The 67,277-nt window shown below is 53.7% G+C and overlaps 5 protein-coding genes and 1 long non-coding RNA gene across 20 annotated transcripts in view; 3 read left to right on the forward strand and 3 right to left on the reverse strand.

The window, feature by feature from the left end:
* FLYWCH2 (FLYWCH family member 2) overlaps nucleotides 1–5,839 on the reverse strand; it is an 8,915-nt gene extending 3,076 nt beyond the window's left edge. The window contains exons 1-3 of one of the 2 annotated variants that reach the window (XM_059415581.1): nucleotides 5,720–5,839; nucleotides 447–541; nucleotides 1–55 (exon numbers count right to left, since the gene is read on the reverse strand). The exon at nucleotides 1–55 is cut by the window's left edge and continues 380 nt beyond it. The gene's annotated coding sequence lies outside the window, so the exon portion shown is untranslated. The remainder of the gene's footprint in view (nucleotides 56–446; nucleotides 542–5,719) is intronic. The other variant, XM_059415582.1, reaches the window with a different exon arrangement.
* A 19,298-nt stretch (nucleotides 5,840–25,137) lies between these two features.
* Nucleotides 25,138–43,685, forward strand: SRRM2 (serine/arginine repetitive matrix 2). Of its 13 annotated transcripts, none has more exons than XM_059415584.1 (15): nucleotides 25,139–25,374; nucleotides 28,791–29,062; nucleotides 29,945–30,052; nucleotides 30,239–30,403; nucleotides 30,585–30,662; nucleotides 31,278–31,340; nucleotides 31,447–31,479; nucleotides 31,681–31,731; nucleotides 31,905–31,997; nucleotides 32,653–32,842; nucleotides 33,885–40,582; nucleotides 41,327–41,611; nucleotides 42,687–42,800; nucleotides 42,913–43,023; nucleotides 43,118–43,685. In XM_059415584.1, the coding sequence occupies exons 2-15, from the start codon at nucleotides 28,821–28,823 to the stop codon at nucleotides 43,125–43,127; spliced, it is 8,241 nt and encodes a 2,746-aa protein (XP_059271567.1). In that variant the 5' UTR covers nucleotides 25,139–25,374; nucleotides 28,791–28,820; the 3' UTR covers nucleotides 43,128–43,685. The 13 variants fall into 13 exon arrangements, with proteins under 13 accessions (XP_059271572.1, XP_059271571.1, XP_059271570.1 ...); XM_059415583.1 differs by having other exon boundaries at nucleotides 25,139–25,366; XM_059415585.1 differs by having other exon boundaries at nucleotides 25,139–25,366; nucleotides 42,916–43,023.
* A 492-nt stretch (nucleotides 43,686–44,177) lies between these two features.
* On the reverse strand, nucleotides 44,178–48,488 carry ELOB (elongin B). Its single transcript, XM_059415599.1, has 4 exons — nucleotides 48,398–48,488; nucleotides 48,110–48,244; nucleotides 46,931–47,036; nucleotides 44,178–44,347 (listed from the first exon to the last, which is right to left on the reverse strand). Exons 1-4 carry the CDS (start codon nucleotides 48,398–48,400, stop codon nucleotides 44,235–44,237), a joined length of 357 nt encoding a protein of 118 aa, XP_059271582.1. The 5' UTR covers nucleotides 48,401–48,488; the 3' UTR covers nucleotides 44,178–44,234.
* A 57-nt stretch (nucleotides 48,489–48,545) lies between these two features.
* On the forward strand, nucleotides 48,546–49,656 carry LOC132026997 (uncharacterized). The gene is made up of 2 exons (XR_009407047.1): nucleotides 48,546–48,915; nucleotides 49,565–49,656. It is a non-coding gene; the product is annotated as an uncharacterized LOC132026997 (long non-coding RNA).
* Nucleotides 49,657–49,672: 16 nt separating this feature from the next.
* PRSS33 (serine protease 33) lies at nucleotides 49,673–60,569 on the reverse strand. Of its 2 annotated transcripts, XM_059415598.1 has the most exons (9): nucleotides 60,480–60,569; nucleotides 56,932–57,107; nucleotides 55,884–55,987; nucleotides 55,464–55,496; nucleotides 55,176–55,338; nucleotides 54,780–55,051; nucleotides 54,383–54,552; nucleotides 52,014–52,091; nucleotides 49,673–49,777 (listed from the first exon to the last, which is right to left on the reverse strand). In XM_059415598.1, exons 3-9 carry the CDS (start codon nucleotides 55,927–55,929, stop codon nucleotides 49,763–49,765), a joined length of 777 nt encoding a protein of 258 aa, XP_059271581.1. In that variant the 5' UTR covers nucleotides 55,930–55,987; nucleotides 56,932–57,107; nucleotides 60,480–60,569; the 3' UTR covers nucleotides 49,673–49,762. The 2 variants fall into 2 exon arrangements, with proteins under 2 accessions (XP_059271581.1, XP_059271580.1); XM_059415597.1 differs by lacking the exons at nucleotides 49,673–49,777; nucleotides 52,014–52,091 and adding an exon at nucleotides 53,011–54,185 and having other exon boundaries at nucleotides 60,480–60,566.
* Nucleotides 60,570–64,178: 3,609 nt separating this feature from the next.
* Nucleotides 64,179–67,277, forward strand: part of LOC132026998 (serine protease 33-like) — a 4,599-nt gene continuing 1,500 nt past the window's right edge. Inside the window, exons 1-3 of the mRNA XM_059415600.1 lie at nucleotides 64,179–64,358; nucleotides 64,967–65,129; nucleotides 65,673–65,950. Of these exons, the coding sequence (XP_059271583.1) occupies nucleotides 64,241–64,358; nucleotides 64,967–65,129; nucleotides 65,673–65,950 (559 nt within the window). The 5' untranslated portion in view covers nucleotides 64,179–64,240. The remainder of the gene's footprint in view (nucleotides 64,359–64,966; nucleotides 65,130–65,672; nucleotides 65,951–67,277) is intronic.

The following is a 67,277-nucleotide window of genomic DNA, read 5'->3' on the forward strand; positions in this document are numbered from 1 at the left end:
GAGTTCTCGTCCTCCTCCTCCCTGCTCGGGAAGCTGGCAGTCCAGGGGCTCTGTCCTAAGGAAGGAGGCAAAATCCATGAAGTGCAGAGCCAGGAGTCAAGTGGAGGGGGTTCTAGAGCCTGACCCCGCACAGGACCTGGTGTGCCTCATCCAGGATGACGGTAACTGGCCTTCCTGAGCACTAAGCTTGAGACCAGCACACGGGTGATGCGCTCAGGTCCCAGACCCTCCCAGGATACCCGATGTCCCTCCTCCTGACACTGTGTCACAGGGAGACCGAGCTGGGCACCCACAGGCACTCTGCAGACCACAAAGGAGACGTCTGGCTCTGAGAGGCGGGACTGTCTGGACTCACAGCCTGATCTGTCCCTCAGCCTGGGCCAGAGGCCCTGGACCATGCAGCACTTGAGAGATGCCGGGACGCCCAGAGGGCAGTGACCTTGTACCTAAGCCGGGGCTGGCGCTGCCTCAGCTGGGAGGAGACAAGGCGGTAGAGGTGTGCAGAGAATCCTCAGTCACTCCAGGACCCCTGGCTTCTGGGCTGGAGAAGCAGAAAGGACGTATTACAGGGGCCCCTGGCAGGGCAGTGTGGAGTGGACTTTTGGGGGCACCTGAGTGGTGGGCAGATGGCAGGGTCTTTCTCAGTGTACAGTGTTAGCCCAGAAACAAGACCTCATCCTTAGCAGGGATCTCCCCTGCCCTTCTCGGCATCCCGGCAACGGAAGGCTCACAGATACTTACCTGCCCCCGACCCAGTTTATCAACCCGGTTTACGGTCCTCACTGTTTCCTGGAACCCTTCCCAACACACATGGCCTGAGGGGGGCATGCCCCGATTTCCGAAGTTTTCCAAGACCCCATCCGTGAGAGGAGTCAGGGATGCGATTAGGGTGCCTTGTCCCCTGCAACCGCTCATCTCCAGTCCCTTGGCCACTAGACATAAACGCAGAGACCTCTTGGGCTGTGACAGACATGGAGACCCACCCGCGCAGTGGGTGAGCCCTCAAGGAAATCCACCTGGTAACGGGTCACCTGACCAAGGCACCCCTGGGATCAGTGTCTCTGTATCCCTCTTGTCCCCAGCCCCCCAGTTCAGCCCTGGGACAAGCCAACCTCTGCTTCCCCAGCACAGTCCTCTGCCCCGCCCATCCTGTCCCCCAGTGTGACATAGCAGTCCTGGAGGAACGTGGGGACCAGCCACAGAAAAGACATGGCCAAAGCCTCCCCTGCTAGAGCCACTCTGGGCAGAAAAGTTGATGGCGGAAGCCCCAGCCCAGGCCATCCGACCCAACCCACACACAGATCGCTTCAGTGCACATCTTCTGGAGCCAGCCCACTCTTCAGGCTTGCAGGCTTCCCCTGGACCTGGGAATGCAAGCCCGTAGCGTTGGACCCCTTCCTCACACCACATACAAGCATTAACTTTAAAATACTCTTAAGGAAAAAAAGGAGAGAGAGGAGTAAATGTTCATGACCTTAAATCGGGCAAAGCTTTCTTCAACATGACATGAAAAGTTGGGGCGCCTGTGTGGCTCAGTGGGTTAAAGCCTCTGCCTTCGGGCTCAGGTCAGGATCCCGGTGTCCTGGGATCGAGCCCCACATCGGGCTGTCTGCTCCGCAGAAAGCCTGCTTCCTCCTCTCTCTCTCTCTGCCTGCCTCTCTACCTACTTGTGATCTCTGTCTGTCAAATAAATAAATAAAATCTTTAAAAAAAAAAAAGTATATGTGACCAAAGAAGAAAGAGATACCGGACCCCCACCAAACTTCAATACTTTTGTGGGAGGACACCAGAGGACACCATCCAGAGGCTCAAGACAGCCCACAGAGTGGGAAAGAATTTTTGCTACTCTTATTTCTGATGAGGGAATTGTATGTGGAATTTATGAATTCCACACTCAATAACAAAAGACTAACAACCCAATTTAAAAATGGGCAAAAGTGCTGAATAAGCCTTTCTCCGAAGAAGAAATACAAATGGCCAGTAAGCATATGTGATGCTCAACGTCGTTCGTCATGAGAGGAACACCAGGTAAAACCATGACAGACGGCTTCACACCACCAGGATGGACATAATAAAACAAACACACACACACACCCGATAACAAGTGTTGGTTTGGATGAGGAGAAACTAGAAGCCTCTTACACTAATAATGGGGATGTCAGCAGCTTCTCGAAACACTGAGCACAAAGTTATCACGTGACCCAGCAATTCCATTCCAAGTACATGCATAAGGGAACCAGAATCAAGTGTCCACATAAACACCTGTCCACGAGGGGCGCCTGGGTGGTGCAGTCATTTAAGCACCTGACTCCTGGTTTTGGCTGGGGTTATGATCTCGGGATTGTAAGATCGAGCCCCACATCGGGCTCTGTACTCAGAGCAGAGTCTGCTTGGAATTCCCTCTCATTCTCCTTCTGCCCCTCTCCCCTGCACTCCCCCCCTCTCTCTGAAATAATCTTAAAAAAAAAGTTTGTTAGGGGTACCTGGGTGGCTCAGTCGGTTAAGTGTCTACCTTTGGCTCAGGTCATGATCCTGGGGTTCTGGGATCAAGTCCCGCATCGGGCTCCCTGCTGAGCAGGGAGCCCTTCTTCCTCTCCCACTCCCCCTGCTTGCACTCTCTCTCTCTCTCTAACAAATAAATAATAATCTTTTAAAAAGCTGTATGTGAATGTTCACACCAGTATTTTTTTTTTTAAGATTTTATTTATTTATTTGACAGAGAGAAATCACAAGCAGGCAGAGGCAGGAAGACAGAGAGGAGGAAGCAGGCTCCCCGCTGAGCAGAGAGCCCGATGTGGGCCTCGGTCTCAGGACCCTGAGATCATGACCTGAGCCAAAGGCAGTGGCTTAACCCACTGAGCCACCCAGGCGCCCCTGTTCACAGCAGTATTAATCACTGTCACCAGAAAGTGGAAACAATTCAATTAACCATCAGCACCTGATTGGATAAAAGATAGTCTACCCATACAATCGAATATTGTTTGGCAATTTAAAAAAATTTTGCTACAACATGGGTGAACCTTTAAAAGATTATGCTGAGTCAGGGCACCTGGGTGGCTCAGTGGGTTAAGCCGCTGCCTTCGGCTCAGGTCATGATCTCAGGGTCCCACATCGGGCTCTCTGCTCAGCAGGGAGCCTGCTTCCTCCTCTCTCTCTGCCTGCCTCTCTGCCTACTTGTGATCTCTGTCTGTCAAATAAATAAATAAAATCTTAAAAAAAAAAAAAGATTATGCTGAGTCAAAGAGGCCAGTCATTAAAGACCATGTAGCATAGGATTCCATGTACATAAAATGACCTAGAGACCAGACAATCTGTAGAGTGGAACTATCTGTCCTTGGAGACAGTAGCTGTGTGGTGGGCTGGGGCAGGGGTTGGGGGGGAGCAGGAGAATGAGGAGTGGCTGCCAGCAGGGAGAGCTTCTTCTAAAACTGACTGTGGCGATGGTTGCACAACATTATGAATAAATCAAAAGCAGCTGAATTGTACCTGGTGAGAGAGGGAGCTCCACAGGATGAGAATTAGCTCCATAAAACTGTTAGATATAAGGAAAAAGGGAAATGAAATCTACAACCAGTGGTCTCCCAACTTCACCATACCTAAGGATCACTGGGGTTCTTGGGACAAATGCACACTCCAGAACCACTCCCCCTACCACCCCCACTCAAGGTGTCTGGAAATGAGCTTGAGAAGCCACTTTTTTTTTTTTTTTTTTTAACCAATACCCCATTTGGCTCTGATACTTCGAGAGCCATAGGCCCTTCCCGTGGGAAGTCTGTAATTGCTAGTTCATGGGTTGAACTTTTATCCATCTCTCCATGAACAGGAGTAGACATGTCCTTTGGCTGGATCAGCCTCTTTTCTGGAGTCATCCTTCTAGCAATTTTCTAGGTGTGGAGGGAAGACCTGAAAGGTATCTATTTTAAGCCTAATATATATTTTTTGAAAGCTAAATTTCACTCAGTGAAAGCTCCCTGAAGGAACAGAATTTTTATTTTATTTTTTAATAAGAAAATAAAATAAAAATAAAACACAGGGGTCACAACCCTAAGATCATGACCTGAGCTGAGATCCAGAGTTGGACGCTTAACCAACTGAGCCACCCAGGCACCCTGAATTAACAGAGTTTTTTAAAAGCGATGTAGAAATGAATTAAAAAGAGCAAAGGTATTAATAGTGCACTCCCCTCACTTGACACCCTCCCTCTTTTCATGAGAAATCCCATGATTTGAAATCACCATTGACCTCCAGTCACCCACTCATCCTAACCCGATGTCATGACATGGGTCTGCACAAAGCTGACCCAAAAGTGTCAAGATGGCTCAGTGTGAACCTCAAATCATACAATGTTAGGAACTGGCAGGAGGCCCTGAGACGCTGGGAAGCAGAATCTTGGCTTAATGGTCCTAATCCCTGGAACCTACAGGGCAAAGTCTTCAGATGGCGTGAAAGTTACTGAAGCAGGAAAGCAGCTTGGTGACCCTGGTGGGTCCAATCACAAGGGTCCTAAAAAATACAAAAGGAAGGCAGAAGAGGGAAGGAGAAAGCAGGATGGAAGCAGGGTCAGAGAGCCTGGATGGTGCGGGCTTTGAAGGAGGAGGCAGGGTTGGGGGGGAGTGGCAGGCTTCCTCCTGAGGTGTCCAGGAGGAAGAAGACTAAGGAGCTCATTGTCTCTCCTAGAGCTTCCAGGAAGGGACACAGCTCAACGGGTACCTGGTCTTGACCCCATGAGACCCACGTCAGACTTCAGACCTCCAGAGCTATAAGACTGTTACAAAGCTGTGTCACTTAAGGCATCTACATTTGAGATTATTTGTTACAGCAGCAATAGGTAACTAATACAAAGTCCGATCCCTTGTTCCTGAGGCTCTGGAAGGCGTGAACCCTGCCTGGCCACTGACGAGGGCTCAAGAGAAGTACCTCCACACATATGGGAGGAAAATGCCACCAACATCCACCAGCATCTGTGCCCTCACCACGACCACAAAACCTCTTACCCTCTCCCGGCTGGTTCCCCATGTATCACGGGAACAGTGGCAGCGGTTCTGAATAGCAGGAGGCAAGGGGATGCTGTTAGCCAACTCCTGGAGGTGCTGGCAGCTATGCCCCAGATCATCGCTGTCCCACGCGGCTCCCACAGGACTGTCTCCCACAGGGAGAGTCTCAAGGCAGCAGTGATCCAAAAAAGGTCAAGGGCTGCTAGTCTGTGGTACATGGGGGAGACCCTGCCCACCGTGGGAATTTCAGGTAATGCCCCCTCCTTCCCCTCAGCGCCCTGGCCCTTGGGTAGCTGTATTTTGTAATTGTAATTTGTCATCAGACCTGTCCGTGCGGCACCCAAATGGCCCCTCCCCCACGGTTAGAATCACCATCTCGTCAGCAAGCCTCCGGGGGGTTCCCCCCCCCCCGCCCCAATATCTCACAACTCCAACTGCCAGAGTGGGACGCGGCTGAGGGTGTCTGCTGGGAGGGGGGCAGTACTGGGTATGTGGTCAAGGAAAGGCAGACCAGTGCCGGCACCCTTGACTGGGGGCGTCAGGTCTCAGTCCGGAGTGGGGTGGGATGGGGGAAGGAAGAGCCAGGAGGAAGGAGGCGGCCTGAGCTCCCGGATGCAGATCCGGGTGACCCCCCTCCCAGCATCAGCAGCCCTAGGGATCCCGGGGAGGGCCGGGCACGCCGTGGGACCCGGGACCCTCCCTGGCCCGCTGGGGCCCGTCCTCACCGGGCGCGACTGGACGGCGGCGGCAGCAGAGCCCTCCCTCTCCGGCGACCGAACCGCAGCAGGTTCCGCAACCTCCTGCTTGGGGACACGCCTCGGTTCGGGCCGTCACCTCAAGCTGGGGTCACCGAGCGAGCATGCGCAGCAGGGCTGGGCGGGGGCATTCCTTGGGCGAATTTCCATGCTCCGGGTCTTCACCGCGCGGAGCCGAACTGGCGCCCTGACCAATCCGCGTGCGGAGGCGGGGTCACAGCTCGCATAGGAGGCGGGAGCAACCCGGGATTGGACGGCAGCGCCCGGGGGCGGAGCGCCAGCGAGCAGCCGGCCTGGAATCCAGCGCTGGGCGGGGCTCTCCCAGCATCAGAGGGTGGCTTTGACACAGACCCCGGGATTCTCCCGGGGTTTGACGCCTGCTTGCGGCGAAGGAAATCAGAGCTTCTGTTTAAAGGCCTCGATCGCGCCTGTCACTTGCCTGAGCGAGCGCAGGGTGTCATGCTCAGTGAAACCGCTGGCTCCGCTCAGCCCAATATCCTTGACGCAGCATCCTCACCACAGGTCCCTCCCTCGCCCACCAGCCCCTCCCTTGCCCTTCGGTCCAGCCCCTCCTCCCTGGCCCACCGGTCCCTCCTCCCTGGCCCACTGGTCCCTCCTCCGCCCACCAGCCCCTCCTACTCCCTGGTCCACGGGTCCCTCCCTCGCCCACAGGTCCAGCCCCACCCACAGCCCACAGGTGCCGGACGCTTGTCGTTCTCCGACTACCTAGTGCGGTGGGGACCCAGACTACAGAGTGGAGCTGTTTTCCTGGACGCTCGGCGGGAGGCGGCCTGAGCCGCCCCAGCATCAGCTCAACTGCCGCCAGGTGGCCCATAGCCTGCCCCAGGTGCGGGGACGCCCCCGCCTCCACTCCGCACGGCTCCCGGGCCCCTCCGCTCACCGCAACCCTTCCCAGCCCCGCGGGGACCTTCCCAGCCCTGGAGGGACCCTTCCCTCCGCCCGCTCCCCTTCGCCAGGCCGGAGCCCGCCGCCTTCCGCCTGCGCTACCTCAGCCTTTGCGGAGCGAAGACGCTGCCCCTCTCCAGAAACCCCCGCTGCCCTGACACCCCCACCCCTGCGCCTCCCGGCTGTTGCCCTACAGCTGCTGCTGAAAGTACCCCAGCCCCCGGCTCCGGGCAGCTGCAGGTGCGGGTCCCGTGGGGCCGGCGGGTCCTCCGACTCCCGGCCCGTCTCTGTTCTCCACCAGCTCCAGATCCACAGGGAAGTCTCAGGGACCCAAATTCCCAGGGACCCCTGCTTGGGTGCGCTAGAGCTTCTGTCGGGGGAGCTGGCGAGCAGCAGTGGGAATAAACAGTGACGGGAGGGCTGTTGCGTGGGTGGAGCATGCGACAGGGAGATGCGACCCGGGGGAGGGGGCGCTGCAGGTGGTTACGCAGGAACCCTCGGGGTTCGAGTGCCTATGCCCAGGAGGCTGGGGGACAGCGGCCTGCGGGCCGCGCGCGCCCCCTGCCGGCCTCGGGCAGGGGTGTCTTAGGTCGCGTACACAGGGGCCTGGGGCTATTCTGTTCGTCCGGTCGTCACCGGAATAATTGAATAAATATTGAATAACTGAAGGACCTCCTGTTTATTTTTTTCTTTTTTTTAAAGATTTCATTTATTTATTTGACAAACAGAGATCACAAGTAGGCAGAGAGGCAGAGGAGGAAGCAGGCTCCCCAGTGAGCAGAGAGCCGGATGCGGGGCTCGACCCCAGGACTCTGGGATCATGACCTGAGCCGGAGCCGGAGGCGGAGGCAGAGGCTTTAACCCACTGAGCCACCCAGGCGCCCCAAAGGACCTCCTGTTTAGACGTCCGACTTCATTTCATCGCAGTGTCGCTCCTCGACCTACTTGGAAGTGACACGGATTTAGCCACCAGGCTTTTTTGAATTATTTATAAATAACACTAAAGCAAATGTGAAGTGAGTCGAGTGTTCATCGAGTGATGAATGATAAACATGTCTGTGCCCACAGTGCAGTGTCATTCAGCCAAAGGACAAATCTTGCCTGATTCCACTGACATGAAATGTCCGCAATCGGTAACTCCATCTAGGCACGAAGTGTATTAGTGATTGCCTGGGGCTGGGGCTCGTTGAAGGGACTCACAGACTGTTAATGGGTGTGGACTTCCATTCTGGTGTGATGAAAATGTTTTGGAATTAAATAATGGTGACGGCCACACAGCCTTCAGAATACACGGAAAATCACTGAATTGGAGGCACCTGTCTGGCTAAGTAGAGGGACCTGTGACTGCATTTCGGGGTCCTGAGAGCTGCACGGTTGGGGGTAGAGATTACTTCAATAAGTAAACTTTAAAAACCAAACAAAACAAAATCTTGGAGGGGTACCTGGGTGGCCCAGTAAGTTGGGGACTGCCTTGGGCCCAGGTTCATGATCCCGGAGTCCCAGGATCAGTCTGCACTGGGGGGGCCCCCCTCCCCGCTCAGTGGGGGGTCGGCTTCTCCTTCTGAACTTCCCCATCTCCTGCTTTCTCTCTCTCTCTCAGATAAATAAGTAAAATCCTTTTTAAAAAGGCTTTATTTATTTGACAGAGAGAGACACAGCAAGAGAGGGAACACAAGCCGGGGAAGTGGGAGAGGAAGAAGCAGGCTCCCCAGTGAGCAGGGAGCCCTGCAAGGGGCTTGATCCCAGGACCCTGAGACCATGACCTGGGCTGAAGGCAGAGACTCAACCCACTGAGCCACCCAGGCACCCATATAATTACATTTTAAATACTGGACAGCGAAATTAAATATCTTTTGTTCTTTAATTTTAGATGTGCATTTTCTGCATATTTTCATTATCCATTTCACACTGAAATCACTAATTGTTTAAACAATACTTACAACGGTCACTTATTTATTTTGTGTGGTTCCTGACCTTATTGGACTCAGTGGCCACTGGCTGCACTATGTTCAGTTTTCAGTCAGATGTTACATGTGTTGAAAAAGTCATCCTCAGGGTGTCTGGGTGGCATGATCTCAGGGTCCTGGGATCGAGCCCCACATCTGGCTCTCTGCCCAGCAGAGAGCCTGCTTCCTCCTCTCTCTCTGCCTGCCTCTCTGCCTACTTGTGATCTATGTCTAGTCAAATAAATAAATAAATAAAATCTTTTTAAAAAGAAAGAAAAGTCATCCTCTTTCCATAGACAAAGAAGAAATGTGAACTCCAGCTGGCGGGCTGACGGAATCAAATTACCAATGTGCCTTAAATTCAGGCACTCGTATCCACATGAGACGGTTCTCATTCCTAATGTATTTAGTTTCAATCTGAGGATAAATATAGCTTGAATCTTTTTTGTTGTTGTTTTTTTAATAGCTTGAAATTTAAGCCAAGCTATTGTTGATGTGCAAGCAAGCAGATGAGGCCACACGCCATTCAATTTCCTGGTTGATATTTTTCAAATCATGCAGGATGGATGAAAATTTGGGATCATGTGATTTAATGCATATATGATTTAAATTGCTAATGTTTGTAATCATATTCTCTTGCTGTGATTGATTAGTGGAGGCTAAGGAGACTGGACACGTAAACGCCTTGTAAACACAGGTTAGATCCTGGATCAGAGAAGGACATTAGTGGAAAACCTGGCAAAATTTCAGTGAAGTTTAGTTATAGAGTGGTGCCTGGGTGGCTCAGTGAGTTAAAGCCTCTGCCTTCCGCTCAGGTCATGATCCCAGAGTCTTAGGATCGAGCCCCACATCGGGATCTCTGCTCTGCAGGGAACCTGCTTTCTCCTCTCTCTCTGCCTCTCTGTGTACTTGTGATCTCTGTCTGTCAAATAAATAAATAAAATCTTAAAAAAAAAAAAAAAGAGTGGCACAGTAATTAAGCATCTGCCTTGAGCTTGGGCCATGATCTTGGGGTCCTGGGATCAAGCCCCCCACCCCCGTTGGGCTCCCCACTCCGCAGGGAGTCTGCTTCTCTGTCTCCCTCTGCCCCTCCTCCACTCACATGCACACTAGCCCGCTCTCTCTCTCTCTCTCAATAAGTAAACCTTTAAAAACGTTTAGTTAAAGGGACTGTATCACTGTTCATTCCTGTGGTTAATTACACTGCTCTGTTAGACTGTAACATTAGGAAAAACGGGGTGAAGGATGGAAGTCACATGCACCCCACCCTACCCCAGCCAGCTACCGGCCGCTCCCAAGCTACTCCCAGGCCTGCTCTGACCTACTGCAGGAGCCCGTGTTCTCTGCAGCAGTGGGGCCCATGGCAGAAAACACACAGAGGGCTGCAGTGCAGACCCTGTGCAGGGGCTCACAGTGACGCCAGGGTGACCACACGATAGAGACGGGGAGAGGGCTATGGGGCTCAGAGTCCCAGGCAGATGGGGGCAGGAAGCAGAGAAAAGACAGGGACCCCTGAGAGAGCCTGTCCCTCCAGCTCAGCAGGAAGAACAGGCTCCAAGGCAGATGCCAGGGCTGCTGCACCCTCCTCGGTGACCAGCTGGTAGCCTCAGGGTGGGGACTTGGCTGCTTGGAATCCAACTTTCCGCAGGTCCTGGGAACCACAGCTCCACCCCAAGGCAGGGCTTGGGAGCCAAGGGGTCCCTTGGGTCACCCAAGAGCGTCTGGCTTGTCGCTGTGAATGCCCCATCCTGGGGGTCCCGGGGGTCTCAGTCCAGGGGGACGTGATGCCCCTCCCTACAGGCCCCCGGGGCTTTTGGTCATCCCAGGTGGGCCTGGTCAACAGGGGAAATGACCAGGGCCCTGGTCATCCCCCCAGTTAGGCGCTGGGCATGGCCAGGCCTGACTTAGCGTGGGGGACCTCTTGGGTCACACCATGGTGACAGCCACCTTGGGGACTCCTCCTGCCTCCATCATCCCAACATGTCAGAGCTCAGCCCTGTGACACCCCACACTGTCTTCCTTCTTACATACTCCGATCTACTACACCCTGGATGTTTCCCAAAGGCCAAGGCCAGGTGTCAGCCTTTTAGCCTTCATGAAGGGCACACCTGGACAAGAGATCAGGGTGCTGGCAGTCCTTGGAGCCTGTGCTGCTGCCCCAGGCCCATTCTGGAGTGTGGGGTGGATGTGCTGTAGAGGGTCCCATGACCTGCTGGGCCTCTGACTGCAGGCCTGGGGGTACTCAGATGTCCCTCAGGACTCTTTGCTGGGGGACCTACTGCCTCACAGCCCTCAGGCCCAAGTACACCAGGAGCTCTCTACCCATCCTACATCCTGTTCTAAGGCCCCGGGAGAGGGGTAAGGGGGCAGTGCTGGCAGAAGGCAGAAGCCTGAGAGGAGGGAGGTCTGCCTGTCCTGCCTAGGGATGGTGACCACTTCTCTTGGGGTCAGCTCCCTGTCCCCTGGCCTATCTGGGGAACCTGGCCTCTGGGAAATTCCAGTGGCAGCCAGCTTGTTCCCCTCCCTTCTACAGCCACCTACTGCCTCCCACAGAGTGTAGCCTGAGGCTTGGCTCATGGGCCCCTCTCCTCTGCTCCTTGGGTCATCTGGGGACACCTGCCAGTGGTGGTGTGTCCCTGCTCACTAGGCAGTTTCATCTAGCTGCTTGTAACCCTGACATCCTCCCAACTCACCCCTCCCAGCAGGAATGGGGGGAGGCAGCCTCAAGGGGATGGTCTTGATGAGGAAGCAGAAGGCCAGCTGAGCACAAAGTTGGAGTTGATACCCTGCAAGCCCGCCCCCCCACCTCCCATGTTGGATACTTGTGACATTCCTCAGGTGCTGCCCTAAGCCGCCCTAAAGCTAAGAGAAAAAGAAACCAACGGTTTTCTTGGAGACTTTATAGTCCAACCAAGACCGGAGTCTCCCTCAATTTCCAAATGTCTTAGTGATTTACAAGAAAAAAGCTTTCTTATCAGTAACCTGACTTCCAGAAGGAAACTCCCAACTGTTTCAATGTTCATCATATTGCCATGCTAGAGGGAAAAAAAACACTTTTTTTTTTTAAGATTTTATTTATTTATTTGACAGACAGAGATAGGCAGAGGCAGGCACAGAGAGAGGAGGAAGCAGGCGCCCTGCTGAGCAGAGAGCCCGATGTGGGACTCAACCTAGGACCCTGGGATCATGACCTGAGCCGAAGGCAGAGGCTTAACCCACTGAGCCACCCAGGCGCCCCCAAAAAACCACTTTTAACTTTGACAATGGCCAGGCCTCCAGTATCTTGTGGGTCCTCTTTAGCAGAAAAGTTCTTTTTTTTTTTTAAGATTTTATTTATCTATTTGTCAGAGAGCGATAGAGTACACAAGCAGGCAGAGGTGGAGAGAGAAGCAGGCTCCCTGACGAGCAAGGAGCCCGACGATCCCCAAACCCTGGGATCATGATCTGAGCTGAAGGCAGCGGCCCAACCAACCGAGCCACTCAGGCATCCCAGGAAAGTTCTTTTTGAGAACCTCCCTTTTTCTTACGTCCCCCAACTCCCAAGTACATAACATTCACCCCTCACAACCCCGCAGCTCTTTCTGACCACGAGTCCTGTCCCTTACTTTAATAAAACGAGCTTTTTACACCAAAGTCGTCTCAAGAACTCTTTCTTGGCTGTAGGCTCCGGGCCTCACCCCACCAGCCTCACCTACTTCCATGGGCGAGCAGGTGAGGCAGGTGGCGTGGGGGGCTGGGCGCAGAAAGGACCACCTCAGGCCCTCCCCCCACTGACACTCCCTGCCCAACTCAGCCCCCTACCAGCCAATTCCAAGGCACACAGTCCAAGGCCAGGACGTCCCAGCTGACCACGGTCCTCACCCTGGTGTCCCCTCACCCCTTCTCTCTTCCACCTGGACCTCCCTTGGCTGAACACCTCCTCCAGACTCCACCTCCCTCCCCGCACAGACCCTGCTCATTCCCCCCTGAGGACAGCCCCCCGCCCCACCGTGGGACCCCCCTCCCCATCTGCCAGGCCGCCTGGGGTCACCTTGAGAAGGGCGCAGAGCTCCCTCCCCACAAGTTCCCTCAGACTCTGGCGGGGCCAGACCCAGAAAGGGACTTGCGAGTGGCATTTTCCGCTCCTCCCTCCTGGAGCTCCTTAGAAAAGCAGGGGTTTTGCTGAACCCATGTCACTGTTTTCTGGGGTCTGGGCAGTCCCGGTTTCATTTCGTGTCCTTTCTCGTGCTCTGAAACGAAAGCAGCTGGAATGTTCCCAGTGTGTCAGACAACCAAGAACTCCATGTGTGAGTGAGGGAGAGTGTGACAGCTGGCTCCTGGGCAGGCTCACCTGCAAGGCTGCGAGCGGAGCCCAGGTGAAGGCCCAGGCAGCGGGGCAGGTGCTGGAGATGGTGTAATACTGGTCATCTCAAAAGTTCTCTGAGCTCTTTGTGCAAACCCGGCTTCAGGTCCGGCCCGTGTGTCTAATCCCTGTCTCAGTCTACAGCCCCGGCCCAGTATTCAGTATAATCCTTGGAGCCAAAGTTTTTTGTTTTTTGTTTTTTGTTTTAATTTCTTTTCAGCGTAACAGTAGTCATTGTTTTTGCACCACACCCAGTGCTCCATGCAATCCGTGCCCTCTCCAATACCCACCACCTGGTAGAACCAAAGTTTTTAACTAAAGACCCTTTCCTTGGCAGTTTTCGACCTAGAGCCTTCAGTCCTGGGAGACTTCCTGGAGGAGGTGACCTTGGGCCTGGGAGGGCAATGACTGACATGCCCTTTAGCAATGACCATCAGGAAATTTTAAGGAAGAAAAAGTGTCCTTACTTTCTGGACCTGGAGGTTCCTTAGCGCACCTGGGGGCCACGGAGTGAGGTAGCTGGGAAGGAGGCAGAGGGAGGAAGGATGGGGGAGAGAGAGAGTATGAGAGTGAGAGAGAGACAGCACAAGAGAGGGTGCTCATAGATAGGCCTGGGGTTCTGGTTTTATTGGAATGGGGAGTAAGGGCCAAGGATTCTGCAGACTCCCTCTATTGCTGAATTTATCACATAAGGGCAAGAATTTAAAGTCAGGTGAGGGGTGAACAGGTGGCCCAAATGGTGGGCTACTGAAGCCAAACTCTGAAACAGAAGCCCAAACGGGGGGGGCCCAGTGGGGGCATTTTCTAAGGTGGCCTGCAACATGTGTATTTGAGATGGCCCTTGAGGTCGCGCCTCTTTAAAAGCAATCAAAGTCAGGCACTTGCATCACAACAGAGGAAAAAGGCCATCAGGGCTGGTGCTCTAATCCACACTTGATAGCCCCCAGCTCGGCAGGGGGGTGGCTGGTTTGCTGCAAGCAGGGTCGGGCACGCTGCCACGCAGAAAGTGCATTTCCACATAGGTTTATGGTAGTAAATCCTATAAAAATTATAGGGGCAGTAGTCCAGAATGTAGTCTGTAGCCATTGTCCCAAATTTGGGAGGGCCTGGGGCTATGAAAACAGGTTGGTCAGGTCGTCCTGGGTGGGAGGGTCGTCCTCAGGGGATCTGTTCAGGGATTTGGGTAACACTATGAGATATTTTAAATATTTTATTTATTTATTTAACAGACAGAGATCACAAGTAGGCAGAGAGGCAGGCAGAGAGAGAGGGAGAGGGAGAGGGAGAGGGAGAGAGAGAGAGGAGGACACAGGCTCCCTGCTGAGCAGATAGCCCAACTTGGGCATGGGGCTCAATCCCAGGACCCTGGGATCATGACCTGAGCGGAAGGCAGAGGCTTTACCCTCCTGAGCCACCCAGGTGCCCCTACTGCTCTTCTAAGTCGGCCTTGCTGGAACCTTCCATAAGAAACCTCAGATTGAACTTGGAAAAGCCTTTCCAGGCTAAGAAGCCAAGCCAAGAACTTTCTGTCCAACTTCACCTGGAATGCCTACAGAGCTGGGTGAGTTCCTTTCTTCTTGAGGTTCCTGGGCCTGTCAGGAGGCCGCCTTCCTTACTCAAATGATATGGCTACTGGGAATTCCCTTAGCAAGGTTATCAGGCTGATTTTCCCAAGGGGCTTTATTGGCTCCATAAAATCAACCTTAATTTCCTAAAGCTATCTGTTCATATCTGAGTCTACGCACATCTTTCTCAAATATGACATTCCAGTCAAAGCCTTGGTGATATGACCAGTGTTTCCAGTAGTGTCCTGTAACAGGGGGAACAGATTCTTATTGGACTTACACAAATGAATAGGTTGTTATAAAAATATAAGAATACTTGGAGTTTCCAAATTCTGGAGGGATCAGGTAGGGAGAAAAAGTAATTGTTTCATCTTTGTTTACAAAGGTAGACTTTATAAATTGCTGTAGGTCATAGCTGTTTTTTTTAACCTTTTTTAAAAAAAGATTTTATTTATTTATTTGACAGAGAGAGAGAGATCACAAGTAGGCAGAGAGGCAGGCAGAGAGAAAGAGAAGGAAACAGGCTCCCTGCTGAGCAGAGAGCCCCATGCAGCACTTGATACCAGGACCCCAAGATTATGATCTGAGCCAAAGTAAGAATATATATATATATATATATATATATATATATATATATATAATTTATTTAACAGACAGATATCACAGGTAGGCCGAGAGGCAGGCAGAGAGAGAGGGGGAAGCAGGCTCCCTGCTCAGCAGTGAGCCTGATGTGGGGCTCCATCCCAGGATCCTGAGACCACGACCTGAGCCGAAGGCAGAGGCTTAACCCACTGAGCCACCCAGGCGCCGGGTCATGGCTAGTTTAAGAGAAAGTTTCCTTAAATCTGGAAAACAAAAGATTAAAGAACCAGTAGTGTTTCAAACAAAAGCATAAAAATTTATAATCATCCCCATTAGTCCTGTCAGTCCCCTGAAACTAATTCCTGTTGATCTTGATCTTTTGCTGATGGTGTTAGGAACCTAGATTTTCTTTCGAGTTGTGTAAATTCTTTCACAGGTGAGTGATGTAATCTGAATTATCAGAAACCTGTATTCTAGAGAGCTGGTCAGTCCTTTCCAGGAATTTCTCTGAAGATGAAACAGTTTTGCAAATGCATCCGAGTACAACAATAACTTTCTGTTTATGACAAAAGACTTAAAAACTTCATGTTTGAAGATCTGATGAGAGTTTGTTACAAGGCAACTGACAAGGAAATTTGGTTATTTTTGTGACATACAACATTTTAAGATAACTGGAATAAAGACTGATAATATACATCAGATTTTTAGGAGTTTCGTATAATTTCTGGAAAACTTATATTAATAACATATCCACATAAGGATATTAGTAAAGAACTTACAGCATAATTTCTTATAAAATCTTTATAAGCCACCCAGGCATTCCTAAAGCCTATTTTTAAAGATTAAAAAAATTGGGGGGGTATGCCTGGGTGGTTCAGTTGGTTAAGCATCTGCCTTTGGCTCAGGTTATGATCTCAGGGTCCTGGGAGGGAGCCCCATACCGGGCTGTCTGCTCAGCAGGGAACCTGCTTCTCTCTCTCTCTGCTCCTGCTCTTTCTCAAATAAATAAATAAAATCTTAATTTTTAAAAAAAATTAATCTTTACACCCAACTTGGAGATCAAGAGTGGTAGTCTCCAGAGATTGAGCCAGTCAGGCGCCCCAAGCCTATTTTTAAAACCCTTATAATAGCCATTTCATTTTTAGTCAACTGGACCATATAAGATCTCCTGTCCCCCAATTTCTCTTTTCTCTTCTCAACTTTCTATGTGCGTGGTTTGTTCTTTATTTTCCCCTTTCTCATTCTGAAATAATCAGCTTTACTTTAGGACAAAATTACTCTTGGGACACCTGGCTGACTCAGTCAGTAGAGACTGTGACTCTTGACCTTGGGGTTGTGAGTTTGAGCCACATGTTGGAATTAGAGATTACTTAAAAACAGGACCAAAACCCAAAAAAAACCCAAGGGGAAAAAAAAACCAGGACAAAATTGGGGCACCTAGGTGGCTCAGTCAGTTGAGCGTCTGCCTTTGGCTCCGGTCACGATTTTGGGGTCCTGGGATTGAGCCCCATATCGGGCTCCCTGATCAGCAGGGAGCCTGCTTCTCCATCTCTCTCTGCCTGCCTTTCTGCCTAATTGTGCTCTCTGTCACACTGTCAAGTAAATAAATAAAAAGAAAAAAAAAGACAAAATTACTTTCTTTTCCCTTATTATTTCCAGTAGTTTAAATGGCATACAGTAATTAAGTTCTTAATCCTTAGAAAACTTAATTTCTACTGCAAACTAAGAAGTATGCAATTGTGAACTGCTGCAAAGTATCTCTTATTTATTTATTTATATTTTAGATGATTTTATTTATATAACATAGAGAGAGATCACAAGTAGGCAGAGAGGTAGGCAGAGAGAGAGTGTAAGCAGGCTCCCAGCATCCTGAGATCATGAGCCGAAGGCAGAGGCTTAACCCACTGAACTCCCCAGGCGCCCCATACACAGTATCTTTTAGACTGTCAAACTTACCAATACATCTGTTAATCCCTAGAAACTTAACATTTCCTCATAGTGCATTTTTTCCCAATTAAAATGTAGCAGTGTCACCCTATAATTAAGGGGAATGCCCTTTAAAGCATAATTCTCTGGACTCAGGGTCAAAAGGGGCCTCTTGAGATTTGGAAATAGAGCATCACTTGGGCCACTCACTGGGGTCACAAGTATGAACAGCCCATCGGACCACACCAAATTCACACAGGAGATGGGCCTTATCGTTTGCTGTTCCCTGTGAGCCCTGGCAGTGATCACAGCGTGGGCACGGAACCAAGCAATAAATATCCAAGTGGAGAGAGCGTATGAGTATTTGTGGCTCTGGGGGCCTTTGCCTTCCTGTTTCCCTTGGCCCTCTCACTAGAGACCTTGATAACCCTGTCAGTTTCCCCTTGGTAGCAGGGACGCTGGAAAAATCTGGATGAGGTCCCTGTGGGCACTCTCTGTAGGTGGCTGGTTTCTTTTCCAGGGTGTTCCAAGTGACCAACTTGGAGTGAGGGTAGGCCTCCGCTGGCGTGCTACATGCAGGGCCTTGGGAAAAGCCCCGGGCCTCTGGCGTGGTGTACAAGTCTTAGCATGTTGGTATGCAGGTCACTGAGCAATAGCCCAGAAGCTTCTATGGGGTTTGCATTGCTCAAGGAGCAGGTACACCTCCTCAGTCTTCTTAGGAAGGGCTGGCACCAGCTTCTAAGGACATTTATACTTGTCCGTTCATATTTTTGCAATGTCACACCAGGAATAGGACCCATATTAGGGGCTGAACAGCAGCGCCGAGTGAGGTGGTGGCCCAGGGACCATAGCTTTTGTCATGTTTTCCTTTGGTGCGGCTACTGGTTTCCAGGTGCAAGGCTGCACAACTCTTCTGGTTAAGGACACGTAGTCCGGGCTTGGCCCACAGACTCTCCTGTCCTGCTCACCAAGGGGAATCTCTTCCTTGCTTCTTGGGCCCTAGCTTCCCCTTGGGCTGGGCCACCAGCCTTGTGATCCCGCCCACCCTCCTGAGCTCTCCTCCGCCTTGAGATGTGGAGCACCGTCACGCACATTGTCAATTAAGGCCTTTATAATTAGTGGTCTCATCATCTCGGCAGACCACAGGGCCTTGATCACGATCACTGGATAATTATGGCAGCTGTGACCTTTTGGGGTTGGACCCTGCAGGCAACACATGACAGAGGCAATTTGCAAACACACAAAACAGCACGAGCAACTGCCTGCAAGTGGTGAGAGTTTTCCAGATGGTGCTCCCCACCTGAGCTAGCGAGGAGGCCAGGCAGCTGCAGGTGAAGACATTCTCCTCAGCTGAGTGCAAAGGCCATCACGCAATTCTGCCAGCTTCCGCCTGGTGTTCCGGTTGCTCCGTGTGTGTAGGCCGGAGTTTATCAATGCCCAGTGTTGTGGCTGGACCAGCCCTTTAGGTTCTTACTGTGATTGCAAGATAGTCTCTGGCAATCACCACCAGGAAACTGGTGGTGGGAGGGGGGATTGGGGGAGGCTTATTACCTCAGGACCAGGAAATCCTTTAACACCCCTGGGGCCATGCAGTGTGGTCTTTAGGCTCACAGGCCTGAGGTTCTGCTTTGGTTGGGTCCATGGTGCAGGGGTGCAAGCCTCAGGGCTTTGAGCTTACTCTTTATTGCTAAATCTAAAACACAGTTGCAGGAATTTAAAGCCAGGGGGTAGGGGGCATGGAGAAGTGGTCCAAGGGATCAGTTATTGAGATCAACCAAACTCTAGGATAAAAGAAGCCTCAGCTGGGGGAGGTGGCCTGGCTCGTTAATTCAGAACCATGTTTGAGGTAACCGGCTTTTTAAAATTTTCCCAAGTGATGCCACTTTGAAATGGATGCTTTGGCAATCAAAGCTTAAGTCAGGCACCTGCATTACCAAACCAAACCAAAGCGGGCTATCCCCACTGACACTACAGAAGCATGTAGGTTTTCCCCATCTTTTTGTATTAGAAATTATGCCGACAGGGTACTTGGAAGCTCTCCTCAGCTGGACCATTAGCCCCAGGCTACTCTGCAGCCCCTCCAGCAAGTGGTTTCCTAGTGGCTCTGGGGGCTCTGCAGAGTGGGGCTGAGGTGTTGTCACGTGGTGGGAGGCCACTTTGTATTTTCTAATTTTATAAGTGATGGGATTTGGCTGATCTTTCACCTTTCAGTGTTTTGTTTTGTTTTGTTTTTAAAAGATTTTATTTATTTATGAGAAGGAACAGAAGCATGGCGGGGGGCAGCCGGAGAGGGAGAAGTAGGATCCTCGCTGAGCCTGATATGGGGCTGGATTCCAGGACACAGGAATCAGGACCTGAGCCACCCACTCACCCTCCCAGTATTTTTAAATACAAAAGTGCCATGCCTGATAGTCATAATTCACCTGAATTTCCATAAAACAATCCTAAGCAAATAAAGTTATTGCTTTTTATTCTTTTTTTTTTTTAATTTATTTATTTGACAGAGAAATCACAAGTAGGTAGAGGCAGGCAGAGAGGGAGGGGGAAGCAGGCCTTCCTGATGCAGGGCTCGATCCATGACCCTGAGATCATGACCTGAGCCGATGGCAGAGACTTAACCCACTGAGCCATCCAGGCGCCCCTTCATTTTATTTTATTACGTTTGTTTTATTTTATTTTAGTGATCTCTCTACCCAACTCAAACTCACCACCTGGATGAGTTGGGACTCAAACTCACCACCTGGAAATCAAGAGGTGCCTATGCTTCCAACCGAGCCAGCCAGGCACCCTTAAAGTTATTGCTTTGATTTGATTTATGTATTTTTAATTTTTAAAAAAGATTTATTTGAGAGAGAGCAAGCACATAGTTACACTTGAGCAGGGGGAGAGGAAGAGAGAGAGAATAAGCCTCCAGCAGACTCCCCAGGTAAGCCTGGACACCCATGCAGGGCTCAACCCCAGGACCCTGAGATCACAACCTGAACGGAAACCAAAAGCCAGACGATCAACCCACAGAACCATCCACGTGTCTGAAGTTATCACTTTTATTTATTTATTTATTTTTAAGATTTTATTTGTTTATTTGACAGATAGAGATCACAAGTAGGCAGATGAGAGAGAGAGAGAGAGAGAGGAGGAAGCAGGCTCCCTGCTGAGCAGAGAGCCCGATGCGGGGCTCCATCCTAGAACCCTGAGATCATGACCTGAGCTGAAGGCAAAGGCTTAACCCACTGAGCCACCCAGGCACCCCTGAAGTTATTGCTTTTAAAGCTGTAGAAACTCGCAAAGTTTAGACAGTGTCCATTCGAAGGAGTGGTGGGGGGGGACAGTACTGACCCGGGCCAGGGCGTGCTGCACAAAGGCTACCACATGCGGCAAAGGAGGCAATGCCCCAGATGCTGCAGACTGGGACTGTCCCTGTGGCCTGTGCCAGGACTTCCCCGGTCGGGCTCCATTAAAATTAAAAACCTTTGTGCATGAAAGGATACTATCAAAACAGGAGAAACAACCCACAGAATGGGAGGAGATAGTCACAAATCAGAAATCTGATGAAGAATCAATACCCATGATATATAAAGGACTCTTGTAACTCAATAGTAAAAACAAAAACAAGCCTCCCCGCAAAAACAAAAAACCCATTTAAAAAAACGGACGAAGGGGGCGCCTGGGTGGCTCAGTGGGTTAAGCCGCTGCCTTCGGCTCAGGTCATGATCTCAGGGTCCTGGGATCGAGTCCCACATCGGGCTCTCTGCTCAGCAGGGAGCCTGCTTCCCTCTCTCTCTCTCTGCCTGCCTCTCCGACTACTTGTGATTTCTCTCTGTCAAATAAATAAATAAAATCTTAAAAAAAAAAAAAAAAACGGATGAAGGACAAACAGACATTTCTCCAAGGGAGATATTCAAATGAACAAGAAGCACAGGCAAAATGGCCCTGAGTCCACAGAAAAATGCAAATCAAAGCCGCAAGGACACTCACTGGCATGGCGGGAGAGGAAAAGGCAGATAGCAAGTGTCCCGAGGGTGTGCAGCCTGGAACCCTCATCTGCTGCTGGCGGGGGTGGGAATGGTGCAGCCCCAGGGGAAACCAGTGTGGTAGTCCCTCAGCATGTTCAATGTAGAGTTCTGTATTGCTGGGTCACCTAATCCCAAGTGCACGCCCGAGAAGTAAAAACAGGTGCCCACACAAAAAGTTGTACGCCAACATTCATAGAATTATTCATGATAGCCACAGTGTGGACACCCAAATGCCCATCAGTGAATGAACGGATGACCAGTGTGGTCGGCCGTGCAACGGGACGCCTCGGGCAGTGAGAAAGAATGAGATTCCTCACACCCACCACAGCGTGGATGACTCCAGTGAACATGATGCTAAATGCAATACGCCAGACACAAAAGGAGAAACACAGTGTGCTTCCATCCATGGGGTACCTAGACAGGCACACTTACAGGACAGAAAACAGAAGAGAGTTACTGGGGCTGGGGGAAGGAGGAAGAAAGGAGTTATTGTTAACAGGGTCAGCGTTTCAGTTCGGATGATGAAAAAATTCTGGAAACAGATGGTGGTGATGGCTGCAAAACACTGTGACTGGCTTAAAGGCACTGAACTGGATACTAATTGTTAAAATGGTATATTTCATGTTATGTACATTTTACCAACATACTGAAATACGGTTTCTCACATCACGGTAGCAGAATCTGGAAAGTACAGTACCCCATTTTGCCGGCGAGGCTGTGGGAGCAGGCCTTCTCATATTTTGCTACTGGAAGAAAGCTGTCATTACCAAAAAAACATAAGTGTCCTTACCTTTTCTTTTTCTTTCTTTTTTTTTTTTTAAGATTTTATTTATTTATTTGACAGAGAGAAAGAGATCACAAGTAGGCAGAGGCAGGTGGGGGGGGGTGGTGGGCAGAGCAGGCTCCCCGCTGAGCAGAGAGCCTGACATGGGGTCTGGATCCCAGGACCCTGAGATCATGACCTGAGCCGAAGGCAGAGACTTTAACCCATTGAACCACCCAGGCACCCCAACCTTTTCTTTTTCTTTTTTTTTTTTTAAGATTTATTTATTTTACCACCCAGGTCTACTCACCCACTATTCCTTGCACAGGCTGAGTGACAGAGAGAGAGAGAGAGAGAGAGAGAGGCTGCGTGTGTGGATAGTTGGCGGACAGAGGAACAGGGAGAGAAGCAGACCTGCCACTGGTGGGGGTGGGGAGGAGCCTGCCTGGGGCATAACCCTGAGATCAGAAATCAAGCCAAAATCCTGAGTTGAATGCCCAACCCACTGAGCCACCTAGGCGCCCCCTGTGTCTTTACCATTAGCCTTAGCAATGCTAATTCCAGGAATTTACCTTGAAGGTACATCCTCAATATGAAAATACCTCTGACCTGGTTACTCATGGCAGCTTGTAATCACAAAATCCTGGAAACAATTTAGATGTTCATACAGAGAAGCGCAGTTGAATGAGAAATCCATCCACACAGCTCTGTGAACTGATGTGGAATGATTTCCAGGCTCTGTTGCTAAGCGAGGAAAGGGATGTGTGAAGAAGTATCTATAACGTGCTACCTTTGTGTACAAAAGAAGGGGAATTAAGAAAATAAACATTTGCCTCCTCACTGGAGTATAGAGAAGCCTAGGAAAGAAAACCCAAAGAGGACGGACATTGATTTCAGAAGGCAGTTGGCAGGACTTGAATGAAGAGAGAGAATTTGGGAGAAGCCATTTCTTTGAATAGACCTTTTTGTCCAGACCTGACTTTTGGAACTATGTTATCATTTTATGTATTTGAAAAAATAAAATAAAATCTTCAAGGATGGGAGAAAAATAAATCCCCAAATTTAATACAAACAGAAACAAATAAACCAAAGCATTCTTTCAAATGAATAACATAAACACACTCAAGGCTGAGAAAAAACAAAACCAGTAACTCAAGTAACTTTTTTTTTTTAAGATTTTTTTTATTTATTTGACAGACAGAGATCACAAGGAGGCAGAGAGGCAGGCAGAGAGAGAGAGAGGAGGAAGCAGGCTCCCTGCTGAGCAGAGAGCCCAACTCGGGGCTTGATCCCAGGACCCTGGGATTGTGACCTGAGCCGAAGGCAGAGGCTTTAACCCACTGAGCCACCCAGGTGCCCCCTCAAGTAACTTTTGAACGTAGTAATATTTGGAGCATAGGCCACCGGGCTAAAGACAAAAAGAATCTAAACAAATATTAAGTTCTAATTGGAACTGGTAGGCTCCCTCCTGCCCCCCCGCCACACCCCCCAAATACAGATGAAAAATTCTGAAGCTACTTTTTGGAATTCTGGCAAACTCAATCCACAAATAAAGGAAACCATGTCCCTCCGGACTGGAAAACGGGTTTACAAATACTGAGTGGGAGAACAAAGAATGAACCAGCAGGATTGGGTCGGGATTAAAGACGGTGTTGACTCGTGCATGTGTGCATCCTATCCGTTTCCCGGCTCCGTTCTGCAGGAGGTAACGATGCCACAGCTACGCTGAGTGCACAGCAGAGAAACCATACTGACCACCTTTCCTAAACACCTGAACACTGGAAGGCAGATACCTTTTCACGCTATGCAGAGAACAGAGCATCACTTCCGTGGTCCCCCCTGCCCAAAGCATGGACCCTGACATCAGGCTAAACATCAGACAGATCCAACTTGAGGGACAACAGTTAAATAAGGTCTGCGGGTTACTGTACTGTTTCCGTCTTATTTTCCTGATACTGGAAACTGGGCTGTGGACTCGTTAGAGAATTCACTGCTCTCGCCATAAAAAAGGTTGACCGCTTATCTAGGGGGTGGTCCCGAGCAGCCAATTAAACGCGCTGATGGACACAATTCAGGATAGAACAACGGATGAATACTGGCAAGGGTCATCCTTGAGGAGAGATCTCACTGGACAGGGTGGGTTCTAAGAAACCGCCAGCTCGGGTGCAGAACTAGGCTCCGCCAGGGTCCCCTGGGTTACTCAGAGGGGTTCCGCTCATGCAGGCGGGATCTGCAGGTGCCCAGGTTGCAGGAGAGCAGGGTTCTAACAAGGCCAGGGCGGCCGGCGCTCCCACACGGACCGGGGGGCCTTCCCGTTCCAGCTCCTGAGATTGGGCAGGTTAAAAAGGAAATTTGCTAACAGCCAACACAGAGCCCCAAACCCGAAGGGACTGCCGCCCACCGGGTCCCCGAGAGGATGCCAGACCCCGCCACCATGACCGGCACCGCCAAGGGCGAGCCCAAGGTCGGCGGGCAGGCGGCGGGGTCTCAGTCTGGCTGGTTTCGGCTCTGCTTTGTGACAGCACAGCTGGTTCTCAGGCTAAAAAAAAACCCGGTCTCTAAAAAGGTCACGAGGGACATACTGCATGGGGTGAAAAATTAAGGGTGTTTGTGATGTTTCTGCCCTGACACGCTGAGCCCGATGCGGGTTCCGTAGGAGAACATGGCGTCGCAGCCCGGCCGCCTTACCCCGAGGTACTAGTACGAAAATCATCCCCAAGGGCAGCCAGCCCGGTCTGGCACCGTCTGCAGCGTGGAAGCTGCTAACACCTCGGCCAGCTGCTGTGGCCTTCGCCTCAGGCCCTGGCCCTGAACCTGGGCTCTGAAGTTAGGTGTTGGCCCGCTGCTTGGGGTCTGCGGGGGCTTCTCCCAGGTGCGGAAGGCCGGGTGCGACGCCGCCGCGGGGGTGCGGTGCTCACACCTAAACAACTCTGTCGCTGGCCTCGGACCATCAACTCCAAACATGGGGAAACAAAATGGCGGCCGTGTCCCGGGCCGACGCCACATACGGGTTCCGCGGCACGCAGGACCTACAACTCCCAGAGTGCTCTGGGTCGAAAGTGAGGGGGCTGGGAGCGCGCTACCGTCCCTCGATGTGGCGCGAGGCTCTGTGCCCCGCCCCCTCCCGGCGGAAACCCTCTGGAATACGTGGCCTGCTACGGGCCGCTCACCCGCCCTTCTTCGCACTGGCCGAAGGGACTCGTAGTTCATTGGCAGCGGCGTTGACCCTCCCTCGGGTGTTAAGAAACTACAGTTCCCGATGTGACTTCGGCGCTTGCGCACAACGCCGCAGGGCGTACTACGGTTCCCGGCGGGCCCTGCGACGCGCGCGGGTGCGTGCTGACGCGCTTAGCTGGTCGTGCTGACGTGCAGCGTGGCCCAGGCGGGGTGCGAGTGGCGCAGTCGGAGCCCGCTGCGGCCCCTGAGGAAGCGAGGAGGCGTCGGTGTCGGCTGAGGCGGGCGGACCAGCGAGGCGAGGCGGCAGCTCCAGGCCCTGAGGGACTCGGGAGCTTGAGCAGCGGCAGCACCTCTCCCCCTCGGAGGCGGCGGGCGGAGGCGGCGGCGGCGGCGGCGGGTGAGAGGGTGAGGGAGCGCGCGAGCCGGGTGGGGGAGGGGCGGCGGCCCCCGGCGCGAGGCCAAAGCGCGCGGAGAACGGTCCAGGCCGCCGCGCGCACGCGCGCTCGCCGCACGCGGACGCCCTCGCCTGCCTGCCTCCCCTCCCCCTCTCGTCTTCCCTCGGTTCCTGTAGCGCGCGGGCTTTTACTGTTCTCCCCCTCCCCCATGGCAACGGCTCGCGCCGCCGACTGCTCTCGGGTTCGCGCGCGCTCGCGACGAGGAGGGGGGAGCGCGCGCCTCGGCTTCTCGCCTCCCCCACGCGTGCGGCCGAGGAGGCCCTCCCGCGGCTGCCCCTTCCGACATTTTCTCGGCGGGGAGGCGGCGGCGGCGGCGGGACTCTGTTCCTGGATCTCTTCCCCCGAGTCTCGCCGGCCTCTTGCTTCCCCGTCCCTCCCGCGGGCTTGCGGTCCGGCGCGGAGCCTCCCAGACTCCTGGGCGCCACGCAGCCGAAAATAGGCCTTGGCGGCCCCGCCGCTGCTGGGAGGCCTCGACTCGGTGCCCCGCGTATGGGGGCCCTTCAGACTCGTTACCGTTTGTCACGAACTGGTAGGGCGAGGAGAGCTCCAAATCTTGGTTTGGTTTTGTTTTCTTTTTTTTTGAAAGACGTTCGGCTCAGGTACGTAAAGGCAGAATGTGTGCTTTTCTTAATTTTTAAAAAAAATTTTCCACTTTTTATCGTCGTCTTGAAAGTTGTGCTAAAGCCGGGGAGGCCGTTGGAGCCCTTCTTTGGGGGAAGAAAGCGCTGGGCGCCGATGTAGGCCTTGGCACCCAGCTCTCCGGAGCCTTCGTCCGCACTCGCGGCTATCTAAGATGTCGTCTGTGCCAGGAATCGGGAAGAGCGTCTCGTTGCCTTTTAAGTGTGTGGTTTTAGGTCTCGTCTTGAGCTACTATTTCAGATGTGGGGTTCCCCCAGCGTCTACCTAGCTACCGAAATGCCCTCTTAGGAGCTTCCGTATTAGGTCCATTTTTCCCTCACACCCACGTCCTTGTTTCTGGTGCGTTTCTTGAGTGTCTCAGTATTGAATTTCCAGGTTGCCGTCTATCTCTTTGTTAGTTTGGCGTCGTGATTTTAACTTCCCAACAAAAATCCTGTTGCCTTGCTTTGCAGCTTATTTTTATTCTTTTGACTTCGGCCTGGGTGACTTGGATGCTCACAGCGTGGCACCCAGTTAAGGATGCCTGTTTTATAAAGTTAATTGGTTTGGGTGATTTCTGTGTGTGTGTTGGGGGGTGTTCCCCTTTGGTCTTAACCTTTTCGTGTTTTGAGGACTGCATCGGAAGCTGTGCGTTGTTTTTTTGGGGGGGTTCCCTAAAAGTTCTCCAGTTCCTTGTGTGTTTTTTTGTTTTTTTTTAAGATTTTATTTATTCATTTGACAGAGAGAAATCACAAGTAGTCGGAGAGGCAGGCAGAGAGAGAGAGAGACGGAAGCAGGCTCCCTGCTGAGCAGAGAGCCCGATGCGGGACACTATCCCAGGACCCCGAGATCATGACCCGAGCCGAAGGCAGCGGCTTAACCCACTGAGCCACCCAGGCACCCCAGTTCCTTGTGTTTTTAATACTCTTTTAGCAGCTACCAGTTTTCCCTTCTAAGGGAGTGGGAGGATTTTTGTGTGAGGTATGGAAGTGTGGGTGAGTAGTTAGGCTGTCAGAGCATCCCTTAAGGGGGGCAGAAATTTTAGGTGGGCTTTAGAGAGACAAAGAAGGACCTAGGTTTAGGGTGGGGAGGATTGGTAGTTGAGAAAGCAGAAGGGAAGGTTGGAAGGTACAGAAACTGATTTTTTTGTGTGTTGTAAAGAGATTTTTCTTTTTTTGTGCATTTCCATTTTCTTTTCATAGATTAAGCCTTATTTGTGACTGCTTTACCTTAGTGTAGTTTTCTCTTTGTTTTTAGCCCTCTTGAGTGCTACTGGGGTTGGGCAAGGATCCAGCCTTTAGAGTTTGGGGATAGAGGTACAAGCAGTTCTGGAATTGGGCAATTTTCCTTCCATTCAGTGTATCCCCGTACTTAAATTTTTGTTGTTGTTTGTTTTAGTATGTTTTTCCAGGTATTTGTATGGTGTTTTTTTATTCTGGAATTTTCAAAACATACCGTTTATTTTTTATCCAATTTTATCTCTTTTAATCTCTCCACTTGTTCCTTGGGGTAGTTTCCCCTCATATTTATGCTTTGTGAAGCTGTCTACAACAGGATGAGATCGGGGAAGAAACAAAGTGTATACAGTAGGGAAAAGGAATAGAGTATGTGTGAATAAGAAATGTAACCAGAAGAATGGGGGCTTGAGGGCTCATTCTGAGCCATGCTGGAGGTTGGGACAGGTTGAAAGGAGAGAACGTGGTAGAAGGTGTGGAGATGAAATGAAGAGGGATAAGGCAAGGCTGGAAGAGAAACTCTAGGAAGTGAGTGAGATACAGGGGTTGATAGGGAAAGCTGACATTTGTTAGTGAAGGGGGAGTATAAAGAGTGGGGGGGGCTTCTGAGTAAGTTTAGGGCAAGGAATGTAGACAGTATGGGAACAGTTGGAGCAGAGAAGGCTGATTTGATGTATTCAGAGCATTGAGTTAAAAACAGGTGATGTTTAAGAGGAGCTAATGAGACTTGGGTGAGCTGCAAATCATGTAAGAAATCTTGTTGGGAAGGAAATCAAAGGAATAAGATACAGGTGGGTTAGTGGATAGGCGCTTGTAAATAGTTGGGATCCAAGAAATGACCCCTTCCTTCTGGGAGGTAAAGTACAAGAAGATTATGTATTCAAGGTTCATGTGTTTCTGATACGCATACTGGCCTTTTCTTTAGCGTGAGGCTGTACAGGACACTTGGTTTATATGAGGAGCCAGTCAGTCCACCTGGTCAGGTACATAGGGGTCGTTCAGTCTGTTTTGTTTTCATAATAGGGTAGTCTGAAATTCTCAGGTCTGCTCTTAGAAGAATCTTTGAACTTGGACCGTGGGCCTTAGTTGCCACAGATCTGTGGTGGTGGTTTGGAGGCCTCAGACACCAGATGTTAGGGATTAGATTAGTTGGTGGAGACATCTCTTGTACTTATTGGGGCTGGAGAATAAAGAGGTGATGTGGAGAAATTTGAGAGAAGCAGGTTTCTTGTTTCCTTAGTGTGGAAAAGAAGAACATTTAGGTGCAAATAGAAATGGAAATAGCTCTTGCCCTTTGGGGGAAAAGGCTGTAAGAGCTGGGCTGTGATTTTAATGGAGAGTATGGGAAGGGTGAGGAAGGGTTTTTGTTAGACCAGGAAGATTATGCAGTTAAAGGAGGTTTAGCGTGGAGATTCATGCTGAAATAGGGATGAAGGAGTACAAGGATTTGGGTGGTGGTAAGTGGTTAGTTTGGGGTCAGGGGCCTGACCCGTGTTATCCCGCTCCCCCTCAGGAGCGGTGGTGCCCCCCCGGGCACGGGGCCATGTACAACGGGATCGGGCTGCCGACGCCCCGGGGCAGCGGCACCAACGGCTACGTCCAGCGCAACCTGTCCCTGGTGCGGGGCCGCCGGGGTGAGCGGCCTGACTACAAGGGAGAGGAGGAACTGCGGCGCCTGGAGGCTGCCCTGGTGAAGCGGCCTAATCCTGACATCCTGGACCACGAGCGCAAGCGGCGCGTGGAGCTGCGATGCCTCGAGCTGGAGGAGATGATGGAAGAGCAGGGGTGAGGGGAGGGCTGGGGGAGAGCCAAGCACTGAGTGAGTGCAGAGCTGGGGGAAATTAGATGGGATGTAGGGAGTTTAGGGTTGGTTGAAAAGAGGCCTGTAGAGGAGTTCAACGGAGGGGAGGAGATAAAGGAGCTAGTGAATGGAAAGGAGTTAAGGGACAGCTCAGGGTGGGAGATGAGGAAACTGTGACAAGAGGAAGCCTCAGGGAGTATGAGTTATTTAGGTGGAGGCACATGGGAAAAGAGGGAAGTTGGAGAGAGACAAAAAATGTGCTTTAAGGGGAGAGGTGGGGAAGCAGGTACCAGGGAGGATAAGAGTTGAGGTATAAGCTCTGACAGGTGTTGTCATTGGTAGAGAAGAGGAAGGTAAATGGATTTAAGGATTGAGGCCTTGGAACGTACTGAAGGCAGGGAAACAGGAACTGGAATAATACCTGGATAAGAGGAGATCATGGGTTGAGTAGGGAAGTGAAATTTTGGAAAGGGTGTGTAGTCAGGCAGAAAACCTTTTAGAGCAGTGGTTTTCAAACTTGAGCAGTGGCACCCTTTTTACACAATGTACTTTTGGAATCTCAGGAAATACCTGTTGTTGAAGTTGGGGAGGAGAACCTAGAACTTGCTTAACTTTTCTCTTTTGGCCCCTGGAGTGTGGCATGTTTAAAATCCACTGTTCTAGAGGCTACAGTCAGTGGACAGAAGAAAGATAACAGGAAAAGATCAGAAAGATTTTAAGAGAAAGGCCCTTTGGGTGACAGTGAGTGAAAAGTTTTATGTGTGCATGGAAAGGGAAGGGATCCTCCTGGGAATGAGGAAGCTGTAAACCTGGGACTGGGGAAAGTGCTTAGTCCAGCTTTAACCCTGAAGGGATTTGTTCTTTAGGTACGAGGAACAGCAAATTCAGGAAAAAGTGGCTACTTTTCGACTCATGTTGCTGGAGAAGGATGTGAACCCTGGGGGCAAGGAAGAGACCCCAGGACAGCGGCCAGCGTGAGTCTTTTCACTGTCTCTTACTTCCTCTGGACGCCAAGTAGTTCTTTATATTATCCTCCTTATCTTGTCCTTTTCCCCTGCCCTCATCTTCTTTTTCCAGTCCCATTGGACTGCCTACAGTTGTGTGAATATCACTCTGCTCTTTGCTAACTCCTTCTGACCTTTGCCTTATTTTTCCCATAGGGTAACTGAGACTCACCAGTTGGCCGAACTGAATGAAAAGAAAAATGAGCGACTCCGTGCTGCCTTTGGCATCAGTGATTCCTATGTGGATGGCAGCTCTTTTGATCCTCAGCGTCGTGCTCGAGAAGCTAAACAACCAGCTCCAGAGCCCCCTAAACCTTACAGGTACTTAAGGCCAAGACACCCATGCCAACTCCTTTTCTTGATTCTGAGTACTCTGGTTTTTGTTTTTGTGGGGTTTTTTGGACTGCTTATTATCAAACTGTTGAGATTCTGTTGTTTTGAAGTTGAAATATTTAAAATTTGTCGTAGCACTTAACCCTGCTTCATTTCATCTTTCCCCAAGCCTTGTCCGGGAGTCCAGCAGTTCCCGCTCACCAACCCCAAAGCAAAAGAAGAAAAAGAAGAAGAAAGATAGAGGACGGTAAGTTAGTTGGGAAGTTACTCTAATAGCCAGAGAACCAATCCTGTCGTTTTCTTTCTCTTTCTGGAAATGGAGAAGCAGGTGAGAGTTGTCACAGAAATCCGGGAAGATGGGCGGGTGCCTGGGTGGCTCAGAGGGTTGGGCCTCTGCCTTCGGCTCAGGTCATGATCCTGGGGTCCTGGGATCAAGCCCCGCATCAGGCTCTCTGCTCAGTGGGTAGCCTGTTTCCCCCTCTCTCTCTCTCTGCCTGCCTCTCTGCCTACTTGTGATATCTCTCTCTCTCTCTGTCAAATAATATCTTTAAAAAGAATCAGGGAAGATGGAGTTTCCATTCTGATTTCAGTTGGGGAATGAATATGTATGTTTCTTCAGTGGGGAAAGGTTGATTCTGCATTTTTGTCAACTAAGAGTTAACCAGCAATATTTTAAATTGTATTTTCTTTTTTATTTTGAGATTTGTTGCTTTATGCTAGAGATACACTTCTTGGAGAGTAAATAAGTCTGAGAAACTGGTGTGCCTTTTATTTTAAAAAGCCTCCTTTTGGGGGTAATTGTAAGTGGGAGGGTGAGGGAAGGAGCTGAGCAGAATGACTTTGTTTTTAAACCCATCTTTAGCAGGTCAGAGAGCAGCTCTCCTCGACGGGAGAGGAAGAAGAGCTCTAAGAAGAAGAAGCACAGGTATGAGGTGGGAGTATGTGGAGTGATTGTGGAGAAGCTTGATGAGTCCAGACAGAGGTATTGGTTCATTTTTTTTTTCTTTTCTTTTCTCTTCCCCTTCTGACAGGTCAGAGTCTGAATCCAAAAAACGGAAGCATAGGTAAGAGTTTTTTGGGGCATAAGGGGCATAGTGGCGTATGGAATGGTGAGCCCCATTGGCATTGCCTGTTCTCCAAGAGGTTTCTTGGAATTTAGCTCAATTTTTTGATCTTGCACTGATAAAATTTCGCTGATTCTTCCCATTTTTATTTTGGTTTTATTGTAAAATGATTATTTTTAATAATCTCACTTATATTGTCAGGTCTCCCACTCCAAAGAGCAAACGTAAATCTAAGGACAAGAAGAGGAAGCGGTGAGTGAATTTGTGTGGATTAGAGGGTAGTTAATTGGCCTAGCAAGTATGTAAAGGCTACCTGGTGGGGGATAGAGAAGAATTAATTATGCCATTGACTGATGGTGGAGGGTTGAGAGATGGATGAGGAGAATCCAGTACAAGTGTGACAGTGAGTTGTGACCTTCCTTCAGGTCTCGAAGTACAACACCAGCCCCCAAGAGCCGCCGGGCCCACCGTTCAACATCTGCTGACTCTGCTTCCTCTTCTGATACTTCCCGCAGTAGGTAAGGGGTGGTCCAGGAGGAAGGGAGGGAGAGGGACTTGTGGGTTAATCAATTTAATATTTATTGAGCGCCCACGGTGTGCTAGGCGCTGCACAGACCATTCGGAAGACACGGTCCCTGCCCTCTAGGAGCTGACAGGCTAAAGCAACAGGATGGACAGACATATACATTTCCCCTTCTCTTTTTTTTTTTTGTTTTTGTTTTTGTTTATTTTGTTATTTTTTGTTTTGTTCTGATGTATATGGACTGCCAGAATAGGGGGGGTGGTGGTTTGTTCGTGGTGTCTGGGGGAGGAAGGAATCCTTACCCTGGCTTCCTTAATCGGGGAAGGCTTCCTGAAGGAGGTGGGCTCAGAGGTGAGTTGTGAATGAAGTGGGTAGGGAATGGGCAGGGTGGAGGGTTTGGGGAGGTTGGGGGAGGTGAATAAAGGGGTAGAGGGAGAATGTTTTTTGGGGAACCGTTTTAGGAAGAAAAAGACAAAAGTGAATTGGACTTGAATTTCCATATGAGTGATTTGAGTGATGTGTGTAAGAGAAGGCTTTTTGGAAGAGGGTTTGTACAGTCAGGAAAGGTGGATGGGAGCTGGGGAGGGGGTATTTTGTTCTCCCCTGAGCTGATTTCCTTCCTCTTCCCTGCCCTCAATTACCTTCCTCAGGTCTCGAAGTGCAGCAGCAAAAACCCATACAACTGCCTTGACTGGGCGAAGTCCTTCCCCCGTTTCAGGGCGGCGAGGGGAGGGAGATGCACCTTCTAAGGAACCAGGTACCACCAACACAGGGCAGCCTGGCAGCCCGGAGCCCTCTACAAAGCAGCCTAGCAGTCCGCATGAAGACAAAGACAAGGAGGTATGTTAGTGAGTTGGTGGATGTTTATTGGGTTGTAGGTTTAGGATGGGTGTGTGAAGTGAAGTTTTTGAAAATGAATTTAGTTCTCTTTTGTGCATTTCTCATCAAGTTCTTTTTTGCATCTGCACATTCTTTAAAGTTAACGTTTTTCAAACCTAAGTGGTTATTAATAGGTTTTACATCAGCATTTTTTTTTTTTTTTTTTTACAATTTATGTACAGTTTGGGCAATTTTATTTTTTTTTTTAATTTAGCCTTATTCCTTGAGATCTATCTAGTTTTTTATTTTGCTAAATGCTGCTTGTAGTTAACTAAGAGTTTTCAACCTCCTGGCTTGCTGCCTGCAGTTTGAAAACACTACTACATTTGTCTTTTCAGTACCTACCATTCTGTGGTTATTCTCATTGAGCCTTAGTCACGATGTTTTCTTGCTATTACATAAATTGCTCTTTGCTAAATTCTTTTTTGTTCATTTTCCATGTCATCCACAGTTAGGTTTCTAAACAAGGTGGATCACCAGAAAAATTTGTTTTATGTTTAAAAGTGTTTATAACTTAGTCTTCTGTCTGTTTTCTGTAGTTCATTGTCTTACTTACATATATCTTGTTCTTACATAAATTTTGTTCTCAAGTCTTTGCCTTTGTTCTTTATTTTAGCATTCTTTTTCAAGGGTGAAATCAGATGCCTCCTGCTTTGGGAAACCGTTTTGTTTCTCCATTTTAAAAAAGTGCCTTTGTGTGTGTGTGTTTCCATAGCATTTTGTTATGGTTGTTACACAGTGTCATGCATTAGTTGTTTTTATTGTGGTTTTTTTGTAGGTAATAAGACTTAAAGTGACAGCTTGTCCATACTTTTGTGTTATCTTCACTGTCTTTTTATATGATCTTCTATTAATGAATGATGGCCTGTGGTGAGGAAAGGGACCACCTGGTGTAATAAGGATGTGTAGAGAAAAATTTCACTGGGAAGGACATTGTGCTTTTACAGGTGATACGAAGTTTTGGTGCTTACATTCCTATCCGTACTTTTTTTTCCACTCTTAGAAATCTGCAGTTCGACTTAGCCCCTCTCCGGAAAGGAGCAGCACAGGCCCAGAACCACCTGCTCCCACTCTGCTCCTTGCTGAGCAACATGGCGGCTCCCCACAACCCCTTGAAACAACCACCTTAAGTCAGGAGCCAGTGAACCCCCCATCTGAGGCTTCCCCACCCAGGGGCCGTTCACTACCTAAGTCTCCTGAGAAACCAGCCCAGTCTTCTTCAGAGAGCTGTCCACCATCCCCTCAACCTACCAAAGTTTCTCGACATGCGAGCTCTTCCCCTGAAAGTCCTAAACCTGCACCAGCTCCTGGGTCCCGCCGAGAGATTTCTTCTTCTCCCGCATCCAAGAGTCGCTCACATGGCCGGGCAAAGCGGGATAAATCACATTCTCATACTCCTTCTCGAAGGGTGGCAAGGTCCCGTAGCCCTACCACTACTAAGAGGGGACGCTCTCGGTCTCGAACCCCTACCAAGAGAGGTCATTCTCGGTCCCGATCCCCTCAGTGGCGTAGGTCCCGGTCTGCACAGAGGTGGGGACGATCCAGAAGCCCCCAGCGACGTGGGCGCTCTAGGTCTCCTCAGCGACTAGGCTGGTCTAGAAGCAGAAATACCCAGAGAAGAGGCAGGTCTAGATCAGCAAGGCGAGGCAGGTCACACTCTAGATCCCCAGCCACTAGGGGCAGATCTCGTTCTAGAACGCCAGCCCGTCGGGCCAGGTCTCGTTCTAGAACACCTGCCAGGCGGAGATCGCGATCCAGAACACCTGTCAGGCGTAGGTCTCGCTCTAGAACACCAGCCCGGCGGGGTAGGTCTCGCTCTAGAACACCTGCTAGGCGCAGATCTAGGACCCGATCACCAGTACGACGGAGGTCTCGTAGCAGATCACCAGCCAGGAGAAGTGCCAGGTCACGTTCTAGAACCCCAGCAAGACGTGGGCGGTCACGCTCTAGAACCCCAGCCAGAAGAGGGAGATCGCGGTCTAGAACACCTGCAAGACGAGGTCGGTCTCGGTCTAGGACACCGGCAAGACGAGGACGGTCTCGGTCTAGGACACCTGCAAGACGAAGATCTCGTAGTAGAAGTGTGGTTAGACGGGGAAGATCTCACTCTAGAACGCCACAAAGAAGAGGCAGATCTGGTTCATCTTCAGAGCGGAAGAACAAATCCAGAACGTCACAGAGAAGGAGCAGGTCTAACTCAAGCCCTGAAATGAAAAAATCTCGCATTTCTTCAAGGCGGAGTAGGTCTCTCTCTTCACCACGGTCCAAAGCAAAATCTCGCTTGTCTTTGAGGCGAAGCCTTTCAGGGTCCTCTCCATGTCCTAAACAGAAGTCTCAGACACCACCAAGGCGCAGTCGCTCTGGATCATCCCAACCAAAAGCTAAATCTAGAACGCCACCAAGGCGAAGTCGTTCTGGTTCTTCTCCTCCTTCTAATCAGAAATCTAAAACACCATCAAGACAAAGTTGTTCCAGTTCATCTCCTCAACCTAAAGTAAAGTCTGGAACACCACCAAGGCAAGGGTCTGTAACAAGTCCCCAGGCAAATGAACAATCTGTAACACCACAAATACAGAGCCGTTCAGAATCATCACCTGACCCTGAGGTGAAATCTGCAACCCCTTCGAGACTTAGCTGTTCTGGGTCCTCTCCTCCTAGAGTGAAATCTAGCACATCTCCAAGACGGAGCCGATCTGGGTCATCATCTCCACAACCCAAAGTGAAGGCAGTCATGTCACCCGTACTAAGCCATTCTGGCTCCTCTTCTCCAAGTCCTAGCAGGGTGACATCTAAAACACCTCCAAGGCAAAGCAGATCAGAGTCTCCTTGCTCCAAGGTGGAAGCTAGATTGTTGGAAAGACACAGCCGTTCTAGGTCCTCCTCACCAGATACCAAAGTGAAACCTGGAACGCCACCAAGACAAAGTCACTCAGGGTCTACTTCGCCATACCCTAAGTCCAAGCCCCAAACTCCATCGGGGCACAATATTTGTGGATCAAAGTCCCCATGTTCCCAAGAGAAATTGAAAGACTTAACAGCACAAAGTTCTGGATCCTTCTCTCTGTGTCCAGGAGTAAAGGCTAACACACCACCAGGAGAGCTGTATTTTGCTGCTGCCTCTTTGCAACAGAAAGGACAATCTCAAACTTCACCAGACCCTAGGTCTGATACTTCAAGTCCCGAAATGAAACAGAGTCACTCTGAGTTTCCATCTGTGCAGAGCAAATCTCAGACACCTCTTAAAGGTGGCCGGTCCAGGTCCTCATCTCCAGTCACTGAGCCGGCCCCCAGATCTCCGGCAAAACAAGAAGGAAGTGAATTGTCAAGTCCTAGGCTAAAATCTGGAATGTCTCCTGAGCAGAGCAAGTCAGAGTCTGACTCTTCCCCATATCCTGCAGTGGACTCTAAATCTCTTGTGGGGCAGAGTAGATTGGAGCCTTCTGAATCGAAAGAGAAAACAGTCTTACTCCTTCAGGAGGAGATGACTGCGTCCTCTCCTAGACCAAGAGACAAATCGAGTCCTCTTCCAGTGCAGGACAAGCCTGATTCCTCACCAGTACTCAGAGAGATGCCTAAAACCCCATCAAGGGAAAGAGGTGGTGGTGTTGGATCATCTCCAGATCCAAAAGACCAAAGTGTGTTAGCTAAGCCAGGCCAAGATGAAGAGTTAATGGAGGTGGTAGAGAAATCGGAAGAATCCTCAAAGCAGGTCCTCTCCCATCTGTCTCCAGAACTTAAAGAAGTGGCTGGCAGTAACTTTGAATCGTCTCCTGAAATAGAAGAAAGACCCACTATGTCGCTGACTCTTGACCAAAGCCAGTCGCAGACTTCCTTGGAAGTAGAAGGCCCTGTAGTGCCCTCAACTTGGAGTGGGCCACATTTTTCTCCAGAACATAAAGAACTGTCTAACTCTCCCCCAAGGGAGAATAGTTCTGGATCACCTTTAGAATTTAGAAACTCGGGTGCTGTTGCAGAAATGAATACTGGGTTTTCTCCTGAAGTCAAAGAAGATTTGAATGGATCTTTTCCTAATCAACTGGAGACTGATCCATTTGTAGACCTTAAAGAACAATCTACAAGGTCTTCTAGACGCAGCAGTTCTGAGTTATCCCCTGATGCAGTGGAAAAAGCGGGAATGTCTTCGAATCAGAGTGTTTCCTCACCAGTACTTGATGCAGTACCCAGAACACCGTCTCGGGAAAGAAGTAGCTCTGCCTCTCCTGAGCTGAAAGATGGCTTACCCAGAACCCCTTCACGGAGAAGCAGGTCTGGGTCTTCTCCAGGACTTAGAGATGGGTCTGGGACTCCCTCAAGACATAGCTTGTCTGGGTCCTCTCCTGGAATGAAAGATATACCTAGAACACCATCCAGGGGGAGAAGCGAATGTGATTCTTCTCCAGAACCAAAAGCTTTGCCTCAGACTCCTAGACCAAGGAGTCGTTCACCATCGTCCCCAGAGCTCAACAACAAGTGTCTCACCCCCCAGAGAGAGAGAAGTGGATCAGAATCCTCAGTTGAACAGAAGACTGTAGCTAGGACTCCGCTTGGTCAGAGAAGTCGATCTGGATCTTCTCAAGAACTTGATGGGAAACCAGGTGCATCCCCTCAAGAAAGAAGTGAGTCAGACTCCTCTCCAGATTCTAAAGCTAAGATACGAGTGCCTCTCAGAGAGAGGAGTCGCTCTGGATCATCTCCAGAAGTTGAGAGCAAATCGCGACCTTCTCCTCGGCGTAGTAGATCTGGCTCATCTCCTGAAGTTAAAGATAAGCCAAGAGCAGCACCCAGGGCACAGAGTGGTTCTGATTCCTCTCCTGAACCCAAGGCTCCTGCTCTTCGGGCTCTTCCCAGACGAAGCAGATCGGGTTCATCAAGCAAAGGCAGAGGCCCTTCTCCTGAAGGAAGCAGCAGTTCAGAGTCATCTCCAGAACACCCACCCAAATCCAGAACTGCTAGAAGAAGCTCTAGGTCCTCCCCAGAGCCCAAGACCAAGTCCCGTACTCCACCTCGCCGTCGCAGCTCTCGATCATCTCCTGAGCTGACCAGGAAGGCCAGACTTTCTCGTAGAAGCCGCTCTGCGTCGTCCTCACCAGAGACCCGTTCTAGAACTCCCCCAAGACGCCGAAGAAGTCCTTCAGTGTCTTCCCCAGAGCCAGCTGAAAAGTCGAGATCCTCACGCCGCCGGCGCTCAGCTTCATCCCCACGTGCTAAGACAACCTCACGGAGAGGCCGTTCTCCTTCGCCAAAGCCTCGTGGGCTCCAGAGATCCCGTTCCCGCTCAAGGAGGGAGAAAACCAGAACGACTCGACGTCGAGATAGATCTGGATCTTCTCAGTCAACCTCTCGGAGAAGACAGCGGAGCCGGTCAAGGTCTCGGGTCACTCGTCGGAGGAGGGGAGGCTCTGGTTACCACTCAAGGTCTCCTGCCCGGCAGGAGAGTTCCCGAACTTCTTCCCGACGCCGAAGAGGCCGTTCTCGGACACCCCCAACCAGTCGGAAGCGGTCCCGCTCACGCACTTCACCAGCCCCATGGAAACGTTCAAGATCTCGGGCCTCTCCTGCCACTCACCGGCGATCCCGCTCCAGAACACCTCTGGTCAGCCGCCGTCGGTCCAGGTCTCGAACCTCACCAGTCAGTCGGAGACGATCAAGGTCCAGGACATCAGTGACTCGACGAAGATCTCGATCCAGAGCATCCCCAGTGAGTCGAAGACGATCCAGGTCTAGAACGCCACCCGTAACCCGCCGTCGTTCGAGGTCCAGAACACCGACACGCCGGCGCTCCCGTTCTAGAACTCCACCAGTGACCCGAAGAAGGTCTAGATCTAGGACTCCACCAGTAACCAGGAGGCGATCACGAAGCAGAACATCTATTACTCGCAGAAGGTCGAGATCTAGAACATCCCCAGTTACTCGTAGGAGATCTAGATCTCGCACGTCTCCAGTAAATCGCAGGAGGTCCCGCTCTCGAACCTCTCCAGTGACACGCCGCCGATCTCGATCCCGAACGCCTCCAGCTATTCGGCGCCGCTCTAGGTCTCGGACCCCACTGTTGCCACGCAAACGTTCTCGAAGTCGCTCTCCACTTGCCATTCGCCGCCGTTCTAGGTCCCGTACTCCACGAACAACTCGGGGCAAACGGTCCTTAACAAGATCTCCTCCTGCCATCCGAAGGCGTTCTGCATCTGGAAGTAGTTCTGACCGTTCACGTTCTGCTAGTCCTCCAGCAACAAGGAATCATTCTGGTTCTCGGACACCTCCAGTAGCACTCAATAGCTCCAGAATGAGCTGCTTTAGTCGTCCTAGCATGTCACCAACACCTCTGGACCGCTGTCGATCACCTGGAATGCTTGAACCACTTGGCAGCTCTAGAACACCCATGTCTGTCCTGCAGCAGCCTGGTGGCTCTATGATGGATGGTCCAGGTCCCCGAATTCCTGATCACCCAAGAACATCTGTGCCAGAGAATCATGCACAGTCAAGAATTGCACTTGCCCTGACAGCCATCAGTCTTGGCACTGCTCGGCCGCCTCCATCCATGTCTGCTGCTGGCCTTGCTGCAAGAATGTCCCAGGTTCCAGCTCCAGTGCCTCTTATGAGTCTCAGAACGGCCCCAGCTGCTAGCCTTGCCAGTAGGATTCCTGCAGCCTCTGCAGCAGCCATGAACCTGGCCAGCGCCAGGACACCTGCCATACCAGCGGCAGTGAATCTGGCTGACTCAAGAACACCAGCTGCAGCAGCAGCCATGAACTTGGCCAGTCCCAGAACAGCAGTGGCACCTTCTGCTGTGAACCTTGCTGACCCTCGCACCCCTACAGCCCCAGCTGTGAACCTAGCAGGAGCCAGAACCCCAGCTGCCTTGGCGGCTTTGAGTCTCACCAGTTCTGGCACACCCCCAACTGCTGCAAACTATCCCTCCAGCTCCAGAACACCCCAGGCTGCAGCCCCTGCAAACCTGGTGGGTCCTAGATCTGCACATGCCACAACTCCTGTGAATATTGCCAGCTCAAGAACCCCTCCTGCCTTGGCACCTGCAAGCCTCACCAGTGCTAGAATGGCTCCAGCCTTGTCTGGTGCAAACCTTACCAGCCCCAGGGTGCCCCTGTCTGCCTACGAGCGTGTTAGTGGCAGAACCTCACCACCACTTCTCGACAGAGCCAGATCCAGAACCCCGCCAGGAGGCCCAGGCTCCAGAACCCCACCATCTGCCCTGAGCCAGTCTAGAATGACCTCTGAGCGGGCTCCCTCTCCTGCCTCTAGGATGGTCCAGGCTCCCTCACAGTGTGTTCTCCCTCCAGCTCAGGATAGAGCTAGGTCCCCTGTGCCATCTGCTTTTTCTGACCAGTCCCGAGCTTTGCTTGCCCAGACCACCCCTGTAGCAGGGTCTCAGTCCCTTTCCTCTGGGACAGTGGCCAAGACCACGTCCTCTGGTGACCACAACGGCATGCTCTCTGGCCCTGTCCCTGGGATGTCCCATCCTGAGGGTGGGGAACCACCTGCCTCCACTGGGGCCCAGCAGCCTTCTGCACTGGCCGCCCTGCAGCCGGCAAAGGAGCGGCGGAGTTCCTCCTCCTCCTCCTCCTCCAGCTCCTCTTCATCATCGTCATCATCGTCGTCCTCTTCCTCCTCCTCCTCTTCTGGTTCCAGTTCCAGCGACTCAGAGGGCTCTAGCCTTCCTGCTCAACCTGAGGTAGCACTGAAGAGGTGAGGGGCTGGGCTCTCAGAACTGTTTCTATGGGGCAGGTTTTGGGGGTGCTTGGTTGGGGGGAGGGAGAAGCCCCATCCAGAGATTTTCTGCTCTTCGAAGGAGGTGTGGGGACCTTGACCCTTAAGCCGGGGGTAGAAGAGAATGCGGGGGTGGGGGCAGTGGGAGGGGGAGGAGGAGCGGGTCAGATAAAAGTCTCCAAAGGTTCATTCTCTAGAGGATAATGATGAGTTTTCCGTCTCTACAGAGGACAGAACTAGAGGAAATGGACTTAATTTTACAGCAGGAGGGATGGCAGTTAGACCTCAAGAGGAACTCCCTGGGCTGGAAGGATCTTCAGAGGTCATCCCGTCCCTCTCCCTGCCTCCAGGCAGGACGGCCCCTCCCCCAGCCAACCCGCGCACACGCAGGGGCCTCCCCAGACTGTGGCTCTCCGTGGAAGGAGACCACCCTGCTCGACTTCCACACCTGAGCCCAGGGGCCTTATTCCTCCATCAGGGACATTCTTGAGGTTTAGCCTTGATCCCTTGTGCTGCGGGCCCCAGCCTGTTGCTTGTGTTAGCAGAGGTTGGGTCAGCTCGGGGCCACTGCTCTCCAGAGAACACACTCACTGGCTCTCAGCTTGGACAGCGCGCAGGGCCTCTCTGCGGCACCCCTCCCCCACTGCCGTTCCTCCAGGCCAAGGAAGGTAGGGTTGGGGCTGGGGCGGCTTGTCTCCTTGTGACACTCTGCTTCTCCCGCAGGGTGCCCAGCCCCGCCCCAGCTCCAAAGGAGGCTGCTCGAGAGGGACGTCCTCAGGAGCCGACCCCAGCCAAGCGGAAGAGGCGCTCTAGTAGCTCCAGTTCCAGCTCCTCCTCCTCTTCCTCCTCTTCCTCTTCCTCTTCCTCTTCCTCCTCCTCCTCTTCCTCCTCCTCCTCTTCTTCCTCTTCTTCCTCCTCTTCTACTTCCTCCCCCTCCCCTGCTAAGCCTGGCCCTCAGGTCTTGCCCAAACCTGCAAGCCCCAAGAAGCCGCCCCCTGGCGAGCAGAGGTGAGTGCTGCCCGGCTTGAGATGGAAGGGGTGGGGTGAGACCCTGGGTGTGCAGTCCCCGCCGGGAGTCTCAGGCGGACTGTGGTGTCTGGTTCTGTGGGAGGAGTTGGGCTCTCCTCTCCCCGCAACCTTCGTGGTGCCCTGCTGTGGCGAAAGGCTGCACCATCCGAGTGGGTGCTCTGGTCCGAATCGTGGAGTCCTAGGTTCCGTCCTCTCCCCACCCCTGACATGCTGCCTGCTCCCTGCTCTGAGGTCCCAGGGATACTAGCTTTTAAATCTCCCCGTTGCTACTGCCAGGGCTCCAGTCTGGCCACCGTCGTCATCTCCCGACTCTGTCCACAGCCTCTTCCCTGTCTCCCTGCCTCCACGCCATTCTCTTCCACACGTAGCCAGAGGGATCTTTCTAAAACGCACATCTGGTTACTTCCCTCCACTCCACAAATCCTTCCGGGACGCCCTGTGGCCTGCAGGATAAAGCCCCACCTCTGCGGGAATGGCGTGTGAGGCTCTTCACCAACTGGCCTTGCCTGCCCTGTGTTCTCCTCTCCTGCCCGCCCCCACACATGCCCTGTGCTCCAGCCACACCCAGCGCCTTGCAGTCTAAGGAGAACCCCATGCCTTTGGACATGCTGTTCCTTCTGCCTGGAATTCCCTTGTCCGCCTGGTGAACTCCTCGTTCTGCAAGACTCCGCTCAAACAGCACCTTCGAGAAGACTACCCTGCCCCACATCCCCTCCCCCTGGGTCCCTAGCCCCATGTACATCGGTCCTTGTGGGGCTGCTTCCCATACACGGGGCCAAGTGGGCCTCCCTTGGCCTTCCTCCACCACCAGACCGAGCCCCTCCAAGGGCAGGGACTCTTTATCTGTGCCTCCCCCGCTGCACCCCGTGCCCTGCCCACTGGGGCACTCGGTGGATGGTGTGCGGGCGGATGGGTGAGTGAGCAGACAAAGGTGGGTCTGAGGCTGGCCCTGTGTGGTATGAGGTTTGGTGGTCAGGACCTGGGGGGTGGTCCTGAGTGCCAGCTGGTGGCTTTGGAAGACTGTGGTGCTATGGGGACTTACTCTGCTCCCCAGGTCCCGTAGCCCCCGGAAGCCAATAGACTCCCTCCGAGACTCTCGGTCCCTCAGCTACTCACCTGCGGAGCGCCGCCGCCCCTCACCCCAACCCTCGCCACGGGACCAGCAGAGGTAGGGCCTCCCGTCAGACCAGCGCGGCCCTGTGAAGAGTTTCAAGGCCCAAAGGTGCCAGAGGTTGGTGTTGCCTCACGCGCGGTCTGATGTCATTCCTGTGTTGTTGCAGCAGCAGCGAGCGGGGTTCCCGCAGAGGCCAGCGTGGGGACAGCCGCTCCCCGGGCCACAAGCGCAGGAGGGAGACGCCCAGCCCCCGTCCCGTGCGGCACCGCTCCTCCAGGTGTGTCCTCCTGGCGTCCAGGGCCAGGTCCCCTTCTGTGTGCCCCCGTGTTGCTGGCTGATCTCGGCACTGACTGTCCTCTTTTCTGTTGCAGGTCTCCTTGAATCTTTTTGGGGGGGATTCCACCACACCCTAAGTTCTGGAGCTGCAGGGAGTGTCCCCTTTCCCCAGCAGAGCCATGGGGAGGGGTCCTTGTCTGCCCCCCTTTGAACCCTGGCAGCATCTTGGGGGAGGGCTCTCTCTTTTCCCTCCCCCCCTTTTTTCTTTGTTCCTGTGAAATGTTAATCTCTGTGAGTTTTTCCTGGTTCACGTTTTGGGGGGTTTGGGGGGTGGGTGGGAATGAGAATGGGAGTTGTGGGAGGGGAGGATACAGTTGGGGACATCCTGGTCTTGAGTTAGAAAGGGCCTGGGAGGCAGTGATGCCCCCTTTTAACCCTAAGTTCCTGGGGAGCAGTGCTTTGGAATTTGGGAACTTGCGTGAGGTATTCCTGGAAGGAAGGGGCAGGAGTGGAAATGAGTTGGCCTCTGCTGCCCCCCCCCCCCAGTGATGTTGTGGCCCCTCCCCCAACTTTTCTTCACGTTTCTTAAAGGCATTTTGGTTTTTTAAAATCTGTACAGCAAGAGCAACTTTTTCTGTCAAATAAAAATGAGAAATGCAGGAATTGGGTCTATAGATGGTTTATTAGGGGTGAGAGCTGTTCTACTGACCGCCCCCCCACCCCCGTGCATTCTTATGGCCTCTGAGGACCTGTGTTGGGCAGCTCTAGGCTTCAGGTCCTTTGTGGAGCCCAGTCTAAAGCCAGTGCACTGGCTCCAGCTTCCTTATGCTCCTGGCTTGTCCTTACCTCTCAGAAGCTGCCATGAGCCTGCCTACTGGTGGGAACTCATTAAAGGAACAAAGCCTCAAAGCTTGGGTCTCCAGGCTGAGCAGAAGGCTGGCCTGCGGGCTCTGGGTTCCTCCCAGGCCCCTGTGGTGGCCTCAGAGGGGCAGGTTGGGGTGGGGGTGGATGGCTGGGACCACAGAGCTTGAGGTCTCTGATGGTGGCCTTAGCAGCAAGGGGCTGAGGTTGGGTCTCGCAGGGGTGCGGACCCATCCCAGGGAGGGCGAGGTCTGCAGTGGGAGAAGGTGCGCAGAAAAAGGCAGCAACCAGGCAGACACCCAAATCTCTTTTATTGAGGGGGGTGGGCACTGGGGTGGGCCCAGGGCCCTCTCACTGCACCGCTTGTTCATTGGCGCTGCTTCCTGAGTCCTGTGGCTTCATCACATCGGGCAGCTCAGGTGGGCTGGAGAAGGGCTCAATGCGCAGAGCCTCAAAAGCTTCATCTGGTGGACAGGGAGGTTGAGAGAGCTGGAGGGAACGGTTAGCGCCAGCTTCCGGGGTCCTCTGACTTCCCCATCTCTTCAGAGTGAGTCTCCTCCATGACCCTACTAGAATTGCATCCCCCCTACATGCCCAGCCGGACTGCCCACCCGCCTTCCCCATGCTAGAGTCCTCTGCCTCACCCTTTATACCCACTAGGGATGCTGTGGGGACCCCTGCCCATCTGTCCCCCCCACCCCAGAAGCTCCACCATCTCCTTGTCCCTTTCACACCTCTCTACCAAGTACAGATTTTTAGATTCAAACCAGACTGTTCTTCCTTGTGTAAAGCCTTGCAGTGGCTTCCCATGACACTCTGAATAAAATATCTCAAGTCCATTGCCCTCTGTCCACCTGTCTCCTGTGTTCCCACATCAAGCTCTCTCCTGCCTCAGGGACTTTGTATTTGCTGGGCCCAAGCCTGTCACTCTGGCTGGTTGGGGGAAATCAAGGGGACAACCCAAACGTCACTCGTCAGAGAAGCCCTCCCCAGCCTCTCTACATAGATCGTCACTGCATCCCAACTGTGTGTCACTTCAGGAGCACTTACCTACCGCTTTGCCAAAATGGCCTTGACTGACCAAACTGCTTCCCCCACTGGCACAGTAGCTCCAGAAAGCCCCCCTCTGGTTTCTGTTGCCTTAGCAGAGCAAGGTAAGCCCCACTTGCAACCTTTCTTGCACTTTGTTCCAACAGGGAGACATCTCTCCCCCTGGCTCAAGGTTCTCAACCAGTTAGACCACCGAGGACAGCTGCCGACGTCTGGCAGTTCTGTTTGTGACAACTTGGCCGAGTGGGCAGAAGGCCATCTCTCCTAGTGGCCAGAGATGCTTAACCACCCTGCCGTGGACACCCAATGGCCTGACCCCCAGAGGTCAGCAGTGCCAAACTGGACCCTGGCTCAGCTTAACTAGTTCATCTTCCAAGCCACACATATGCAGTGACCATTCTTGCCTTCGTTCACAATTCCGTTTTTGATTAGCTAAATTTGGAAACCGCCCTTTAACACTTGATTTGAGCAGCCAGTTTGCGCTGGAAAGTTCTGTCTTGCCCTTCCAAAAACTCTTAAGGAAAACAGTTACCCACGCAAAGGGCATTTTTGCAACAAAAGTAGCCCAAAGGAGGAACAAAGAACATCTAGTCTGGTCCACACTGTCCTCTATAAAGACAACAATCACCTGTCCCAGTGGTGACAACCGCCTAGGGGCTAGTCACCCCCATATTCAATGCCGTAACTGGGGTCATGGGAAAAACAAATGCCCTCCCTCTGTTCTGAGCTCTTGGCGGACAAAACAGGCCCACGACATCCTCCCCAAGAGTCCCCACAAGCCTGCAGGAGACACCTGCCCTTGAGAGGCCGGGGAACCCCTGGGGGAATGCACCTGAGCCCGGGCTTAGGAAGCAGAATGGGAGATGCGCCGTTCCCTCACGTAACCCCCTCCCAAGCACACCTCTGTACAAAGTCTGCACCAGCTGTGCGCCTGCCTTCACGTCACTAGGAGGGTCAGAGGGGACCCGCAGGAGAGGCCCCTTAGATACTCATCTGCCAAGCACCCTCAGGCCGAGGCCCGGGGTGTGTGGGGGCTCACACCACCTGTGAGGCTGGCCTGGCCTGAGTGCCACATGCCGCTATGGAGTCGGAACTCCAGCCAGGAGGACGGGAGGCATGAAGTAGGCGCCCAAAGCCAGAGCTGCTGAAGCCTGGCACAGTGACCCTCATGAAATCTGACAGTGGCTAAGGTGGTACGCGCCTTCCTCAGGCCTCACTATAGTTTTCTCCTAAGAAGCCAGAAAAACTTACCACCTGAGTCTATACAGCCATCCACACAAGGCTGAGTCCACGGCTGTGAACCCCTGTTCAAGTTTCTAGAGACAATAAAATTCAAACCTCTTTTTTTCTTGGGAGAAGAGGGTGTACTGGAGGGCAGTGAGCCACCTCCACCCTTGTGTTTCTAAACACTAGGCAGGGGGCATGTGGTTCATGAGAGCACAGTTCCTGGGGCAGGCAGAGACCTGGATTCCAGATCTAGCAGCAGTGACCCCACCTCCTCAGACTCAGTTACTCATCCTTAAAATGGGCACAACACAAGCGTGCGTGTGGAGATGCTGGAGGGCTGTGATGGCTGCAAACACTGCATGGCACAGTGCTCAGCTCAGGGCAGGTCCCCGCAGTCTGCATTTGGACCGCAGCACCCCAGGGGACTGCCTGTTTCCAGTCTCCAAAGTGGGGACTGAGTATTAAATGGAAAAATGGAAACAGAACGCAGACTACAGGACCCAGTACTTGCTAAGACCTCTGCGCACACAAGCTGGTAGCGTGACTCGGACTGTTTGAATCCTTCATGAAATAAGCTTCAATTTCTACAAACATCTCCTCTGCCTTTTTTTTTTTTTTTTTTTAAATAATCTTGCCGAGAAACAAATACATGCTCTGACTGCGCTTTGTGGCCTAGGAAGACACTGCCCTTGACGCTGGGAGGAGCACCAGCGGCTCCCCGGTGACCCCTTCCTTTGGCTGTCCTCACTTGGTCTGGCAGCCCCACTCACCCGCTCGGAAGGCCAGCCCTACAGTGGCTGGGGCCTGCGGCCGGGCCGTCTGACTGGTAAAGCCGCACTCTCCCAGTGTCTTGCCGTCATCCAGAAGCTGGTCATCCTGAGGAGAGAGGCAGGGTTTTGGGAGAGGCCCCAGAAGGGGTGGGTCCCAAAGACTTCCCTGGTCAGCAAATACCCTGAAAGTTAGAAGAGGGAAGATAGATGGCCCCAAATGGGGCCCAGGAGCACCCCCAGAACATAGCAAACACAATTCACAGGGCCACACACAACACTTTCCAATCAGAACCTTCCAGGCTACCACTGGGGAATCTCTTTTTCCCTTCCAAGTCTCCAGGTGATCCTAATTTCAAGAGTCCCTGATCTACGGGCAGACCTCATTTGAATCCAGCTCTGCGACCTTGGACAAAGCAGTCGAGCTTTTTGATGTGCAGTTTATTGGTAAGCTGGGAATTCTCGGGCACCCTCGAGGTTCCAGCAAGTGAGGCACCCCCAGAAAACATGAAAGGCAGTACGTGGAAGGAGCACAGGCGGCAGGGAAGCGTCCCAGGACGCCCGGCAGGAGGGGCTTTCAGAGACGAACCCAGGCTCGGTCTGGAATCAAAGGCCAGTTTCCCACTTCCCACTCTCCAGCGAGAGTCAGACCAGGGCCCCCAGGTGAGAGGCGCCATGCTGCTGGACGCCCAAATCGGGCCAAGAGGACGGACTGCCCCATGGAAACCCGAAGCCCCAAGCCATCTTCGCTACTTAACTGCAGTGGGTTTGAGGGGGAAAGGACAGGCTTTCAGAGCACCGGCAGGAGCATGGGGACAATGCGCTCGTTGGCGGAGGCCTGCTGGGCCTCTACTCACTCCGACCCCCTTGGCTTGCCGACAGTAAGGAGTGGGGCTGAAGGGGTGCGCTTCCGACGGGCCCATGGGGCCCTAAAGGCAACGGGGTTCAAACCCCGGCTCTGCCGCTGACCTTGTGCTGAGCGGCCGCCTCGCCCAGCCTCAGTTTCCCCAGCCCTCCGCTGCGGGGATGAGACGCGCTGCCGAGCCCCCGCGCGACCCCCGGGGCCGCCCCTCCACCGAGCGCCGGCACCGCCTCGCCTCCACGCGGGGGAGTTCCGGCCACTGTTTACACCAACGACGCGGCCGCCGCGCAGCGCCCGTCCCCGCCCGCCCGGGGCCGCACCTTGTACAGCCGCTGCTCGTCGGGTGGCCGCTTGAGGATGCCCTCGACGATGCGCTTCAGCTCGAACACGGTACTCGACTCCTTGGCGTCCGTGAAGATGGTGGTCTTGTGGCGCCGGATCATGAGGAACACGTCCTGGGGGCGGCGGGCCGGCGTGAGCGCCGAGCCCGGCCCCCCCGCTCCCCCGCCGCTGGCCGTCCCCACCCCCACCCACACCCCGCGCGGCCCGCCGCCCCCCGTCGACCCCCGCCGGCCCGGCCCGCCGCCCCTCCCCCCGCACCCGCTCACCATCGCGGCTGCTGCCTGTACCCCCTCGACGCGCCGGCGCGGCCACGCTCCGCCCCGTTCCCGGCAGGCCGCGCGGCTCGCCCCAGCGTGCCTCGCGCCCCGCCCCAGCGTGCCTCGCGCCCTGCGGCGGCGGCGGCGGCGGCGGCAGGGCTGCCGCCACCGCCACCGCCGTCGCCGCCGCCATCGCCGCCGCCATTTTAAGTGATGCGAGCCTGCCGCTCGATCCGACTGTATGTCTGGCTGCCATCTTGGCGCCGTGGCCTGGTGGGCGTGCGGCCGAGGCCCCGCGCGGCAGGTGGCGGCGCCATCTTGGGAGTGGCAAAGCTGAGCCCCACCCCCACCCCTCCGGTAGCATTGAGGGGGTGGTCTGGACGCAGCATCGACCGGATGGCGGGGAACGTTGGGACTAACGTGGCGAGTGTATAGTAGCCCCACATCCCAGGGAGGGCCAGTGAATGCTGTGTATCTTGGTCATCGGGGCGCAGGACTTTTGCGTCTCAACGAAACCATCTGTGCTGGTGTGTGTGGGGAGGGAGGTCTCATAATTGAGGGGCTCCCTGGCCGCCATTGGGGGGGGTGATAATTCTGGCTCTTCCGGCTGTCCCCATTTCCACGGCCAGCCTTGCCTGGGCTTTGTGGCCGGGAAGGACCCTAGGAAGTTGTCCGTGGGTGTTGGGGGAGGAGGTGGGCCGGGGGAACTCCCAGGGAAAATGTCCTAAGGCTCCAGGGGACTGCGTGGCTCAGTAGGTTTAGGTCTGTCTTCTGCTCGGGTCATGATCCCAGGGTCCTAGGATCCAGACCCCCCACTGGGCTCTTTGCTCAGCGGGGAGTCTACTGCCTCCGCAGTCTCCCCCTGCTTGTGCTCTCTCGCATGCTCCCTCGCTCTTTGACAAATAAAATCCTTTTAAAAAATGCCCTAAGCCTTTGCCAAAGTTGGTGCTCGCTGCCCAGGGGAGGAGGGAGGAGGAGCCCCCCAGCCCAGGGGCCTTGGCTGGCTCCGTGCACTGGGGTTCTAGAAGGACCCCTAGACTTGGTTTCCCGGGCTGGATGTCCTTGCAGGGGGCTTCCCTCTCAACAGAGCAGGCCTTGTCCTTCGGTCACTGTCCTGCCTTGCCCCAGATAGCACTTACACTAGAGCAAGGGCAAGATGTGTTGTCTCTCCCGTAGCCAGTACTGGGAGGGACAGCGCCTCGGCTGGATCCTTCACGGCTCGTGTCCCCCATGCCGGGGCACCCAGGGAGCCGGTGGGTGGCCCTGCATGCCAAACAGCGCTGCCGATGTTGGGGGCTGCGATGTGAATGACGTCTCTTGAGAGTGGTTAGAAGCTGAACCTGCTGCTGCCTTGGCCGTGAATCAAGCTGGTGACTAACAGCTATTACCCTTAAAAAAAATAAAGCTGCCGGTTATTTTACCAGCGAAACTGGGCTTACCTGGGGAAAGCGGAGAATTACAAGCCGGGACGAGCAAGCTGCCGCAAAACCGTAGGCAAGTCAGCAGAACGAGGGAGAGAAACTCTGGTAACAGAGGAAAGGCGAAACCGGGAGGGCTGTTGCAAACGAAAAAGTTAACTGGAATAAAGTGAGTTCTAGTAGTGGCTTCTCATTGGCTGGGCTGTTGCCTTCCTCCAGCTGGGGTGGTCAGGTAGCGTGCACCTGCCCGGGGGTGCGACTCTCCCCGTGGGGGCCGCGGTTGATGAGCGAGAAAGCTGACAGCGCCCCCTGCTGGCCTCCCGGCTGCGTTCTAAACTAGGTTTCCTTTGACTAATTTTCCCCAGGCTGGGCTTGGTGTTCAGACCACCCGGGGATTCATTCCAATCCTCCGTCCCGGTGCAGCCTATGCCGCTTTGGGCAGTTAAGGTCATGAAAGCCCAGTTTCCTCGTCTTTAAGAGGAGAGAACAGCTGTTTATAAAGTTCATGGATTTTCGCCAAGAATCGGTACTGGGGGTACCTGGGGGTCTCGGTTGAGCGTCTGCCTTTGGCTGGGGTGGTGATCCCCCAGGTCCTGGGATCAAGCCCCACATTGGGCTCCCTGCTCATTGGGCTCTCTGCTCAGCGGGCAGTCTGCTTCTTCTGCCCCTCCCGCCTGCTCATATTCTCTACTAAAATCTTTTTAAAGAATTGGTCCTCAGGGACGCCTGGGTGGCTCAGTTGGTTGGACGACTGCCTTCGGCTCAGGTCATTATCCTGGAGTCCCGGGATCGAGTCCCGCATTGGACTCCCAGCTCCATGGGGAGTCTGCTTCTCTCTCTGACCTTCTCCTCGTTCATGCTCTCTCTCACTGTCTCTCTCTCAAGTAAATAAATAAAATCTTAAAAAAAAAAAAAAAAAAGATTTGGTCCTCAGTAGGTGTTTCTAAAACTATTACCAAAATTATTATTTTTGACTTCTAGCCTCTGCCTTCTCCAGAGCCCCCTGAAGTCCTTTCCCCTCCTGTGATTCTTCCCTCCCTGATCCAGTGGCCGTGGCTCCCTGCTAACTCCCCCGCCCTGCTGGTGATCTGAGGAGGCTGTGGCCTGTCCTTGGCTCAGGCCAAAGATTTCCATCTTAATCTCAGCCTCTTTGTGTATAGAGATTTGGGGGCGTTAAATCCTGTACTGCTGAGGAAGGAGAGCACGCGGCAGGGGAGGCGTGGGGACTGTGGAGACCGTGGGGGCCAAGAAGTTTCTCAGTGGCATCCAGCCAATGTCCCGGAATGAGACAGGGAAAGATGGAAGCCCAGAGGGGTGGGGAAAGGAGGGGCCTCCTCTCCACCCACCATGTTCTGTCCCAGCTGCACCCTGGCCCGTTGTCCCTAACGTGTGCACTCTTGCCACCTAGACACCTGCTTTATTAGGTTTGTCCTGGCCGGTGTCACAGCTCAAGATACCTACTGGGAGTCACCTGAGTGGGCCCACACTCCATCCCTCCAAAGATCATGTTTGTCTCCGCCCACCCTCCAGCAGGCTGTTTGGGTTCAAACATCAGCTTAGTAACTATGATCTCTGGCAAGGCCCTGAGCCTTAACCTGCTTTCCCATCCACGAAGGGGATACACAGTTGGACTCCGCAGGGCACTTGGGGGCGTTACGGAACTAACACACACACAGCCCAGTGCTGGGGTTTGGGTGATGACTGGTGTCTGATTACAGCGGTCCCCTCTGTGGGAGGTCACCCAGCCTAGGGGAGGTGGTGAGGAGGGTGGGGGGGCCTGCCCAACATGCCCCTTACCCTCTCTGGGCCTGTCCCCCCCCGTTGGTGAAAGTGAACAGGAGTTCACTTTCTGAACTTAGTGTTCTTAGCGCAGCCAGGACATGCCCGGCAGGTGAGGGCCTTAGCCGTCTTCTCAGCCCTCCCAGCCACCATGAGAGGGCGAGCAGCATCAAGTCAGAAGACAGAAGGGGAAACCGAGGCCACGTCAGTGGTCTTGGGAGGGCCTAGGCCCTCGGGCTGCAGCATCACCAGCTGGAGCAGCAGGGCAGCTGGGAAATGCCTGCCTTACAGGGGAGCCCAGCGTCCCCCTTGTCTGGGACTCCCCAGAACCACCCTGGGCGACCTGGTGCCTCCCAGGGGACACAGCCTCCCGGCCTGTCACCTAGCAGGTCACGTCACCCCCCACGCCCCCCAGCATCCCCACTGACCTTGCGGATAGACGCACAGCAGGAAGGAGCGCACAGCAGGAAGGAGCCGAGAGAAAGGGGGCCGCTGGAGACTCTGCGCTGTGGGGAAGCAAGCAGAGAGAGTAAAGGGGATTGGAACCTCCGCCCTCCCATCCCCAGCTGCCTACAGAGTCAGACTTCCTGGGCCAATCCCAGCCTACCATCTACCCATTGCGTGACTTGGGACCTCAGTTTTCTCGTCTGGTTGATGGGTATCAGGTGATTTCCCACGCGGCGGTGCAGCAGAGCCCTCCGCGTGGCGTCTGGTAGGGGCTTCATGAGAAGCAGCTGATGTGTTCGTCTGTGCGGACCCCTCCCCTCCAGCCCAGCTCCCGCCCCTCCAACTCCGGACACTCCCACTGAGCTCCCGGGTTACCCTTCTGAAACATGGGGCCCTCTGAGTGCGGCCCACTCCTCCAATCGCAGCAGGTCCACGGCTGAGGCAGACCGGCTCCCAGCCCCTGGCTTGTGCCCATCTCAGCGCTTCGGGAGGCATCCTGGGGAAGGTCCCTTAGCTGGCTACAGGCTGAGGGAGGGAGCGAGGATGGCCGGCCTCACCCAGCAGGGGCCACCGGGGTCCCCTCGCGGACGTGCCCATAGCCATGCCCCATTCTGGACACCCTGCTCCCTGTTAACCATCCCCCAAGGACAGTGGAGCAGCGCTTCCCTGGACGGATGGCCCTCGGCCTCAGGGAGAATGCAGTCTGGAGCCCCCTTGTGGCCCAAGTCTGTGGGCCCAACCTGCCTGCCCGGCCTGGAGCGCCTACCTTCTCTCCTGGGAGGGAAAGGAGGAGGCGAGCATGGGGCCTGCGCTCCTCTCCAACCCCTGGGGCCACATCTTTGATGATGGCCTCCTCCAGGTCTCCTGGCCCCACTGACCCTGTTAGCCCCAAAGATTAGGCTTTGGGGTTTCCAGGTTTTGCTCAGCTTCTCGATCTTTCTGCAGACACTGAGCTGTATCTACTGGGATGGTCGGTCTTCCGCCTGCCAATGGAGCAGACGGCAGGGAGGGGACAGGAACCAGGTCCCAGGCACACAAGGGCGGGCAGGGAGCTGCAAGGGGCCTCACCTGGTTTCCAGATGCAGGTGGCAGGGCATGGTCCTGGGCGTGGGGGCCTTCGCCACAGCAGGGACACAACCCCAGACTCTCCCCAGCAAGGGGCCCCACCACAGAAACTAGCACGGCTGAAGCTCTGGCCAGGCCTGTCTGGGGGCTCCCGGCCCTGCTTGGGTAGAGGGCATGGGGCTAGGTGTCCCAGGCTCCTGAGCCTTTTAGAGCCTAGGGCTGGCCCACCCAGGCCTCGGGGGCACCTCCCCTGCAGGGGGGCGAGGTCTATACTCGTTTTCTATTGCTCCATCGGAAATGACCACCACTCACAGAGCAGCCTGCAACACCTGCATTTATTAAGTCACAGCTCTGGGGGCCACAAGTCTGGGAGGGCTCCACCGGGTTCAAGGGCTTGGCCTGTGGGGTGGCCTGATGGGCTCTCAGCTGGAGGCCTGGGGGCATGGGGGGGGCACTGGGTCCCAGGTTCATTCAGCTCCTTCCGGTTGTGGCAGGGAGGCGCTTCCCCACTGGCTGTCAACTGGGGATCCCCCACAGCCATGGAGAAGCATCTCCTGGGCCTGATTCCCTCTCATACTTTGACTGTCCCCGACTTCCTCCAGACAAACAGATAAATGGGGCCCAGAGGCCAGACGGTGCACCAGCTGACTTGCCTGTCTCTGGGCACCCAGGGGCGGGAGCTGAGAAGGGTAAATATGAGCGGGAAGGGGAGGGGAAGGGAGGGATTGTGACACAGCACACACCCCCTCCCCCACAGGAGGCTTCTGGAGGAGGACTGGTGGCTAGGGCTTGGTGGGCCCTACAGAGGAGACGGTGATGGACTGGTGGATGATACCACCCATGAGCCTCAAGTCGGAGGTACAAGGTGGGGGTACTGTGCAGGTCCTCAGAGGGACCCCGGCCTCTGGCTCCAGGTCAGTGTGACTGCATTAGAGGCTAAGGCGAGCCTGAATCCAGGGGCTGTAAGTGGCCACATTGGTGTAGACGCCTGGACGGTTGGGCAGGGCACAGCCCTTGCCCCAGCTCACCACGCCCACCAGAACCCAGCGCCCAGATCTCATGCAGGTCAGGGGTCCCCCAGAGTCACCCTGCAGGAGAAATGCAAGCTTAGGTCTCAGCCCTTTGAAGATGTGGGAGGGCAGTCCCAGGGCTCTAGTCCCCGAGGTGCTGCCTCCGGGTTAGGGGCCAGGATGGATGGCCCCTCTGTCTTGGGTTCCAGGGAGGGAGGGAGGGCGGGTACTAGGCACAGGACCTAGACTCCAGGGCTCCAGGCAGTTTTGCGCACCTGACAGGCGTCTTTGCGGCCCTGGACATAGCCCGCACACAGGCTTCCCGGCAGCACGATGCGCTCAGTGCCGGGCACGTCGGTGCCCACGTGGTACAAATGGTCACAGGTGCGCCTGTCCAGCAGTGGCACCCTGACTCCCTGCAGAGGTCGCCAGTCTGGAAGTGGCACTGGGGTCGGGGCAGGGGGTGGGAGGAGGACTTCTGAGAGCTGGGAGAGACCAGGGCTGACGAGCCTGACGCCGGGGAGCCAGGCACGACTCCCTGTCTGACTGGGAGGAGAAGGACAAACAGGGAAGACCTCCCCAGAGGCCGCGCCCAGTTCCGGACAGGGACAGCGTGGGGCTGGGGTTCCCGGTCAGAGGGTGATGGAGAGGAGCCCCCGCCCCCGGCCTCACCTCCCGGGTACAGGCTGCCCCAGCCGGTGACCCAGCACGGTGTGCCGGTGGGCGGGCGGGCCCCGGGCTCGGGCAGGCACACGGGCTGGACGCGGGCGCTCAGGGGCACCGGGCGGCGCAGCTGCAGCAGCGCCAGGTCGCCGCGGGCGCCGTCCTCGGAGAAGTCTGGGGGCAGGAGCACCCTGCGCACGGGCTCCGAGAGTGCGCGGGGCGAGGCGGGGACCAGGCGCAGCGCCCCCAGAAGCACGCGGTACTCAGACGGCAGCGTCGGCCTGCACGACCGGGCCAAGCTGCCGCTGGAGCCTCGGGCCCGGGCCCCGCCCCCCCGCCTCAGGCCCCGCCCTCCCCGGGGCCCCGCCCTCCCCGGGGCCCCGAAGCCGCCCGCCACTCTCCGACCTGGGGAAGCAGTGCGCCGCGGTCAGCACCCACTGCGGGGCGATGAGCGAACCCCCGCACACGTGCTCCCCGCGGTGCTGGATGCTCGCCTGCCACGGCCACTGTCCGACCCGGGCGTCCCGGCCTCCTACGATCCGGCTCGACACCTGGGGATGCCCGCAGGCTGAGGGGGACAAGGGATACTCGAGGGAGGGCAGAAGACGGGGGTGGGGGGGGGGGGTAGGCTGCGAGGTGGGTGGGATGGGGAGACGCCGCGCCGAGAGCTCAGGGACTCTGAGGCGTCCTCACCTGCAGACTCCCGCGTCGCTGTCCCAGCAGCTCCTGGAGGAGGAAGCAGCAAAGCGAAAGGCCTGGATTAGGAATTTGGTGTCAGATAACGGGGCTCCGGGGAGGGATGTCGGAGATTAGGAAGGAGGGTGGAACATACTCGTCACACGGACCAGGTGCCAGGCTTTTGTGCAATCACCACACCGGCCTGGTTACCTGATTTAACCCTCTCCAGGGCAGCCTGATGGGGGGGGGGGGGTGTCTCACACCTCTACACACATGCGCACACAGGAGCTTGGAGAGCCCATGGTCATTAACAGGGAGAAGGGGAACCGGTGAAGCCAAGATTAGGGTGTCCCTGAGTGCTCTAGGGGAACCAGGCCAGACTGGGGTGTGATGGAACATCAGGGACCCCCCCCCCGGCCCTTGACCCCCACTCACCCAGCAGCAGTAGGACCAAGACCCCGAGACAGGAAGCCCCCCTCATGGTGTCTTCAGAGCCTGGTAAGGGTGGCCCAGCTTAGGGTGCGGACTCTGGTCAGAGCCTGCAAAGAGATGGGAGGAGGGTCCTAGCCCAGGCCCCAGAGGCCCTCTGTCTTTCCTCAGCCCCTGGTTGGTCCTGGATCTATCCTGGCTCCTGGGGATGGGGGATGGGGGCAGGTCCTATGCACGACCCTTTGCCCATGCCCTAGGGACCACACCTGTCCCCCCAGCTCCCACAAGATTTGAGCCCCCTTGGCCTCCCCAGGCCCCCGCCCCACCACCTTAGCCCCTCTGCCTGCCGGCCGCCCTCGCCTACCCTGGCAGTGTCTGAAGCCTGCTCTCACCCTCTGGCCAGTGCCCTCCCTGCTGACTGCACAGGGGAGGACCTGGGGGCTTAAAGGGCCAGAGGCTGTGAGGGCTTGGCCAGGGGGTGATTAAGGAGCCAGGGCGGGGCTGTGGCTTCACCAGTGGAGCCTCAAACAAAGATGCTTTGAGCAGCACTTTCGAGGTGGCAGGAAAGGGACTCCTGGGTTTGTCAAAGGACACCTGGCTTGGGCCACGGTCCTGAGGGGGGGGGGGGGGGGCCGGGGCGCGGGGGCTAAGGAGGGGGCGGAGGGCTGCGGTCAGGCCAGGAAGTGCTGGAGAATCCCTGGCAGCTCATCTCTGAACCTGATCCCGGCTCTGTTCGTGCTGGTCACGGAGCCTGTGAACACTACCATTCTGTCCAGAAATCCCGGCGTGGCCGCACACACCAAGCTCTACTCAGTTCCCCACTCTGCACTAATTCAACGCAAGGCACGGCTGGTTCAAAGCCTCCAGCACTCCTTGCTTGACCAGAAGCAGACTTGACCCTGAGGAACAGTCCATTCTTGAATTTGGTGTGGCCGGAACAGCGAGGCTGTTGGCCTTCATGAACCTGGTCGATGCTGGGAACCAGGGTCAGGGAGTCAGGCCTGGACTGTGTCTACCACCCAGAAGTCTCTGGAGCTCTTTTCTTCTGGCTCACCTCCTCCTCATCCCGCAGCTGTCCACTCTGCCCCCGGCCTCCTGGGGCGCCTTCCTGCCCAGCCCTAACTCTGTCCCAGGCTTGTCACTGTGTGCGTTGACATGTGATGGAGGAGGCCTGATTCACGGCTGTTCATCTCCTCCTTGGGAGGTAAGGTCTGGGTGTCTGTCTCCGCTCTGGCTGCCAGAACAGAAAGGCACACTGAGCCCCAAAACAAACATGACTGCCAAGTCCAAGGACAAGGTGCTGGCGAGGAGGGTACTGTCCTGACACCTCTGTTCCTGGTGCCTAGGCCATGGCTGTCTCTCAGAGAAACGAGGGAGAGTTTAGGAGATTCTTCAATAACCAGATGCCAAAAGGGAGCATTGCGGGCAGACCCACCGTGATGCAGAGCGTGAAAGGGAGCCGTTGGGCAACAAAGGACACTGCATCCTTTCACGGGAGGAGAGACGGCTCGGGTAGAGGTGTTCTTACAGTCTGGGTTTGTCACTTCTCTTTTCTCCTTGCAACATTGAAGACACAGGCATAAAGCAATCGGACGTCTCTGCTCATGGTTGCACGACATGGAAACTGGATGCTAACAGCTTAACAGGGAGGAACAGAGCTGTACAGGGGCAGGATTTCTCTATACTACTGAGGCTGAGCCAGTATTGACTCAAAATAAATTGCTATAAGGGCGCTTGGCGGGCTCAGTCAGCGGAGAATGCGGCTCTTGACCTCAGGGTTATGAGTTCAAGCCTCAAGGTTAAACTCAAGGTTATGAGTTTAAGAGAGTACTTAAAAATTTAAAAAAAGAAAATCTTGAATAAAACAAAATGAAGTAAGTTTAAGTTGTTGATTATCATCCCCGGGACAATGGCTACAAAAACAGAACAGGAGCTGGGAAGGGAATCAACACAGGACGGTAATAAAACTCAGTGAAACAGGGGCGCCTGGGGGGCTCAGTGGGTTAAAGCCTCTGCCTTCAGCTCAGGTCATGATCCCAGGTCCTGGGATTGAGCCCTGCATTGGGCTCTCTGCTCAGCGGGGAGCCTTCTTCTCCCTCTCTCTGCCTGCCTCTCTGCCTACTTGTGATCTCTCTGTCAAATAAATAAATAAAATATTTTTTAAAAATCAATGAAACACAAAAGGAGGAAATAAAAAATATCCAGGACATAGACGTAGCTATTAGACACGACAAGATACAGGAAGCAAACAGAACAGCGGGAGAGGTTACTCATCAGTAGTTAATTTTAATGTAAATGGACTAAAAACTCTGGAGGAACCCCGTGGCAGGATGGATCACAAACACAGGACCCCAGCACATGCGGCGTGCAAGACATTTTATTTTATTTTATTATTTTTTTTAAAGATTTTATTTATTTATTTGACAGAGAGAGATCGCAAGTAGACAGAGAGGCAGGCAGAGAGAGAGTGAGAGAGAGAGGGAAGCAGGCTCCCTCCTGAGCAGAGAGCCCGATGCGGGACTCGATCCCAGGACCCCGAGATCATGACCTGAGCTGAAGGCAGCGGCTTAACCCACTGAGCCACCCAGGCGCCCAAGACATTTTATTTATTTATTTTTTTAAGATTTTATTTATTTGTCCAAGAGAGAGAGTGAGCACAGGAGACAGAATGGCAGGCAGAGGCAGGCTCCCTGCTGAGCAAGGAGCCCGATGTGGGACTCGATCCCAGGATGCCGGGATCACGACCTGAGCCAAAGGCAGCTGGTCAACCAACTGAGCCACCCAGGCATCCCCATGCAAGACATTTTAGAGTTGCAGGCACACGGAGCTGAAAATGGAAGGTGGGGGAAAGCAGGCCATGTGAACAACAGCCAGAAGGGAGCAGAGGTTATGTCTGAGCGTCAGACTTTCAGTTAAAACTTGTGAGAATCATGGGCGCCTGGGTGGCTCAGTGGGTTAAGCTGCTACCTTCAGCTCAGGTCATGATCTCAGGGTCCTGGGATCAAGTCCCGCATCGGGCTCTCTGCTCAGCAGGGAGCCTGCTTACCTCTCTCTTTCTCTCTCTGCCTGCCTCTCCATCTACTTGTGATTTCTCTCTGTCAAATAAATAAATAAAATCTTAAAAAAAAAAAAGTTGTGAGAATCAAACAAGGACATTCTAGACTGATAACTGTCAAAATCATTAAGAAGACAAAATAATGACCAACATCTACACTCATACCCAGACCCAAAATACATGAAGCAAAACTGACAGAACAAGTGGGAGAAACGGTTCTGACCACTGTGGGAGGCTCCATACGCCACTTTTAATAACGAGGAGGTCAGCCGGAAGAGGGCCAGAGGATGCCGGAGAGCAACAAGATTCAACACACACTGACAGAACCTGCCCGGACAACCGGCAGAACACACGTCCCTCTCGGGCACGACGGACACCCTTCAGGACAGACAGTAGGTCTGGCCACAAAATAAGCTGCAAGATCTTAGAAAAGATTGAAATCATATAAAATGTTTCCCCGGGGTGCCTGGGTGGCTCAGTCATTAAGCATCTGCCTTAGGTCATGATCCCAGGGTCCTGGGATGAAGCCCCACATTGGGTTCCCTGCTCAACGGGGAGCCTGCTTCTCCATCTCCCCCTCCCGCTGCTTGTCTTCCTTGTTTTTCCTCTCTCGCTGTGTCTCTGTCTGTCAAATAAATAAATAAACTCTTTAAAAAAAAAAGAAAGAAAGAAAAGAAAAGTTTCTCCAAGCCACAGGGGACTGAGGCTGGAAGCCGCTAACAGAAGACTGAAAAATTCATGGATATGTGGACATGAAACAGCATATTCCATACCAATGGATTGAATTAAAAAAAAAATTTCACAAGGAAAATGAGAAAACTCTTTGAAATGAATGCAGATGGGAATAAGACACACCAAAACTAACGGACGCAGCACGGGCAGCCCTCAGAAGGAAATTTACAGCTGGGAACGGCGACATTAACACAGGAGAAAAATCCAATGTACTTGGATTTACAGCTTCCGGAATAGAAAAAGAAGAGTGCAATGACCTCAATGGTAGAAGAAGGAAGGAGATCGTAAAGAGAGGAACAGACAAAATCAAGCTGCGGGTAGAAGAAGAGAGGAAATCAACGAAACCAGAATTTGGTTCTTTGAAAGGCGGACAAAACTGACAACGAAAGTGAGGACATTACTACTGATCTTATAGAAATAATGATGACTGTAAGGGACTATGACCAGTTGTACCCCCAACACATTAGATGACAGCAATGAGAGGGACAAAATCCTAGACCCACAAAAACTACCAAAACAGAATTAGGAGGAAACAGAACATCTGAACAGAGCAATTAAGAGACTGAATGTGTGCTGGGAACATTCCAGCAAAGACAAGCCTGGACCAGATGCCTTCAACGGTGAATTCCACCAAACATCTGCAGAAATGAACACCCATTCTCCTTGAACTCCTCCAAAACATAGAAGAGGAAGGAGCACTTCCTAACTCTTCCCCGGGACTAGCATTATGGTGATGCCGTCCCCAGACAAGGCATCCCGAGAGACAGAAACAATAGATCGATAACGCTTACGGATGCTTGTGCACAAGTCCTCACCAAATCGTAGCAGACTGAGCCCAGCACATCTCAGAACAACTGTACGTCATGGCCGAGTGAGACCTGGCCCATGAATGAAAGCGTGGTTCCACAGGTGAAAATCGATCAGTACGACGGGCTTCATACCTGAACAAAACAAAGGGAAGAAACCACAGGGTCAACTGATGCGGGCAAAGCACTTGGCAAAATCTCAAAACTCCTTCATTACAAAAACCCTCAATAAACGGAATGGAAGGGGCTTCCTCAGCATGATAAATGGCGTCTGTAAAAAACCCACAGCTAACATCATACCAAATATCTAAGACTGAAAGCTTTCCTCCTGGGATCAGGAAGGCGACAGTGAGGCCAGTTTTTGCCATTTCTATTTGACATTTTACTGAAAGTTCTAGTCAGGGTAGTTAGCCCAGAAGAAGAAATAAAACACATCCAAACTGGAAAGGAAGAGGTGACGGTATCTCTATTCGTAGATGACGCGGTTTTATATACAGAAAATCATAAAGGACACACAAAAGAGGACCACGTTAATAAGTGAAGTCAGCGAAATCGTAGAGTCCAAGATGGAGACGAGTCTGTTATACCACCAGTGAATAATTCTAGAAGGAAATTTAATAAGAAATTTCATTTTCAAAGCATCAAAAGTCATAAAAAGGAAATAAATTTAAGAGGAGATGAAAGACTTATGCACAAAAAAGCTACAAAACATTGCTGAAAGAACTTGGAGACCTAGAAGCACCTGGGCCTGGCGGGGGCGGTCTGACTCTTGATTTCAGCTCCAATTATGAACTCAGGGTCATGAGATCTAGCCCTGCACCAGACTCTGTGCTCAGCCTGGAGTCTCCTGGAGGTTCTCTCTCTCCTTCTCCCTCTGCCCCCCCCTCCAGTTTGCATGTTCTCTTGCTCTCTCTCTCTCTAAAAAAAAAAAAAAAAAAAAAAAGAAGGAAAGAAAAGAAAGAAAAAAAGAAATTTTTATAAAGGATTTTATTTATTTGAGAGGGAGCACAAGCAGGGGGACAGAAAGAGGAAGAGCAGGCTCCCAGCTGAGCAGGGAGCCCCAAGTCCAGCTCCATCCCAGGACCCTGGGATCATGACCTGAGCCGAAGGCAGATGCTTAACGGACCAAGCCACCCAGGGTCCCCGGGAAAAGGAATTAAAGACCTAAACAAATGGAACTACATCCCCCGTCCATGGATTGGACACATAATAAAGATGGCAGCATGTCCCAAAGCAAGGCATAGATTCAGCGCGACGCCTCTCCTAATCCCAAGGCTCCTTTTAGCAGAAATTGACTCAAAGAGTCAGATGGGCGGAGCTCGGTTCTCCCAGCAGGGACCTGCCAGCCGGGGACCCTCCTGTGAGTGAGCCCAGGGGTCTGGAGGTTTTACTGTCTGGCTTCCACCCCGTGAGCACAGAGCCCCTGTGGCAACATCAGCGCCTCCAGAGGTCCCCAGGGCACAGGGTGGCCCTAAATGTTGCCGGCGGCCACGCTATGAGCGTTAACCATCTGGAGGGGCACAAGGCTCCTGTCTACAGAGATGCTCTTGTCAAGCAAGACATTCCAGAGGCTCAGAGGTGATTTCCTAGAAGCTGGTCGAGGGCCAGCTCCTAGGGGAGTGCCTGGGGGGAGTGTCGGCGGCCTGGCACTAGTCTGTGACCACCGTACAACCACCAAGGACAAAGCAATGTTCTCGGAAAGCCCATGCACGCACCAGAAACATCTGTTTGAATCAATGGCACCGCCTTCCAGGAGAACCGAGAGATGACATGGAACAGGAGAGGACTTGGAGGATCCTAGCTGCTGCCCCCAGGAAGCTCCTCCGCCGTGCTGGCAAACACAACACAGGAATTACCCAGGGAAAGAGTGAGCAGAGAACAAGAAAGGGCAGACCTTGAAGGTGCTGTTGGGAGAGATCGTCTGGGGCAAGGGCTGAATGAGAAAATGGATGTAGCTGAAGGGTGACCCGGCATATTTGAAGAAAAGGTAGAGAAACCTCTTCAGACCTCAGAGCAAAAATACATGAAGATGGTAGGACCAAAAATAGTGCCGACAGGGAGGGACACACAAGGTCGGTCCCACAGCAGACAGTCGTCTACGCTGGGTGACGACTTGGTGTTTCCTATTCTCCTCTAATCTGTGTATATTTAATTTTTTCTGTAGCAAAAAGTGTTTTAAGTAAAATAAAATCAGAGGTTGAGAGCAAAGACAAGGCAGGGCTCTAGACAGCTGGGAAGGTCGGCAGACCGACAGCCCTGCTGTGTCCCCGGCTGTGTGTCTGGCCTCGCTTGGAAGGCTGCAGTGCGGAGGTGTCTCTCCACCACCCTGCTCTGTACATTCCTAACACGAGGTCAGGAGACACAAGGGATGGTGTGAGCCCACACCGAGGAAGAGCACTGTGACATCACTTCTGAATCAAAGGCTTTGCTGGGTGACCTCATCCCCTTGGACTGCTGTGACAAAAATACCGTAAAGTGGCTGGGAGGGTCACAGATAACAAGCATTTCCTTCTCATGGTTCATGGGCTGGAAGCCTGAGGTCAAGGTCTGGTGAGCTGAGTGAGAGGGGTGGAGGGAGAGGGAGAGAGAGGATCTCAAGCAGGCTCTGTGCTCAGCCTGAAGCCTGACCGGGGGCACAATCCCACAACCCTGAGATCGTGACCTGAGCCAAAATCAAGAGTTGGGGACCTCACTGACTGAGCCCGCCAGGTGCCCCAGGGCTAGGAGTCTTAAGAATGAAATATACGGATATTTTACATAGACACAAGTTACAAGTTGCTGAAAAGATTATGCCTCCAACAACAGAGCTTTGAAATAAAGAGAAAAAAAAAAGTTCCAAATACTCAAGATACAAATAAATCCACATTTTCCTCAGAAATCAAGAGCTCTGGTAGATGGAAAAAAGCAATAACACCAGAGTACTCATTGAACATGCTTTGTACCTAAATCAAGTATTTGGGGCTGCTCGGAAACCCACCATGCCCCCCAGAGGGAATAAGCCCCTTGGAGAAGGAGCTGCCTAGAGGCTGGGTTGACCGGGTGCATCAGGAAGGATGGGTATTTCTTGAGAAATGGATAAAACTTAGCAATCAGGGAAAGTGTCCTGCACCCTTCCTCCCCTCAGGGGCCAGGCTGCTGGGTTCTGGTTTCTGGGCCCCGCAGGCAGTGGCCGTCCAGGAGCTCGCTACGTGTGGTCGGGGAAAGGGCAGGGCTGTGCTCTGCAGCTGCTCCTGGAGGAATGTCTCCTCTCACTCTTCGGGCATCTTGGCCCCGCCTTAGGCCCCTCAGAGCCCCAGGGTGAAAACCAGCAGTTGAGAGAGCAGTGTGTCCTAGGTTGACAGTCTCCTCCCTGTCCCCCTACACTGCGACGCAGAGCACGAAGTCGAAATACCTGGCTTTTCCCCTCTCGGTCAGGTCATTCAACCGCAGGAATTTCACTGACTCTGCTGTAAAATGGGGCTCGTAATAGCTCCCGGGGAATCAGGAGGCAGAGGCGTGGGTGACATAGGGCTTGGCCCACGCTGGGTGCCCCAGACGTGGTGGGGGTGGGTGGGCGCTCTGATGCTGGGGCCAGGGCAGGAAGGGGAGGGCAGGTCCTGAGGGTGGCCGAGGACCCTGTGCCCAGGAGCAGTCTGGTGGCCTCAAGGATGAGGAGGGAGGGTGGCAGCCCCACCCCAGGGCAAGCCCAGCACTCGGGCTAGACCGCTGTCGTCTTCGGCTCCTTAGTGCGTAGTGGACTCTGCTCCCGGAAGTGGGGGCTGGAGCGCAGCATGGAGCTGGTCCTCACTGCCACCCTGCTCGCCCTCCTCCCCGCGGCCCTCCAGCAGAGCACTCCCCTCCCAGCCAGCCTCTCTGTGACCCGTGCCTGGGCGAGAAGCCTGGACTCAGGTAGGACAGATCCTGGGGTGGGGGAGACGGCCACTGCAGGACAGGGAGCCTGGGCGCTGGGCTGACAGGGGCATCAGAAAGGATGGGTCCTTCTGGAGAAACGGATAAAATGTAGGAATCGGGCAAGTGTCCTGCATTCAGGGGGCAGATCAAGAGGAGTGTGTCATTCCTTCCCTGCCCCCCCTACCCTGTGCTGGGGCATGTTCTCTAAAGAACCCTGATGTTGGGAGGGGGCCTCCCTCAGACCCTGCCAGACCTCAGCCCCTTCACTGTCCCGGCCGGCCAGGCACACAGGACGTGGCAGGCACCGGGCCACAGACAGGAGCCAGCGGCTCCCAACTCCCCTCTTCCCTCTGAGCCTGAAAAAACCACCCAGCCCCCCAGCTCCCACTTCCCCCGACTCAGCAGGCTGTGCGCCCCGCCCTCCCAGGGCCACCAAGTCCTTCCCTCCAGCAGAGGGTCCTGCATCACAAGGAAGTCCACCTTGGGGAGGCTGGGGAGGGACCAGGTGCCGACCTGTGAGTGGCAGGGATTGGCGAGGGCCGGTCTGCGGGGCCAGGGGATCCCAGGCGGGACCACGCCCAGCTGGCCCATGGCTCCCCTTGCAGAGTGTGGACGCCCACATGTGTCAGGCCGCATCCTGTCGGGGCAGGACGCCACGCTGGGCGAGTGGCCGTGGCAGGTCAGCCTGAGGGAGGAGGGACAGCATGTGTGCGGGGGCACCCTGATCGCTGAGGCCTGGGTGCTGACTGCGGCCCACTGCTTCGACCAGTGAGTACCTCCAGGGAGCAGGGCTCTGAGCTGGGGGTCGCGCTCCCCGACACCCTCCCTCCCCATTTGAACCACAGCCTTCCACGCAGCTGGAGCTGTGTGGGGGAACATCGGTCACTTACCCGCCAGGATGGCCCCTGTCCTGGGGCCAGCCCTGGGGAGAGTGGGGGAGGGGACAGACCCAGCCCCGGCTCTCCATCACTGGTGAGATGATTCAGTTCCCAGAGACCAAAGGCTCCCACATGGGGATCTCTCGAGAAGCTGAGGCCTCCAGTCCACTGCCCAGCATCTGGACGGCATGTGGACAGGTGACCGCCTCCCAAGCCTGATTCACACTCACCAGATGGACAGGGGGCTGGGGGCTGTGCAGGAATGTCTTAAGGAGTAAACGGGGTCCTTTTTATTTCTGGCATGTGCTCCGCTTGCAAAGCTGTCTATAATGTCAGGACCCTCAAGTCAAGACGGTCCCTTCCCCCGACCCGTGAAACCCGGCACAGCTTTCCTGACACCACCCCCTACCGCCCCTGACTCTCTCACCTCCAGGAAGCAGCTGCTGTCTGCCTACTCCGTGCTGCTGGGCTCCATCTCCTCCTATCCCCAGGCCGAGGAGCCCCAGGAGCTCCGAGCGGTGGCTGAACTCATCATCCACCCAGAGTACTTGCCGGAGACCAGCAGAGCGGACATCGCCCTGATGCAGCTGGCCTCCCCTGTCACCTACAGTGACCTCATCCTTCCGGTCTGTCTTCCTAAACCCGGAGACCCCCTGGATCATGGCACCTGGTGCTGGGTCACCGGCTGGGGGAATATCGACTTGAGTATACGTAAGGACGCCCGAGCAGGGAGGAGCCCCATAAAGGGTGACCATGGATTCCGCACACGCTGTTGTGCGCACAGCAGAGGGGAGCCCTGGAAATACGGCCACGAGCGTGGACAAGCGGCCTGCCACCCCAGACCCTCCCTCAGGCTCCCCAGGCTGCCCTCCCAGCACACAGCATCCCAAGGATGAATGCTGGCCCAGACTGGGGCCCAGGCCCTACTGACCGTGCCCCATACTGGTTGGAGAATGCGATGCAGGTCCCTCCCCACCCCGCTCTGCCTCCACTGCGATCCTCACAGCACAGAAACTGGGGCCAGACTCCCTGGCCTTTGTCCTGGCTGGGTGACCTCATCGGCCTCGCTGGCCTGTGGCTGCCCCTCAGACAAGCAGAGCCTCCAGGGGACGATACATTTCAGGCGTGTCCCACAGGGCGGGGCAGGAGCAAGGTTCACGGTGTGGCAGGACCATCGTGGTCACCGTGAGCACGATCACCTCTCATCCGTGTCCTGGGCCGCCAGGAAAAACCAGCACAGGCTGGTGGGGGGGAGCGTTCAAACCACTGAAATGTAAGCTGTCACGGTTCAGGATGGCACGAGGCTGAATTCAGGATGTTGGCAGGGCCGGGCTCCCTCTAGAAGCTCCAAGGGAGGACCCCTCCTTCTCCTTCTGGCTTCTGGTGGCTCCTGGTGATGCTTTGTGTCCCTCGGCTGGTGGCTGCGTGCCCCCGCCTAACCCCATCTTCACATGGCCTCTCTCCTGTGTGCTCCTACGTGTCCCCTCCTTTTCTGTCCTGCTGGATCCCATGTGACTTCATCTTAACGAATTAATCTGTAAAGCCCCTATTTCCACCAAAGCTCCAATTCTGTGGTGCGGGGTGGGCTTGAGTTTTTGAGGGGCACGCTTTAACCTGTTTTTGGCCAGAGCCTTGGAGAGTCACAAACAGTCGGGTCATCCGGTGGAAGTGACTTGACCACACTCTGTGGCCAGGGCCAGGCCCTGACACTGGGTCTTGGCTCTTGGCCAGCACCCCAGTGTGTCCCCAGCCCCCCGCCAATCCTGCCCTGGCCTGGGCACTGGGAGGGCAGCCAAGCCCGAGGGGAGCTCCGCACCTCTGTGCACGCCCCGCCAGAGGGAGGAAAGGAACGGTTCTTCCTTGTGCTTTGAATATTCGACACAGGCTCACCTTGGCACCCAGGCTCATGGGTCAGGGACTCCCGAACACCAGTGCAGGCCCAGGGTCCTCGAGGGGCAGAGCAGCGGAATGCTGAAATGACAAGAACAGGCTTCTTGCCATCAGTCCCGCTGTGCACGGGGGAGCAGGGATGGGCCAG

Source organism: Mustela nigripes, chromosome 11 (assembly GCF_022355385.1).
Source record: "Mustela nigripes isolate SB6536 chromosome 11, MUSNIG.SB6536, whole genome shotgun sequence".
Taxonomy (NCBI): domain Eukaryota; kingdom Metazoa; phylum Chordata; class Mammalia; order Carnivora; family Mustelidae; genus Mustela; species Mustela nigripes.

Coding starts and splice junctions, on each gene's coding strand:
- SRRM2 (XM_059415584.1), top strand. CDS start 28,821: ATGTACAACGGGATCGGGCTGCCGACGCCCCGGGGCAGCGGCACCAAC. Junction 31,480..31,680: donor TCCAAAAAACGGAAGCATAG/GTAAGAGTTTTT, acceptor TTATATTGTCAG/GTCTCCCACTCCAAAGAGCA. Junction 31,998..32,652: donor TCTGATACTTCCCGCAGTAG/GTAAGGGGTGGT, acceptor TACCTTCCTCAG/GTCTCGAAGTGCAGCAGCAA.
- ELOB (XM_059415599.1), bottom strand. Junction 47,037..48,109: donor ACGAGCAGCGGCTGTACAAG/GTGCGGCCCCGG, acceptor CTCTCTCCTCAG/GATGACCAGCTTCTGGATGA. Junction 44,348..46,930: donor AGGGCTGGCCTTCCGAGCGG/GTGAGTGGGGCT, acceptor CCTGTCCACCAG/ATGAAGCTTTTGAGGCTCTG.
- PRSS33 (XM_059415597.1), bottom strand. CDS start 55,929: ATGAGGGGGGCTTCCTGTCTCGGGGTCTTGGTCCTACTGCTGCTGG. Junction 55,052..55,175: donor GCGGCGCACTGCTTCCCCAG/GTCGGAGAGTGG, acceptor CCGGTCGTGCAG/GCCGACGCTGCCGTCTGAGT. Junction 54,186..54,382: donor GCCGCAAAGACGCCTGTCAG/GTGCGCAAAACT, acceptor TTTCTCCTGCAG/GGTGACTCTGGGGGACCCCT.